The following is a 71,543-nucleotide window of genomic DNA, read 5'->3' on the forward strand; positions in this document are numbered from 1 at the left end:
ACTCTTCTCTGGGTGGCGCCGAGGACAGCGGGGCCAGCCGGGGATGTGCTCACCGGGCTCTCCCTTTGGACCAGCTCCCTGGCCTGGCGAGAAGAGGAAGAGCAGCCACCATGTTCTGGGGCCTGATGAGAGAAGAACTGCCTGGACAGGGCTCTCTCCCCTGGCTCTTCGCAGACACCGTGCGGGGGGCCAGGACTGAGTGTCAGGGAGGGGCTCGCGGGGGGTCCCCAGGCCAGTTTGTAACAGAGCAGAACACATTCCGCTCTGTTGGGATTTACCTGACTGCGTCTATTTTCCTTACAAGAGTATAAGCCCCTGCTTGTGTGTGGTTCCCTTGTTCAAAGAGGGCGGGAGTCACCTTGTCTGCAGAGGGACCAGCTCCCTTCCCGGGGTGGGGTAGGGGTACAGGCCCCTCTGAGCCCTGGGCAGGCGCCCCGGCCAGAAGAGCCAGCTGCGAACCCTGTGTGCTTCCCTGAAACCAGAGGGCACGGCCTCGCACCTCCTGGCACCTGACACTGTGCCCGGCACACAGTAGGCGCGCGGGAGCTGTTGCTGGAATGAGTGGAGCGTGATGGGCCCCTCGAGGGCGTGGCTGGAATGAGTGGAGCGTGATGGGCCCCTCGAGGGCGTGGCTGGAATGAGTGGAGCGTGATGGGCCCCTCGAGGGCGTGGCTGGAATGAGTGGAGCGTGATGGGCCCCTCGAGGGCGTGGCTGGAATGAGTGGAGCGTGATGGGCCCCTCGAGGGCGTGGCTGGAATGAGTGGAGCGTGATGGGCCCCTCGAGGGCGTGGCTGGAATGAGTGGAGCGTGATGGGCCCCTCGAGGGCGTGGCGGAAACAACCAGAAACCTCTGAGCTGCGCTTGGCTTTCTCCCCATCGTGTCCTGAGTGTCTGCTGCTGTCACCGAGCACTGAGCCAACCCGGGAAATAACATGGGGACAACACAGCCACCACTTCCAGCTCAAGGTCAGTCAAAGTAGCCGTGGGCACATGTGCACCAGGGAGAGATTAACATGCCGGTGTGTGTTGAGCTGTCTCTCCGTTTCCCATGGGTGTGTGGGTCTACAGCCTGGAGGGCACTGCAGTCTGGGTCCAGCCCCGACACATCCCCAGGGGCTCGGGGGGTCTGGCCCCCGCAGGACAGCCAGTGGCTGCTTCTCCATCGCAGCACCAAGTACTGTCATTTAATCAATCGCTTCCCTCACTGTGGACACTTGTATTGTTTCCATTTTTACTGCCATGAGGAGCACTGTGATAAATGTCCTGGTTTGTCTACGTTCTCGGTTTAGATTTGTATAACTAGGAAAAGTTGCCAAGAGTGGGCCAAAGGATATGAACGCTGAGTTCCCTGATACCTATTGTTTACCAGAAATACTGTTTTATTTCAAATTTTCACTTCCACTGGGATGTTCGGGAATGTCTTTATTGCTACACTCTCATTAGTAACAACTGGTATTATTACTTCCTTTTAATTTGATTGGTGAAGAAGAAAGTTCCTCTTTTTAAAGCACGCTGCTCTCGTCCCAGAGCGTCCTGAGGTGGTTTTGCAGCTCCACGAGCCTTCCCTTCTTCCCCCTCGGGGTCCTCTGCCCCCCGCAGGCAGGAGGGCATCAGAGACTCAGCCCCACAGCCAGTGGACATGGAACTAACCAGCTGCTCCGGGCCTGACATCCGAGGCGACAAGATCCCAGCTGCACGCGTCTCTGTCCACCCACGTCGAACGTGTCCTTCAGCCCAAGGTCACAGAACTGAATCTTTGCCCCCACTGCTGACACTGTTTGTTTTGCAGTTCCCTGACCCCTCGACTAGCTCTCCCGTGCCCCTCGCCTGAGGACTGGGACCCTCACCAGGGAATCCATCACTGGATGGTTTCCACAGGGATGGCTCCATCGCACCCCTCAGGCCCCACCATGTGCTCTTGGACCCTTTGGACCGGAGATTCCTGGTCACGTTGGTTCTTCCAGCCCGACGCGTGCCCGTGGACTCAGCTGCTGATGTCACATCACGCCTGCAGGCTGAGCCGCTCGGCTTCGGGACAAGAGGCCTTAGCCTTGCCAGCCTCGTCCAGTCCAGTGGTCACAGGTCCGCTCGACACACAGGCCGGGCCGACCCCGCCCCAGCGGCTGACACTGGACTGCATCCAAGTCTAATGTTTCCTCCTGGCTGAGGCAGAGCGATGTTGTGAGAATGAAGCTCTTAAGGGGCGTTTGACCACTCGAGAAAAAAGTGGACATCAAAAAATGCAAAGTTATTTACACAGAGCTTCTCACCTGTGCCGATGGGCTTCTATAACCATAGGAGACTTCGGATCTCAGGAAGAAAAATTCTCCATTAATTCTGAGTTGGAAGCGAAGAGAGAGATTTAGAAATCAGAAATCATGTGGTGAAAACTGTCATCTGCATGTCAGTTTAAGATCTGGTGCTGAAACGGGGCATGGAGCCCAGCCCCGGTGATCGCAGCCATGCTGCCCTGTCTCTCGGACTTACGGGTGACAGAGACAGGCACGGCCACTGCGTGCAGGGCTGGAGGCCCAGGCTGGGGTCAGGGGCTCAGGAGATTGTGGGAGGAGCTCTGGGCAGAGCTGTGCTCTGGGAGTGACAGAGGCAAGTGTGATAGCAGAGAGTTTCAATGGCGCGTCAGAGCCACGAGGCGGCATGCCTGTGTGGTGGACATTCACGGCAGCCATGGCTGGTACCGTGCATCGCTGGGCTGGAAGATTCGCACGTCTCATTCCACGTTCATCCCACGTGAGGGTGGACATTCCAGGCAGAAAACGTGTCTCCACCTACAGTGCAGATGGTTTGGGTGATGGATGGTTCCGAGAACCAATGATTTTGCACAAAGTTTCACAAAAGCTGAAAAATTGGCCGAATCCGTCCGAGAGGACTTTCTGCTGCTGTGGAAACCTCTCTCTTAGCTGGGTCACCTGCTCAGTGGTGAGGAAGGAAACTGGAATACAGAGGGATCCCTAGACCTCCCAAGGTGGATGAGGTCAGATTTGCTTTTCACCAAGGGGAGAGAGTAAAGGACAGAGCCGCTGTGTCTGCTGGGTTCCAACTCTGCTCAGCCAGTTGGGATCAGGCCAGGCATCTGTGTCTACGTAGATGTGTGTGCAGGGTGGGACCTGCCACCATTATGGAAGGCATACGGGGGAGGAGGACAGGTACGTGAGGGGAATCGCACCCTGTGTCTTACTTCTGGCAGCCCACGGCATCCGGCTGCCTGGAAGGTCTGGGTGTTGAGAAGGCATCCGCCCAGGGGAGGAGGAGGGAGGACTCTGGACAGGCCAGGTTGGGCACCTCCCTCCGCGAGGTGTTCCCGTTGCCACGGAGACACCTTCCCTGAGCAGCCCAGACCTCAGTAGGAATTTCCCAGGAGGCCTCGCCTAAGTTTCCGGCTCCTATTGGTCTCTTCTGGGTTCTCCTTTCCTCCCCGTTCCTTCCTTGTTTCTGTTACATAATCTCTCCTTCTGGGACAGACGTGTAGGAGGCAAGTGAAGGATTCCTGCTTTAAACCCGGGGAGGCCGAGCTGAAGGAAGTGTCAGGACAGCTGCCTTGGCAGCAGCGTCTCCTAAGAGCCCGTATCCTGGCAGAACAGCTGCTCGGTGAGTGCGTGTTGAATAGAATCGCAGGACAGTGTGGGCATGAGCGCTCCTTTCCTGTGTGTTCAGCCCACACTGACGGCTTTCTCGGTCTGTTTCCCCAGCAGCGTTCCTGATCCAAGGGATACAGGCAGAGAAACCCAAGCCATCGCTGCGGGCTGTTTCTCCCCATCCCTGCTGTGCCTGGGGTAGAAGGTCGCTGTTTTGGTTAGAAAAGAAAGGCCAGTCTAGCAGATTGACAGAACTCCCCAGCGGACGGGCCTGAGTTTGGGGAGAGAGACTAACCCCGGAGACTTCTCGTCCCCAGAGCCTGAATGATCTACCAGCCAGTCGTCAAGTTCTGATCATGCGTTCAGAGTGGGGCTCCGGGCCAGGAGGATGGGTCACACGTGGGGTCTCTGCAGCTCCTGTTCACCCAGGAAGGGGGCTAAAGTCAGATTCTATCCGGGAGACGTTTGCTCAGACACACAAGGAAAAGGCTTCGGACAGACAGTGCTTCGGGTGGGGCCCTGGCAACTGCTCTCACTTCTCCAGCCCCCTGTCTGAGGTTGAGACTGAAGAGGACTCAAAAATCATTGGGAACCAACCGTGTCCTTGGCTGTTGTCCTGGCAACTCATCCCTCAGACATGTATTGAGCACCAACTCCTTGACGGCTGCTGAAGCCGATGTGCAGAGGGACACGTGAATGACTGGGTGTGATGAGTTGGGGGCCGGGCGGCCCAGAGACCTCAGCGCTGGGGCCCGCCCACCCGTCGGATCGGGGCCCAGGCCTCAGTTCGGCTCCCCAGGCGAGGGCACTGAGGGGCTCCTGGCCCTGCCTGCAGGACATTCCCCTCCCCACCCAGTGCCTGTCCAAGGGGCTGGACCCCAGCAAGGATGCGTCGGCCCGGTCTGCACATGAGCACTGGGGGGGCCTGAAGCAGCCGTGCGGCCCCGTCAGTCATCGGGGACCCTCGGGTCGGGCTGTGCCAGTCTGACTAGGAGACCCCACTGAGGGGAGACCGATGGGGCAGGAAGAAAACCCACTGCACCCTGAGACGTGGGGCCTGAACCCAGAAACAGGAGGCAGGGCCCTGCTCTGAGGCTGCCGCCTGGGGTGGCCAACGTGGGCCCTCCCCTGGGGTCCCCGGCCAGCCCCCTGCCCCAGAGCCACGCCCTGGGTGACGCTGTCTGGGAAATTCAGACAGTGGGAGTTCTGCATCAGGTGGGTTCGGAGGGTAATTCCTTTCTCCAAATACCCACTCCGAGTCGGGTCATGTGGGTCCTGACACGACCCTTGCTCTTTGTAGGTCAGGGGGCTCCGTCCGCGCTGCCACCCATCTCAGGTCCCACGTTGATGTCTGCTTCTGCACAAGGACACATGGGAGGAAACGCCCGTGCTCAGAAGGGACACTTATCAGCGCTGCTGGAGGGTTAGGAGTATCTGCCCACCCAAACACTGACCCACAGGACCCGGCTTTTAGGAGGAGCCATGGGAATAAGTAATAAATATTAACCCCTGATTTGGCTGACAGTGGGACGGGGTCACACACACTAGCAGGACACGGGAGGGGCAGGGCATCACTAGGCCGGAGCCGGGGGCGGCGGGGCACGGCTGGAGTCAAGGGGGGGAGCGGAGGAGGATGGCTGTTAGAATAATCAGCGAGCAGGGCGGGGGCGAGGCCGCCTGGCGCTGAGGCCTCGCTGGGGGGGCGTGCGGCTCCCGAGACAGGGCCCCAGACGAGGCAGAGACACCAGACGAGGCAGAGACACACGTGCTCCAGGGAACACTCGCCCGGCAAAGAGCCACCGATGATCTAATCCTCCGTGCCTGGGGCCCTCCCTCTCTCTCTGTCTCTCTCTCCTTGTTCTGTTGCTCTGGAGAATCCTGGCTCGCTTGCTGTGTAACGAATCACCCCAAGGTTAGTGGCTTCAAACTATACACGTTTATTGTTCAGTGCGCATCGGTCAGGAGTCTGGGCCACAAATCCACCTCTCTTAGCTGGGTCACCTGCTCAGGGTCTCGCAGAGCTGCCACCACGATGTGCGTGGGCTGCATTCCCACCCGACGCCTGACGGTGGAAGAGTCCACTTCCGAGCGCCCTCGGGGAGTCGGCAGAATCCCTTTCCTTGTGGTGGGAGGACCAGTGGCCCGGCCTTGTGTTGGCTGTCAGCTGGAGGCCACCCTCTGCTCCCAGAGGCCATCCACAGCTTCTAGGGGTCACCTGCACCTCCTACAGCGCTCGTCTGCAGCTCCTTGCCGTGTGACCCTTCCCCACGTTCCCTCAAGTCGGCAAGGTCAGCCTCCAGAGGGTCTGCCAGAAAGGAGTCTTACACAGGTGATGTCCCCCCACCTGCAGCATCTTCCGTGGGGTAGAGTGGAGGGTCTCACAGGGCGTGAACCCAGAGGGGCTGGGGCCAAGGGTCCCGCCTTGAGTCTGTCCACCCATCACACAGAATGGCCCAGAAAGTACAACTCCGAGGCTCACCTGGGTCACATCCAAGTCACACGATTATGTTTTGACTTGCAATGCCATATTTCAAAACTTCTGGTTTCTCTTGACTTTTACTCCTAAAAAAAACAGTTTAAACAAGTTTATCCTTGGTCGTTCCGTTGGTTTTATTTACTAACATTTGTCCCAAAGTTCTTTTCCATTCAGCGCGTTAAGAAAGTTTCCCTGAGACCCTCCTGTGGGCTTTGTCCTCCACGCACTCCTGGCTCTCTGTGCAGGGTGGGCTCCACCTGGAAAGCCAGCTTCCGTCTTAGAAGGGGGGGCAGGCGGTCCTCGGGGGGGGTGACCGGTGAGGGCCGGACCCGAGGGCTTAGAAACGGTCAGGGGAGTGTGAGACAGACGCACTTACCTGTGGAATGCAGTTTGGAACCTACACTAACTCCACCGCCAGGAGTGCAGAGGGGGGTGGGTGGGCGAGCAGTTTCCGAGGGCGGCATCCCCTCCGTCCTGGGCCAGGCCGCCTTCCTGAGGCCAGTCTTCACTCTCCCCTGCGCTGCCTGCTCCCAGGTCAGAAGCATCCCTGCAGCTCCCATCGTGTTTCTCACGGGCCCCCAGCACCTTGAACACTGAGGACTTTTCTGGGTCCCCGGACCCCCTCCACCTGCAGCCGTCTCTGGTCTTCACAGCCCTGTTTCCTGCAGGGTCCTTTGCTTGCTTGTCTGCTTCCTCCCATCCAGTCCGGCCACCCGCTTCTTCCTCCTCGCAGCTCCCCCGCTGCGTTTTGCTGAGCCCGCCACGTCCTCGACGACGGTAGAGACGGCAGGTGTGTCCCAGCCTCAGTCCTGCGGATCCTCGCCCCGCGTCTGACAGCTGACCTTGAAACGTCCTCTTCTCGCACTGCCTCTCTCCCACCTCTGGCTGCAGTGGCCTTGTTGTCTTGGTGGGCCCCCACCCCTGGCCGCTGTGCTGGGACAGAACCTCTCTCTATGGATCTGTTGTTCTCTTGCTGTAACTTTCCTCGTCTGGTCAGACGACTGGCTGTTTGCAGTGTTTGCTAATGTGAAGCAGCGCACGTGACCGTGTCTGTGTTTGCACCTCTCATCGTTTCCTCAGGATGAAATGATCCTGAGCCCTCTGCAGGGTCGGAAGTCTCCGTACTTGCCGGTCTCAGTCGTCGTCTCTGTGCTCCCAGGCCCTGTGCCCTGGCAGGTCCCCCTCCGCATTTCCGTGACCCTTTGTCAGACTCCTCAACACCCTGCAGCCTGGTTTCCGACCTCATAAGCTTCCCAGCGACTGTCCCAGGCCCATTCTTCCCTGTGTTTCCACGTGACCCAACAGCGCCCTGGGTGAGCTGCTCTGCAGCCTTGCTACAAGACTGACCCTTGGTTTCCTCGTGTAGAAGACGGGAATGTGACCCCGCTCCCGGGAGCCACGAGCTCAGAGGTCACCTGCATACAATTCCCAGCATGATGTCTGGTTATAAGAATTCAGCAAACATGGCAATGGCCCTGTTATCACCAGCAGTAGGAGGAGTGTTTGATAAATGAATAAATGGAAGGATGGATGCGTGGCTAGATGGACGAACGTGTACGAAGGAATTCCTTAAGATAGGAGAAAAACAAGGTAGAGCGAGCAAACAGACACAGCCTGGAAGGTAGCTGTGGCCACTTCATCAGCCACTCGCTCCCTCTTGCTGTGTGACTTCAGCCACATACTAGCAGCTCTTAAAAACGTCTACGCACTAAAAGGAAAAGTGTCCTATATTAACCCGTTCGGGAGTCTTGCAAAAGGCTTTCTGTAGATTCCCTTCATCTTTTTACTCCCCTAAGGAAGGAGGAGACGTCAAGGCTTTTAGGGGTGATGTTAGAGCTTTCAGAGTGTTTAAAAATGAGAAGGATTAGAAATTACCAACATTTTTAAGTTGAGAATTACGTCTGTCCATTTGGATTGAGATTTGAATCTGGACTTGCAAATTAAAGGCTGTTAGGTGAAAGGATTCACGCTTGGCATTTTTTTTTTAGGACATCCACCTTATGTGCACTCGGTAACACGGTCAATAGAAAAATCTTCACATGCTGGTTGGTGCCTCTCCCCGTGGGAACTGGGCCATGTGTCCCCTGTCACTGTCCTTCCCAGTCCGTGCAGGTCGCAGGCCACCTGCATCCTTTCCGAGTGTTCGCCTGTGAAAGTCCGAACCTGGTTCCATTCCTCATTCCCCTCCCACTCTCATGGCCCGGGTCTGGGAGAGGGAACAGCAAAGGGGAACCTGCTTCCAGGGATTTGCCCTGTTGATTGTAGGTGAGGACAGTCCCCTCTCAGAGTCTTCCAGGTTGCTGAGGAGGCTGTGAGAAGTTCAAAGGCAGGATTTGCATTTTATGTCCCCAAATTTATTACAGAGGTAGCAGCATGCTGACGTGCACGTCTCCTTGTACTCCCCAGAAATGAATTTCCTGACGTTTAGCTCTTAAACAAAATGTATCCGTGTTGCCTGTCAAAAGCAGGGTTATTTACACGTCCTGAGATTCACGGGTTCCAGCAGCTAATCTTCGCGAATATTACTTGACGGGCCATTATAGACAAGATTTATTTGATGTTTGTCCTTTTTCTAAATCAGCACATTTATTTAAAATAGCATCCTGGGCTCTCTGCTGAGGAATGGTCTCTAGACCTAGCCGGTGAGCACCGGGGCTGTCACCAAACATGGATTGTTCAAAAGATGGTCCCGTCCGCAGAAGCCACTTGGGGCGGGGCGGGAAAGAGGAGCTCCTGTGACTTCAAAACGAATAAGAAGGCTGCTGGCTTTCCGCCGAGGAGAATATGGAGTGAACACAGATAAAGCAGATGGAGAACAGAAGACAGTTCAAAAAATCTCTGCATCTCACAATATGCAAGACATTTCCATGCGTTATCTCTGTCCATCCTCTCCCGACGCTGGGGAGTAGCCAGGGAGGGTGTTGCTGTCTAAATGATGAGCAGGGAAGTGGGGGATGGGGGAGCCAATTCCGAAGGCCCCGGAGTCTGGGGCCAAAGGAACGTTGGAGTCCGAAGTGGGGGCCTGCCTCTCGGGGAACCAGCGCGGGGAGGCTTCTTCCCTCCAGCAGCCGGCACACCGGGAGTCGGACTGGAGCGCCAAGGGTCCGCGCGTTTGACTGTCCGGCTGTGACGCTGGGGTCGGAGCTGGGATGTCGTGGTCGGGGCCTGGGTCCGAGCCACGGCTCCTGAGTCGGCTCAGCCCAGCCGCTTCACTCCTTGCCCTTCGTTCTGCTGCTGTAGCAGGTGCAGGGGCTGGGCTGCTTGGTAGCTGAGGTCTCACAAGCTTCCAGGCTGTGAGCTTCACTCTTCCAGCCCGTTTCCAAGCACCCGCTGGGTGCCGACCGGACTCTGGGCTCTAGGAGTAACTCCCCTGGGCGTCTGCTCGCCCGCCCTGCGGTCGTGACCCGAGGCCTCTCCCGCACACGTCCTTCCCCGGCTCCCCGGACTCCAGACCGTCTCGGTCTCCCTCCCCCTGCTTGCTGCCCTTTCTTGGGGTCCTTACTGGTCCCTCCTGACCTTTAGGACCTTCTGACCTGGGGCTCAACCCCTGCCCCTCCTGTTGTCTCCCCTGGTTTGAAAGGACGACTCTGACGAGGATTCGTGAGCCGCTCCCTTGGCTCCCAGGCACCCTCCACTCTGCCAAGCCCAGTATCTCTCAGCATCTCTGCTGGGCTGTCCTGCTCTCTGTGCCCCAGGTGGAGCCCCTGCTCTCCCCCGACCGAGCACTTCCTCCAGTCTCCCCACCTCCGCCGACCTCCCCGAAGCCCAGGCCAAAGCCGGGACGCTGCCTTCTCCCTGGTCTGTGTCTCACACCTGGAACCCGATACGGGAGGGGATCCTGCGGGTCTGTCTTCAGGCTGGAACTGATTCTGATCACTCCCCACCTCCTGCCCCGGCCCTGCCTGGGCCCAGGCTCCAATGTGTCATGCCGCGTCCCGGCAGCAGCCTGCCCACCTCCTGCCCGCTCTGGCGCATCAACAGTTCTGGTCTCAGCATGGCGACCGCTCCTCAAAAGGCCCGTGAGACCATCTCAGTCCTCTGCTCAAAATCCTCATGGCCTTGATTTCTCTGTGAGCAAAAGCCAAAGCCCCGTAGTGGCCTCCCGGCCCCTGGCATTCACCTTCCCACCCTCACCTTCCACGCTCGTCCCTGGCCTCGCTGTGAGGCCACGCGCCCCCCGTGGGGCCGTCCCTGTGGTATCTGTCTGCCTGGCCCCTGTCCTGACATCCCCCAGCTCGCCCCTTGCCCTCCCAGCTTCTGTTCCAGGGTTGCTATCTCACTAGGGAAGCTCTGACCACCCTAGTTAATGGGTCCCGTCACCCCACGTCTGCGTGCCGGTCCTCTCCGGCTCTGTGTCTCCTTTTCCATGGCACAAAGTGCCTTCCAACAAACGCTGTGATGTTCATGTTCATTTGGTTTATGGTTCGTTGTCTGCCACCCCCGGTACGTCACCAACTCCGTGAGGCAGGACCTTTGTGATGTGCACTGATGTGTCCTGAGCAAGACGGTGCACGTGGCTCCAGCGTTGGACAGGGTTAGACCCGGGGTGACGGGAGAGGGAGTGCACACAGGGAAGAGGCAGGACAGGGTTAGACCCGGGGTGACAGGAGAGGGAGTGGACAGCGTGGCTCCAGCGTTGGACAGGGTTAGACCCGGGGTGATGGGAGAGGGAGTGGACAGCGTGGCTCCAGCGTTGGACAGGGTTAGACCCGGGGTGATGGGAGAGGGAGTGCACACAGGGAAGAGGCAGGACAGGGTTAGACCCGGGGTGACGGGAGAGGGAGTGCCCACAGGGAAGAGGCAGACTTACAGCAGCCTTGCAGGGCACAGAGATGACCTTGAGGCCGATTCTGAACACTTGGGAGCCTGTAAAGATGGTGAGAGGGGGCTTTGGGGGGAGGTTGGCTGGCCGCAGTGGTGAAGGGACGGACGCGGGTGGCAGACGGGACCCAGGCAAGGGAGGCGCGGTGGTGGGCAGGTGGATGTGTCTCTTCACGGGGCAAGCTATGGTGGGCCTTGGTCCTAGGGGCGACAGTGAGGCTGTGCCTGCAACGAGGGCTAGGGGGACACTCGGTCAGGGCCAGGATGCCCATTTCCATCCAGAAGCCCCTTCCTGCGGGTCTGTCCAGCGGCCCTGGGCTTGTCCACCGTGTTTGCCTCGCGCAAACTCCCTGTTCTCTGTCTGTCTCAGGTTTGCTTTTGGGGTGAGCTCAGAGCCGCAGCAGGTGTGACTGAAGGGCATGGATGGCGTGTGGAGTCCAAGGTGGGGACAGCGGCCCATGGCCTCGGGGCAGGAACTGGGGATGGAAAGCTGGAGGGCAAGGACCCTGCTTCTGTAAAAGCAAACGCACAGCCCAATGGCAGGTGAGGCGGGGTGCGTGCAGGGGTGTGTGTGCGGGAACACACTGACCAGGCAGGGCAGACCCTGCGGGCTGCGTGGATGTGTGACTTCCGGTCGTGGGCGTGGAGGCCCCTGGAGACTGAGTCATTGACCAGTTTCCTTCCAGCCTCTTTGGGATCATTGGGCATTGTTTTAGGAAAAGTTTTATGCTGTCAGAGGGCCACCCTTTAGAACAAATGGAGATTCCTCTGAGCAAATCCCATGGTGGGCTGTGCACCGTGACGTGAGCTGACGGGTGGCCTTTGTCACTGAAGAACCCTGTTCTTGACAAAACCTTGGTGTGGACAATGGTGCAGGTGGCCCCTTGGTGCTTCTCCAGCCTCTTCACTTGTGTGGCTTCTCTCCAGACAACAAGTTTAATCGGGGACAGGCATCGCCCAGAGGGGGCTCCAGTCATGTTTTGCAGGTGACCTAGAGTTCGGGGCACTTGGCATTGAGAGGGGAATTAATCAGGACGTCAGTTTTCTCTCCTGAGCCGCTGAGCTGCCCTCAGCCTGACCCGTCCTCTCTTCCGGAGGATGACTGGGGGCCTGTACCCAGCACAGCTGCAGGGCCTAATAGGGTGACTCCAGAGTCTCCCAGATCTTGGTCCTTTAAGGGTTTTGTTTTTTAACTTCCTTGAGATTTCTGGCTTCGCCTGTGGTAGGCTGACTTGGGTAGAGCCAAGCACTTAATTCATTGGATGTCTAGATTCTTCTGCACGTGACAATGGGCCACCTGGTACCCGGACCACAGCCATGGCCCAGGGGACAGCTTGGCTAACCAGGCTGGCGGGGCTCAGGGCTACATAATGGACCAGGATGGTGCAAAGGGGCCAAGTCTGAGACAGGGGCTCTACCCAGTGGGATGCCGCCCAGAGTGGCCTGGTGTGCACCTGAGCTCTCTGTAAGGAGAGGATGCTGTTGTTTACGGAACTTCTCTGGTGCAGCAGGCACGCAGCTTCCTCGCAGTTAATCTCAACAAAGACTGAGCGAGGTGCTTACCTTCACGGCTCACAAGACGGCTGAGACCCAGAGGGATGAAGCTCTGGCAGCAAGGAGTTTCCAAATGCAACATCCTTTGACCCCAAAGCTGATGTTTCCCCCTTTCCGGGGTTATCTTCCCAAACATGGGCCACGTAGTTCCATAGCAGGGGCTGACGTTGAGCACCTATGTGGGTCGGGAATTGCACGGCACATCTGCATCCGGGGAGGATGCTGGCCTTACTGGATGTGGCCTCAGACTGCCCGTGGGGCTCAGAGCACGCCCTTGCTGGAGGGTGTGGGGATGCGCAGGTGAAGATGGGTTTCCATGTAGTCTTCACATAAGAAGAAGAAATATCGAACAAGTTCACATTTTTACACTCAGCTTTCCATCAGTTTTCCATCGGCTTCAATGAACAATCCACACTTCACTGAAGTGGGCCAGTCTCAGCTCAGACTCTTTTAATGGTTATTCCAAAGGCCAGCAATGGTAGAAGCAGCTCAAGTTCAGGAGAGCAGCTGTGGTCCTCGAGGTCAGGCACCGGGCCAGACCCTTGGTGGGGGGCCTGCATCCCTCTCCCAGGAGGAGGGATACCTTTGCAGGATCGTGTGTCGTACATTTTCCGTTTGAGATTCAGACCATTCAGGGTGTGCTATAAATACACCCCACATCTGGCTCTGGGGAGAATCTGGAGCTTACATCTTGGAAGATAAGTAATAGAAATCTTCCTATGGCTTAGCTGTGTCTAAAATATGCCATTTGAGGATAAATTAATGGAGAAAAGAAGAAGGAAATAAGTGCAGCAGGTACAATTTAGAGTATGAATAACAGTGGGAGGATGGGCACGTCCCGGTGGCCTGGGGAGAGCCCGTGATGGAGGGAGTTAGACCTTCCCACCTCCTCAACATCCAACTCAGATTTTAGGAGGGGACGGGCTTGGCCTGCAGGGACAGTGCCCAGGTGGAGGTTCTCCGTCCTTGGCTCTGATCCGAGTCACTCTTCCTTGGTTGGCTCACGGAGGGGGCACTTTCTTTTATTTCCATTGAAAGAAAGTGGAGGTGCTGAGTTTCAGGTGGAGCCGTATTCACCCCCTCCCACCCGTGTGGGCGCAGCACTAGGGGGATGGGCACGTGGGAACCCGCAGTCCACGGGGAGAAAGACGCTGGTGGGGCGCTCCTGAACCGGAAGGTGACCCCCCAGCTCTCTGCACGGGCGTCAGGAGAGAAAGTCCTGACTGATGGCGACTGGCCTGAAAATGGCTTCCTCTCCGAGCAGAGACTCCGAGACTCTAGGGGACCCGATCTGTGTCCCACTGAATGCAGCTGTTTGTCCCCTCCCCGCCCCCTGAATGGGATTCCAGAACTTGGGGAGCTGCCTGAAGAGGGAGGGGTTGCCAAGGCTGCAGGAAGCACTGTGTAGGGCCTGGGAGCATCTGGACAGTGTCTGGGAAAGAGCTCCCAGGTGTGGCCTCTGCTGGGATGCGTAGGGCTGCCTAGTGGTTGGGGACAGCAGTAGGGGAACGTGGCCTCTGGAGTTCAAGACCCAGGAGAGGATGGGCGAGGCCTGCTGTGCCTGGGAGATTCCCTGGGGGCCTCCCGCCTCGTGGGCTCAAGCAGTTAAAGCTGAATCACCAGGTGGGAAAGTGGGTCCCTCCTGAGCTGCTTCCACTCCCGTCACACAAAGGGTGGGTCCCTGGCGGGGGCAGCCTCACTAACAGGGCTGCCCCTGCCCTATAAAGGTGTGACCGCTAAAGACTGGAAGGGTGGCTGTGGCCCCGACGGTGAGTTCCCTGGGGACGGTATGGTCAGGAGAGCCGGCTCTTTTGTGGAGGGTGCAGGTGTGAGCTTGGGGGTGGGAGAGGGAGGGAGATAGAAGCTGGACCCAGGTAAATGGGAGCCGTCACCCTCGCCAGGGTACCCAAGTGGACGGTGCGTCTGGAGTGGCCTCTTTGTGCTGAGGGAGTCCAGGGTGGCTGCCGACGGCCCTCCGGGGGGATGGAGGAAGGGTCTCCTCCAGAGGCGGCCAGGGCAGCATTTAGGCCAGGCCTTGCTTTCTGGGCCGTCGTTTTACTCTAAATCCTGGGTCAGGCCTCAGTGAAGGGTCAGCAGACCGTCAGCTGGACCACGAGGAGGCCCTGGCTGTAAGGGCTGTCCGGCAGCTGGAGCACATGAGCCTGAAGCCAGGACAAGACACACGTTCATTCCCTCGCAGTCTGGGAGGCAGCTTCAGTCCCCAGTGCAGGCTCTGTCGGGATGAGCCCGCTCCGGAGGCCCCGTGGGAGAGCCCTTCCTGCGTCCTTCTGCTCCAGGGTCTCCCGGCTCGTGGCCACGTCACCCCAGCTCTGCCTCTGTCTCCCCTCTGTGCATGTTTCCATGTCTCCTCCTCTTGTAAGGACGCACCCCAGGATTTAGGTGCACCCTAAGGCTTATCCTGACTACGTTTGCCAAGACCCCATTTCCAAGCAGGTTCCCATCACAGGGTCCGGGGCCCAGGACCTGGTCATACCCTGGGGACACGATTCAACCATGAGCCCGGCCGAGCTCCTGTTGCTGGGGGTGATTTGGGGCAGGCGCTGGGAGCCTGGGCTGGAAGCGGGGAGGGCGGGCTCACAGCACATAGACGGACAGCAGCATGAAGATGATGGGGCCTTGAGCGCTTGCCGTGAGCCAGGCACCCCGCCCGTGCTGCTGTCTGTCCCTGCTCTGTCGCCTGCCCCAGCCCTTCACATGGCCTGAAAAGCTGGGCTGGAGCAGCGACCCCCAGCCCCGGCCCTGCGCCACCCTGGGAATGACTCCCCAGCCTGTCCTCCGGCTAGGACTATTTTCTGTGTTCTTCTAGTGTTTCTTTGCATCGCCCTGGGCAAGGGGCCCGGGCCCGGGCCGCGCCCCCGCGTGGACCCTACATGCCCCGGAGAGCCTTGTCAGTCACCAGCCCCTCCGCGTGTTCCAGAGCAGACCTTGGCCGTGGGTGCCCCTGGTATGGCTGGTTCTCTGTCCAGTACAAACGCCGGTACATTTCTGACTCAAATGGGCAGATCGGCTGCGTTCTTCCCGTTGTATTTTATAGAACTGGTCTCTGTTAGTCTGACCTATTTTATTATTCACCATCTTTGTATTTTGGGTTCTGCTGGGTTTTTGGGTGCAAGCCGCTTTTCTCTTGGATTGTTAAGCCTTCCTATTTTGAAACGACTCTTTAAACGTAAGCATGTTAATAGATCACGTTGTCAGTCTGAACCCTCGTCATCTCACTCTCCCACAGTGATGTGCAACCCAAAGCCCCCGGACAGTTGCTACTATTCCCCCCTTTGTAGAGCCTGTAATCCCCCCTCCCTTGAGGCCGCAGTCGGCACGTGCAGATGGAGCTACGGTCACCCCGTGAACAGAGGAGGAACCTGCGTCCAGAAGGGATGAGACGGGGTTTCAACCGTTTGGCTCCAGAGCCGTCGGGCCTTCTCCATGCTCAGCTCCACTAACACCAGGAGTAGGTGGGTGTGACGGGTCCGGGCACAGGCGAGACTGCGAAGGGGGCCTGGGGGCACAGGCCGCTGGGCACGGCGGTCACTGCGACGATCGCAGAGACTGCAGACATCAGGGGAGGTTCCTGCTCTGTAAGCTTCTTCCCCTAAGAGAGTGAGAGGAGGGGGCTCAGAAATTGGGGGGTTTCCACCCGGGTCTGAGGCCGGGCTGGGTCCCCAAGTGCTCAGGCCACGTCCCCTGGCCCGGATTAGCCTCACTGGGGGAAGCGCAGCCCCCGCTGAGTCCTGGCAGGGCTGGGTGGGCGTGGGCCGGGGGACGGAGGTGGCAGGGATTCGGAGGACGGATGCCACGCTGGCCGCTTTGCTCTGCGACGCTGGGCAAACATGCCGGTCTCTGAATCTTCCTCTTGGGTGGGTGGCTGTGAGGACTGAAAGCGGCTCCTGGGAAGTGGGAGTGGCTCAGGGGATGCGCTGAGCTGCAGCTGGACTGTGGGGCACGGCAGGCAGCGCCGGGCTATTAGGAGGCGGCGGCGCATGTGTGTGTGTGTGTGTGTGTGTGTGTGTGTGTGGCTCCAGCTCCACGTCCTGAGTTTGAGCTGATCCCGGTGGAGGTGGCCGAGGACACAGAGCTCAGGACCGCGGGGGGTCCAGTCTGCACTCAGAGCCCTGTGCCACCCATGACTTTCCCTGGCATCCCAGGCTGGACGGGCTCCTCCAGGCATTAGTGCAGAAATAAAAGGTTCAAGAGCCAGAGGCGAGTCTGGAAGGCGTCCCACGGGCAGAAGGACAAGGGCGGGGCAGAGGGAAGGAGGGACCGGCTTCCTCTCAGGCACTCTGGCTGCCTCCCTGCAGCTCAGCTCGGCCTGCAGCGGGTCGTGCATGCTTTCAGCACACACACTTCCTTGCAGGCAGCCCCAAGGGCATATTGCATTTCCCCTCCTGCCTTTGCAAGGCCATCGAGTCTTCTTTTCCTTTGCAGTGTCTACAGCCAGTGTTAGGAGTCACCTCCCACCAAGTGCTAAAAGCAGCCGAGGCTGGCGGTCTTCCACGGCCTCTTGCACGGCACTGGGGCCCGCGGGAGGGGGGCGGGCGGCAGGCAGCCCCACCCAGGGAGCTTCTGCAATCGGGGTCCATGGAGACGCAGGGTGAGAGGCGAGCCCTTCTGGAGGCTTCCTCCTGTGCACAAGGCAGGGATACCCCGGCTTCAGATCCATTTTCTCAGGATCTCACGCCGAGCCCCGAGGGGCCACAACTGAAGATTTAAAATGCCAGATTGAACCCTACAGGAAACAAAAGCACAAGGTAAACAACCGTCCGCCTGGCACCTGGACGCTTCTTGATCTGTTCTCGCTCTTAACCCAGCACCACCAGACAGGTCCTGGCCTCCAGCGTCTATCACTTTGCAGCCGCATAGGTGCAGAGTCAGGATCCCTGGGGTAGGTGCCCCCTGCGGAGTCTCTGCACCTGCACTGCTGTTCGTAGATAAATCCAACTGTGCATGTACACAGCTAGTGCGAGCGGACGTGGTCAGACAGCCGAGGTGTTACTGACGTCTGGAGGGTTGGGTGGACAGTCTCTTCACGTGGCTGGGCTGTCACCGCACATTCATATTTCCTTAAAAGCCAGGCTTGTCTCCATCAACATGTTTTTCATAGTTTTATGTTTCTGCAGCCTGTGCCGTGGTGCAGTACAGCCCGCTTTGAGGATGCTCTTGGTGACCCACGAGTGAAAGCTCTTTGGCTGGGGCTGTTCTGAGCTGAGGTCGAGCCACAAGGACCCCCTTCCTGGACCCCGAAGTCGTGCGTGATCCTAGCATCTGGGTCCTCTCACCGCCTGCCGGGTCCTCCCAGGCATCCCGCAAAGGCATGGCCTGTCCCCAGGAGGGACCGCCACCCCTGCCCTGACGGGGCCTCCACAGCTGCCCAGAGGTCTCTGTCTCGTCTGCTCCGCCAGACAGACAGGTGAAGACGCAACCTCTCAAGCTGTCCCCTCACCTCTGGCCTTCCAAGCTGTTCCCTCTGAACCAACTCACACAGCAGTGCACACGTAACAGGTTCCTTAGAGAAGTTTATCACAATTTGTGAAGAAACCTGAGGTCTTTTATGGGCTTACTTTCCCCATTTCCACAGGCAACTTGAAAATTCCATGTGAAATGTGAAACACGTATATTTCAAAAGAGGCGCATCATTGGGAAAGCACACAACCTTGGAAAATACAGGAAGTAGCTTTGAAAGAATCACACGCGGTCTCATCACTCAGAGCTAATGGAGCATTTCAGTGAGTGTGTCTCCTGTTTGTAGAGTTAGTTTCTGTGTGTGTTTTAATGCGATCATCATAAAGTTTTTGCTTCACAATCTCCTTCTATATCTTAAAATGTCCTGGGCTGCTTTCTGTGTCATTATTAAATAGTCTCTATGATACTATTTTTGTGGCTGCCTAGTATTTCTGCTATGGAACAATCTCGTCTCTCTCCACCTCTTTTCCTTTTCACGTTTTTCTTCATGGTGCTATTTTACGGTGTATTTAGCTGTTTCTCATCTGTGCCCTCAGCTGAAAGAGAGACCCCAGCAGTACAGACCACAGCCAGGCTCTCAACTGTGGTGTCCCCAGAACACAGAAATAGAAACTCGGCGGATACTTGTTGGATGAACGCATGGATATAACCAATCTTCCACTGGCACACGTTTTAAGTGCCATGCACCAAGCCACATGTATATACATCTTTGGGTGTATTTTTGGTGTTAACTTAGGGTACATTCTTCAATGCAATGTTTCTAGGCAAAAAAGTATGGGTGTTTACATGGCTTTTGATAATCATTGCCAAATTATTATTCAGAAATTCTATACTAATTTATAGTCTCACCACAAACATCCAAGAGAATTATATTTATTTTTTCATTTCTTCTGAAATACTCATTTGCATTTATTTTGCTCATTTGCATTTATCTCTATCAATTTGATAGGTACAGGGTACAACTTTTATCTTCATTTGATTTATATTTCTAATGAATTTGAATATTTTCACATATTTATCGCCCATTTATATTTTCAATCACCCGTTTATTTTCCTTGTCAGTTATTTGTTCTTATTTGTTTGTCAGATTTCTTTATATTTTAAGGACATTGATCTGTTACATGGAGCAGATATTTTTTCATTTGCCATTTAATTTTGTCACGGTGTTTTTGATGCTCAGCGTTACTGCATCTGTTTACAGTCAGACGAGTCTTCTTCTGTGACGTCTGGCGTTTTATGCGTAGGCACTCTGTTCTGATACCTGATTACAGCCCAGCTACACCAGCGGGATGCTCTCCAATGGAGTTTCTCCCTGAATTCCGAAGCCTGAACATCCTGCTGAGAAGTGGGGAGGGAGCCATACATCTCGGAAGGGATGAAAGTTCAGCCTGTGATGCAGACAGGACGTGGCGCACAGCTGTAAGGGCACATTGGACAGAGGGCTGGGGGATGCACCTTGGGATCCAGCCGGCAGTGACATATTACGGAGGGAACGCGTCTCCGACTCAGAAAAGGCCACTCTGTCCTGCATACCTGTCCTCTGAGAATCGATCTTAATCCCATATCCTGATGTTCTGCCATCTGTCGGTGTGCCTCCCTCCCCGGAAATAAGTCAGGGGCTCGGATTCATCTTTTGCTACATTTGTCTCTTCTCCTCATTTATCCCATATGCTCATTACCTCTGACGTGCAGCCTCTCCGCCTTCAGCACAACTCCCTCATTTTTATCCCTTTACCTCGGTCTACAAAATCTGCTTTATTGTCCTTATTAATCCCTCTATTGATATCACATCAAAGTCTACTATTTTTCAAGAAAATTAGAGCAATTTAAAAAAGCCTCATTATTTCACACACGTGAAATAAAAAGAGCTATCTTCCAATGGGCCCTGTCCTCCCCAAATTTATATCTTCGCCAAGTCTCACTGTGATGAGATTTGGATGTTTCTGAAAATGTGAACTTGTGATTTCACTCAGTAGTAAATGGAGCTGTTGGAGGGACACAGAAAGGCCACAGAGGCAGCGACTCTGGAGTCGGGAACGGGGACACTGGGACTCCAGTCGCTGGGTCTAAACGCACCTGGAAGGAGGTGCACCTGGAAGGAAGTGCACTGGGGTTCACTTCCTTTCACTTTAATAGGAAATTGTTCGGGACGTCAAGGGGGAGACCCTTAGGCGGGACCCCCTTGCCGAAGGGGCAGAAATGCAGATTCCTGCTCTCGTTGGCATTTGCTCTTCAGCTCAGCCCTTTAAGGTTTCCCCGGAAATGCCTCTGTGTCTTCAAGTCTTTCATTTAAACCTAATGGACTGCAGCGGCCATTGGAAGGTGAGGGCAGCGTGAATAAGGCTCCTTGGAGATGCATTTGTACACAGGCTTCTTGGCATCAAGGCTGGGCCGATGGCTCCTCTGTTTCAGGAGGTGTTGACTGGGGTTTTGTGGTTCTGTATCAAAGGGAGGGAAAGTTGCCAGAACACGAGCTAAGGTATAATAATCAGGGAACACACAGCCTGAGTTACTGCCTAAGATTTAAGTTTTGAAGAAGTGTCATTGCGTTCTCTTGCTTCTTTTAGTTCCTTAAACTGCTTTTGGAACCATATCCGCTGGTGAGTCACTGCCGCTAACGACGGTTGGCAGAGCTCCTACTTCACCCATGTCATCGCTGTTGCTGGACGGCAGGGTGTCTGTCTGGACTCTGACACCCGGTGTGGGATCCGGCTGGGGTGACAGTGTTTTGCGGTGGAAGCTCAGGGTCGGATGGTTGAGAGCGGTGCTGAGCTGCAGCCTGGAGGGTGGATCCCTGGTGGCCAAGCGACTTGGGAAAGAGGCTCAGACAGCTTGGCCTCATCCTTCCTCGGTGGTACCTGGAGGCCCAGGTGGAGGACCGCATGTCTGCTGGTCTAAACGGAACTTGCTCCGAGTTGGAGATGCCTCGGAGGCCCCGTCATCCCTGGAGTAACCTGCGTCTGGGGCCAGAATCACGAACACAGACTTGCAGAGCTCCTGCTGTGTGCTGGGGTGGGAGTGAGGTGCAGGTCGTAGGCCTGGAGCATGAGCTCAGGGAGCTCCCGGCCGGGTGTCTCGTGAGCTGCTTGTCCCGGGAGCCCGGACTTGGCTCCCAAGCCTGAGCTGTGGCCCAGGCTTCTAGGTCGAGGGCAGGGAGAAGCCTGCCCCCTGAGCCATCGTGCTGCATTTCCCATTCTGGAAAGGGGTCTCTGTGCCTGAAGTCACTCCTAAGAGTAATAAATACGACCAGCTTATGAGCACAGGCCAGTTCCTACCAGACCCAGAGGAAACACACGCTGCAGGGTCGGGACCCGGGAAAGCGTCCGTGGATCCTGACCGCTCTTCTGAGGGTTTGCCCTGTGCTGACCCAGTGCTCAGCATTGTGTGGTCATGGAGATGAGCTTCTCCTCCCATCCTGTTGGAGGTCAGCGGTGAGGGGGCAGTGAGAGCGTGGCAGTGGGGGCAGAGGGCGACCTGCCATGGGGGACCCATCCCCAAGATGTCCACATCCTTCTGCCTGGAACCAGAGAACACATGGCCTCGTGTGGCAAAGGAGAATTTGAAGTGCGATGAAGTCCAGGATCTTGAGATGAGAGACCAGTTAGGGGCGTCACGGGGTCTGCTTTAGGAAGGCAGGAAGCAGGAGGCCCAGATCAGATGTAAGGACAGAATCAGGACTGAGGGTCAGAGATCTGAAGATGCTGCTGGTTTTAAAGTTGAAGCAAAGGACCATAAGCCAAGGAATGCAGGCGCCCCTAGAAGCTGGAAGGGGCAGGAAACGGATTCTCTCCTGAGCCCCCAGAAGGGAGGCAGGACCTTGATTCATCCCAGGGAGACCCAGTTTGGACTCCTGACTTGCAGAACCTTGAGGTGATAAATGTGTGCTGTTTTAGCCCTCGAGTTTGTGGCAATTTGCTACAGCAGCAGTGGGAGAGCCACACGGGGCTGTCTGGGGTGGGGAGACCTGGGGGCGGGTGGCAAGGCACAGGCAGTGCCAGGTGTGCCTGGGCAGGTGGAGATGGGCTGGAGGAGAAGACAGGGACAGATCAGGGGGTCTCACTGGGCAGCTACAAGGTGGGTCTTTCTCCTGCGTGTAGTGAGGGGAGCAAAGGATGTCAGGAGGGTAGTCTCTTACAGGGGCTGACATGCCGTCCAGGTAGATCAGCTCTGAGACAGGGTTGGGAGGGCAATTAGGGCCCAGGAAGCTAACTGGGGCATCAGAGGTGCACGGAGGTTGGCAGAGGGACGACCGAGGCTTAGACACGCACTGGGCCCTCAGAGGTCAGCCCTTGGGCCTCAGATGCTCACAGCTTCATGTTAGAGTTTTTAAAAACTCAAATGGTAGACCCAACGTTTCTAGAACGACCTGTCAATAAAAAGTAGGTCTCCAGCTCTCCTTTCCCATCAGTGTCCTGTGTGGGCCCTGCCCCATGTGCAGAAAGGTCGTGCCGTCAACAAAGGGGGTCCAGGCATGAACCCAAGAATGTCGCCCAGTCCTTCACTCTGTCAAGGCCTATACTGAGAGCCTGCTGCCCGAGTCTCTGGCTTGAACTAAGGAGCCATGGTTCCAAACGCCATCTCGGATCTCTGTCTCATAGTCCAATGAGCAGGCAGATGGGCAGACGGCACAGGGTGCGAGGAGAAGAGGGTGACAGAGGCGCACTGGGCGTGTGCGGGAAGGACCTCCAGGCCTGTGTGGGACCTCGGGGCACAGTGGGGTAGCCAGGCTCCGGCCCCGACTCCTGTCCTGCCAGGGCTGACAGCCCAACGGCTAGGCTGACAAGCTCCTTTCACACAGGAAATTAATTACAGTTAGAGCAAGGACCCAGATGAAAAGGTAAAGGAAGTTTGATGGAGGAGTTTGAACTGAATTCCAAAGATGAACAATGTTAATTAGAAGGACGGTGGGGAGAACCTCCCAGACAGAGGGCAGTGCGTGTGGGGAGAGAGGCTGTGATGCTCCAGGAAGTCCGGGGCATGGGGAGGTCTAGGAAGCGGAGCTGGGGACGGTGCAGGCTGGACGGGTAGGGGCAACGTCCCACAAGCTCCTAAGACTGGATTCTGTGGGTAACGGCAAGGCTTGTCCCCAGAGAGGTGGCACAGATTTCTGTTAGGAATGTCACTTGGTTGAGCTTGGATGGACACGTGAAGGCCGGGAGGGCCTGGGGGAAGAAGCTGGGGCATCCACAGGGGGGTTAGTCAGTGCAGATGCGTGAAAAAATAGAGGCAGACGTAGGAAGTGAGTAAGAGGAGAAATGAGAGAGATCAGTACCTGGTTGGGTGCAAAGTGAGGACCCAAAAGAAATCTCAGGTACCCTGCACAATCGTCTTTGATATTTGCACAGACAGGGGTCTCTTACTAAAAGAGGGGAGCAGAGAGCTGGGAAGGATTGAGGGAACCTTTGGGGAATCTGATTTTGGGTCCTGATGAGAAATCTGCCTGGTACCATCTAGTCGAGAGCTGCACTTCCCTCTGGACTGGATGGACCGGAGGGGATGGACCGGAGGGGATGGATGGGAGGGTCATGTGGCAGTTACGGTCCTGAACTTGAATGAGATCTTCCTAGAAAATTGTCTGGAATGAGAGTAGAAAGCCCAGGATGGAGCCCTGGGAAGCATCAACACGCATGAGGAAGGATAACGGAGGGGCACCCACAGACGAGATGGAAAAGAAGGGGCCGGAGAGGTAGGAAGTGAATCAGGAAAGAGCGGTTTCCTGGAAACCAAGAGGAGAGAACAGGAAGGAGCAGATGCTGCAGAGGCATCAAAATGGTACGTGGCGTCTGGACAGAGTGGCCCAATTTCAGGGTCACTTTGGGGCCGCATTGCCAACTCCATGAGCTGGAAACAGCACCAGGCGAGGCAGCGGGCATTCCCTGCCTACCACGGTCTTGGAAAGGAGGGGGAGATCGAAGTTTGTAGCAGGAGTGGGGCACGGGCTCGGGAGAAGTTCTGGTGTCTGTGTTTCACTCCTGAGAAAAGTGAGGATTGGTCAGGAGATGTTGAACATTCTCAATTACTAAAAGCGTGAACATAGGGGTTGGTGGTAAGCACAGCTGAGGGAATGTGAGTTAGAGACAAACAGTTAGAGACTGGGTGCAACGTCCACTGGAAGGGGCATGTTTTTCTGAAGTCAGGGTGGGGGTGGGGGGGAAGGAAAATGAGTAGCAACAGCCGGACGCACAGCGGGGCAGAAGTAGAAGTGAATGATGGGAATCTTCGTTGTTTGCTTACGTTTAGTACAACACAGGACAGATACGCTATTCAAGGTTTACGGCGGCTGCTGTATTCTCTGAGAGTCTAAGTAAGCCTTCACTTTGGGGAGGTTTCACTTATTTAATACACTTACTTTTCCACAGTTTCTTCTTGGGTGCCAACTCTGCTTGGAGCTGGTGTGCACTGCTGAGCCGACCCAGGGCTTTTCTTTCTACTAGTAGAGAGGGTCAGAGATTTGGTCTTTCCCCCATATCCTTTTTCTCCCTTCTTCCTTAATTGTAAAACAAATTCTTAGCTGGACACATGGCATCTGAGATAAAGTTCGTATTTCCCTGCCTTCTTGGTGCCAGCAGTGGTCTGTGACTAAACTCTGACAAAGGCACAAGCAGAAGGGTTGTGTTCAGTTCGAGATGGAGCCATTTCAAGCGAGAGGACGTATCTGTTTGAATATCTTCTTCTGTCCTGCTGGAATTGAATGTGGTGGCAGGAGCTCAGGCAGCCTTCTTACAGCGTGAGTTATGAGTCATGTGTCGGGGATGGTAGAGCAACATAATTGAGGGAATCCAGAGTCCCTGACATTTGGGGAGTTATCAGACCAGCCCTAGACTGTGTAGCTCCAAAATAACTTTATTTAGATAAAAATAAACTTCTGTCTTATTTAAGCCCCAGTTATTTTGGGTATTTTGTTACACATCTGAAACTATCCCAAATAATACAGAGAGACAGACAACAATCACGTAAACAAATATGTTGTTACAACTTGCGATAAGTCATCTGTTGGAAATGAACGTCATGCAGTGATACAGACTTAAAGGGGTCCATAGAAAAGACTGTCAGAAAAGGCTTCATAAAAAAACAGGCTTTAAAGGGAAAAAGGAGTGACAGCTACCTGCGTGAACAGTGGTATCAACCTGTGCTCTGGTCCAGCCTCCCACGGGTCCCTCTGGTCACCATACCCACCGCCAAGGGTCCACGCAGGCTGGAGGAGGACCCCAGCCTGGCCTGCCTGACCCTGGCCCTCCTGGAGTCGCGTGGCCCTGCAGAGCTGACTTCGACTCCAGTAAGGTGGTCCAGCATGACTTCCTGGGCATGCTTCGGACCTCCCTGGAATTCCCTGATGCCTGCCTACAGCCAAGAAGAGGCTGGTCTGAGCCCCAGGCCCCCTCCCAGGACAGGAAGGGGCCACACCCACAGCATGGCCAGCCCCAGCATCAGAGAGCCTCAGGAAGAGGCACGCTTGCCTGGCGGACGTTCGGGGCTGGGCCAGAGGCGGCTGAGCTTGCTCTTCTTCCGGAGGCAGAAGCCAGCCCAGTGGGTGGAAGCGGTGGTGCCCCGGCCGAGGGCAGTTTGTACCGGTCGCCACAGGCTCAGCTCCTCCGGGACAGGCATCTCCATCTTGCGCCGGGGAGCTGATCTTGCCTGCTCGGGAGCCACTGAGCATCAACCCCGACCTCCCGCCCGGCAGAGCCCACTCCCACCGGCCAAGGGCGCTGGGCTTTGGGTCTAAGACTAGTGTCCTGTGTCCTGAGCTGCCCTGGGACCACTGGGACACAACCTTCCCTAGACGCACCAGGGTGACCCGTGGGGGAGACCGGCTGGGCTGTACTCGGTCTGTCCCAGGCTGCCGTCCACTGCTGGTGCTGTACCCAGAAGCTCCTGCTCTGCGTGGCGCAGTGGCTGCAGGGGCCGCAGTGCTGGTGGGCCGGGTCCAAGCCGAGAGATGCTGGGCGCCGGTACAGGCCAGACGGCGAGGACGGAGCTGGTGTCGGGCGGCAGGAGGCGTTCACATGGGAGCCCGTTGCTTTCATTTCCTGGTTGTCTAGAAATGTGCGCTAAGTTTTATACGCTTCCTAATACGTTTTACAAATTTGAGCGAAAGAAAAATTATCACAGAAATGTCTTATTCCCTAGGCTCATATAAAAACAATCTGCATGTAAGGGTGTCTTAAGAGGTAATATTCTTCCACCTATTATCACCGGCTGGGCTTAAATTGCATGTAAATTAAATTGCTGAAATGAGGATAAATACAGTATAATCAGCAGTAACACTCGTTCTCCGTAACTGTACAGGAAATATTTTAATTCAGAATTTTCCTCAGTGAAACCTTGCTTTTAAGGCATTACATCAGAAATTAATGCACTGTAGTCTCTCTCTCTCTTTCTCTCTGAAACAGACTTTCTAACACACCAAACTTTTCGGCACATATTTCTAGATTTTTCTAGACAGGTGACCGCTTTCCGGATACTCTTGTTTGATTTTGAGACACATGCCTGTGATTGAACCCTGAGATAATATTGGCTTGCTTTCCAAGGTAAAGCTATTTGATGTTTATTCTGGTTTTATCAGGCCCGTGGAGGTTTGCCACCCTTTGCAATGATTAGAGACAGCATGAAGCCTATGCAGCTAAACCAGGGATGCTGGAAGCGGGAATGATATACACATTCTTGAGAGGACAGACTTGCTGACCTCGGCCGGCCGCTTGCAGCCGGGCCCAGGCTCTCCTAGGGAGCAGACACATAGCACAGAACCATGTGCCACGTCGCACGAGGCCACCGCCTCCCCGAGACATCGTGACTGACTGAAACCGCCCGTGCAGACCACACATGCGACCCACAGCCCTCCCTGCCTCGTAGGGATGACGAGGAAAGCATTATTCCGGCTCCTTCTTCCTGCCCCCGGCTCAGGTTCATCACCAAAACAGGATTCATCACCCCACTTCCTGGCAGCGACCAATCCGGGACAAGCCCCTGATTCCTCCCAAAGCATTCCACCGTGACCCTGGGATGCATGAAGGCACACACCTGCTGTGCATACGATGGAAAGACAGGGCGGCATCCGCTTCCTTCCAAGACTGTGATTGAACTTGCACTTATAGGAAAGAGTCGGAGGCTAAGCGTTAATGACAGAGCGCGAGATTCTCTCTCCACGAGAATCGAGGTCAGGGGAGGACCTTGGTGCCCACTTTGGAGCTGGAGCCGCGGACGCCCCCTCCCCCGGGTGCCTTCCTGTTTCGTTTGCTGTGACGTTTACAGCCCGGGACGGCCTTTCATCCCTGTCCACACGGGGACTTCGAGTTCTCTGTGCTCCAGGAATGTCGGTGACAGGCTCGAGGTCACTGAGCCCAGCATGGGACTAGCAGGGAGGTTCCAGCTTTCCGGGAAGGCATCAAAATCGCACACACCTCTCTCTCAGATTTGGAATTTTCTCTGTCTGCTGTGATGTGTGATCCTGGAAAAAGTCCGGGCTCTGGGACGGGTAGGACGGTCTGGGTTTCTACCGCACCATCCACCCTCGCTGGACGGGAAGGATGAAAGAAACAGCGGATGCAGAGCCCCGGCCGTACCACCTCTTCCTCAGGGACAGTGGAACCCGTGCAGCTCTGCCCCCTCCTCTGGCCTCTCAGCCGGTTCCAGCACAGGGCTGACGTTGGTGAGGAAGTCTCTCCTCGCTGGCATTTCATCTCCACCTGCAGAGATCTGTTTCTCCTGGCCCGGAATAGCTCAAGTAGGCTGTGACCTCGGCAAGCACCCTTGAGAGGCTCTCGAGGCGCCTTGAGAAATTGCACAGAAGGCGTTCTGCATCTGGGCTGGATCTATTATTCATGCATGCATGTCTCCGAGAGCACGGTAATTTAGAGTCTCTTGGAGACCGCTCTCTGCAGCAGTCATAAACCACGTTTCCCGTGCTCCGGGGAAAGATGCTCTTTCCCTTGCCTAAGCGAGGGGCCGTGCGAGGGATTTGCACAGATGGGGCAGAGGGGCCGGGCGGCAGGGGGAGGTGGGCCGGGGCTTCTGCCAAGGGCTGGCAGACCCCACGCTGGGCGAATCCTCTCCCGCCGCTCCTGGATGACCTTTGGAGTGTCGTTCTGCTCAATTATGAAACGAGGCTCCGGCTTGAGCCGTCCTGACCGTCACGGGCTCAGTCTCCCCCACTGCAAACCCTGCTCCCTGCATGACCCACAGCAAGGACCTAATGTCCCCCCAGATCACCCCAACGTGGTGATGGATATCTGGCTTTCCTGCTCCGGAAACCGGAGTCAGTCCAGGCACAGCACCTGGCAGGCTGAGCCGAGAGCATATCCTCTGTGTATATTTATTCCCGTCTTCATAGCTCTCATGTAAAAGAGGCATAGCTTCTATGTCTACAGAGAATATAATAAATACAGGAGCACAGGTTTTCCCAGAAAACACAGCCCTGGGTTGGCAAATTGACAGACACTGACATGGACTACTCTTCGAAGTGGGTGGAGATGAAAATGAAGATCAGGGAAGAGACTAATGTCTACTTTCAGATGCTGGAAAGGAGATTAGGGAAAAGCACAGGGATCTGGGAGGTGAGGCCAGGGCCGGTTTCCCATTTCACGCCTTTGCTGGGATCAGGTGAGAAATCCGGTGCACTTGCTCCCTCCCGCCTCGGGGCCAGACTCTCGTTTCTACTCCCCCAAAGCTCTGCTCCTCTCCAGAAAGTGAGGGGCCTCATTCCCCGCAGAGCAGACGGTGCTGTGCATCAGCCCGGCCGCTGCTCCAGCAGCCCTGGAAGCCAGGGGCCCTCGTGCCCGCCCAGCTCCTGTGGCCTCTCCCGGGCTCTGCAGGGGTTTCCGGTCCACGGGCCCGGCCTGCAGAGCCGTGTCTCCTCGCCACCGGGCCTGCAGGGGCCCTTCCTCGAGTGCTGGCTGATGGTGAACGTGGCCCAGCAGGAGAGGAAGGCTGGACCACGGCCTGAAACGGAGCCCCGTGGGCGGAGAGGCACCTCAGGGGAGCGGGCGATGCCCCTCACAGGCCGCTGAGCGCTCTCTCTTGCTGCACTGCCGCCTGCTGTTGGTGGTGGGAGTGAGGGTCCCGTCTGGTTGCTCAACGTGGTGAAAGGACAGAGTGGTTCCAAAGTGTGCGCCTCAGACGGGTAACTTTATGTTGTATGAATTTCACCTCAATAAAAATAATAGTCCATCAGTAAAGCCACCTTCCAAAACCCTTGGACCTTTAAAGCTCTGCGGGATCTCGCAGGTGACCTTCACCATTCCCTCATTTTGCAGGAGAAACTGTGGCCCCCGAGGTCATACGGAGGGAGGCTCCATTCCCTTGACCCAAATCCAGGCCTTACCGGGGAGCTCACTGAAGTCAGAGATTGGACTCCAGCCCCCATCCCGCATTTCCCCTCCGCTTTGGGGGAGGTTGGAACGTGGGAGGGGCTGAAACCTCTCCCACCACAGTGGGTGCGGGAGAGCGGGGCTCGGGTGACCTGTTTACTGGGCTGGGCCAGGGCAGCAGCGCCAAGGCAACGCCATCCCGTGGTACAGTGCACGGAAGTCCCAGCCCCTGCATGGTTTTCTGATTCTGGGATTCACAGGCCTCAGCCTCAGCGGGTCCCCTCGGCCCTGCAGCTGCTCCTCCGGCGAGCAGTGGGCGTCAGGACCCTGCATCCCCTGGCCAGGTCCCCCAGGCGCAGCCCTGCCCCTCTCCCAGGTGAGCCCCTTCCAGCCTCATTCCCTGGCTGCGCCTGCTAGGGAGGAGAGCGGGGCGGGTGTGTGTGTGGGGGGCGGGTCAGGCTCCCGCAGGGGCAGCGCAACCCCAGCGAGGTGAGCGGGGGAGGGCTCGGTGAGGGCGGACGGGCCCGAGTCCCAGCCGGATGCTTCCAGGGGCCCTGGCGAGACCCAGCCAGCCCGCCCTAAAGGAGCTCTAAGCGAGTCTTCACAAGGGTCGTGGAAGGACTAGCTCCCAAGCAGCCGAACTGGCCGCAGGAAGCTCTGTGCAGCGTCTGCGAACCACGCGTCCGCCGCCAGCCACCTCCTGGGGACGCAGAGCCTGAACGGGGACAGTTGAGGCCGGGCTGGGGTGCTCGCCCACCATTCGTTGAGAAAAGGCCATTTATCAAGTGCACGGGCTCCATCCCGGGTGACAAGCTCTGCGGGGGTGAGTCCAGGGTGGATGGGGCCCACCGTGAGTCCTCTGGGAGGGCTCCGGAGGACCACAGGACGAACAGGCGGTGGAGGAAGGGAGGAACCATCATGGGGGTCTGGAGGGAGAACCAGCACAAGCTCCCGGGCACACAAGCCAGCGATGCCAGGCAAAGGCCTGGACGCCACCAGGAAGGAGGGCGGGGCCCCAGGGGCTCTTCACAGGGAGCCTTGGGGTCCGAGCTGCCCTTGAGAGGCTCCCTCGCCCCAGTGGGGAGCCTGGGTTGGGGGTGATGGACAGGTCAGGAGGCAGGGACGCTGCGGGGCGAGCAGGGGGCTGATGGGGCAGCGGGATCAGCAGGGGTGGATTCAGGAGCTGCTGAAAAGCCTAGCCCACGGCCTCTGATGTCCCACTGAAGGCCGGGAGTGGAGGGGTCGCTGCTGTGAGCTTCTGAGTTCGCCTTTCCCCTGGGAGGGCTGAGCGGGTGCACAGGCCCACGCCAAGGTGTGGTGTGCACACTTGGGATGGACCCCTGTCTCTCTGGACAAGCATCCACGACCAAGGCCAGGATGGTCTCAGAGACCCTCCGGCTCCCCACAGAGCACCCCTGCCGCCTTGGCAAGTTTCCCATTGGCACCGAGATGCAGTTTCTTGTCCATAAACTCAGGACATGCTGTTCCGAGTGGCAAGGCTGATGTGCAGGTGGAGTGATCTGATTATGTCAGGGGGCTCGTAAGGAAGGCTTAGGCGGGAAGCCACTGGGTAAATGCCTGTTTTACTTCCCAGGCTCCACCCCCTAATTTGACATTTTGGATCCGTGATGTTCATTTACATGTTCCATCCACTTTGAGTGATTGTCTGTCTCTGCAAGTAAGTTTCTGTTACGGACACACCCCAGGGCAACCCCAATGAATCCTGCTCTGTGGTCCCCTCCCCTCACAGAGGCAGGTCCTGTGACGCCCTTGAAACCAGCAGGCAGAGCAAAGGCAATGGGATGGAACTGTGGGTTGTGACAAAGGTGAAGGAAAGCCTCAGATGTAATATGACCCCTAAAGGAAATCAAAAAGCAGACACCCCGATGGGCCTGGCCCAATCAGGAGGGCCCTTTCAGAGGGGCTGTGGGCCTTCCCGGGTGCAGAGACCAGAAGCAGCAGGGTCACCTGCTGGCCTCAAGGAGCTGGCTGCCGGCTCGGGAGGGGCCACGTGACAGGGACCTGCAGGCGCCTCTGGGAGCTGAGGGCAACGCCTGGCTGACATGAGCCAGAAAACAGGACATCAGTCCTACAGTCATAAGGAGCTGAATTCTGCCAATCCCACATAGACTCGTAGGAGACCCAGAATCCAGAGAGGAACACGCTGTAGCTGAAACCCTGGCTGCAGCCCGGGGAGCCCTGAGCCGAGGCCCAGCTCAGCCAGCCCAGGCTTCTGACCGCTGGACACCAGGAGATAATAAACGCAGGCTGTCTTAAGATACTAAGTTTGTGGTGATCTGTTTCACAACCAGAGATCCCCAGTACACGTTTTTGTTTTGTTTTGTTTCGTTTTTTTGCGGTATGCAGGCCTCTCACTGTTGTGGCCTCTCCCGTTGCGGAGCACAGGCTCCGGACGCGCAGGCTCAGTGGCCATGGCTCACGGGCCCAGCCGCTCCGCGGCATGTGGGATCTTCCCGGACCGGGGCATGAACCCGTGTCCCCGTCATCGGCAGGCAGACTCTCAACAATTGCGCCACCAGGGAAGCCCCCCCAGTACACTTTTTGAGGCATGTTTCTTCTGATATTCCTTATTCATTGTCCTAACAGCCAGAATCCTAAAACTGTCTCCATCATCTCCTTGAATTTCATGGATACATGTGGTTAGAAAAGAGAGACCAGCGTTTGTTTTTCCTTAGTCTCACCTCTAAAAATAGGTTGAAGACCACAAACCCAGACCAACTCATCTGAGACCCCACCCTCAGATCACGTAATTCTCTTTCCGTCTCGAAGGAGCTGTGAGAGCTCTACTTGGGGGTGGGGCAGAGCTGACTACCTTCCTAAGGTTTTGAATATTCATTTTTATTGTAAAATAAGTGTGACAACAGTTACCAAGTCCTGTTGTTTTTTACATTTTCTTGGGGTAGAAAAGGCTTCTCCGAAAGCACATATTTAGGGCCCTTTGGACAGAAGATAATAAAACATCAACAAACACGACTTAAAAAATGCTGGGATCAGCAGTCACAGAAGAGACAGAGGCGGCATTTAGGATGAGAAGCGGCAGGCACTGACTGCTGATAAGCAGAGAAGCAGGGGAAGATATTGGGGCAGAAGAAACACCGGGAGGAAGAGCGTAGGGGAGAGATGATGCCACAGCCAGGAGGTGAGTTTCAAGCTGAAGGTAGTGGGACTCCCCTGTCGGTCCAGTGGTTAAGACTCCGCGCTTCCACCGCAGGCGGCGCGAGTTCCATCCCTGGTCGGGGAACTAAGATCCCGCATGCCGCGTGGTGCGGCCAAAGTAAATAAATACATTTAAAGTATAAAGCTGAAGGTAGTAACAGAGGAGGCGAGGGACAGGAGAGGCACCTGGGCATTTGGGATAGAGGGCCAGGCCATGGCGGATAACTTTTAAAGTTTTAAAGTTAAAGTTTTCTTCTTCAAGAAGAAAGGGAACGTGATCAAAACTACACTTAGGAAATAAACTGGGCAGCCCTGTGATGGGTAGAAGGAAAAGGAAGTGAAGATGAGGACGAGGTTTTGTGCATCTGGGACTGAATGTGGGGAGCCTTGTGACAAGAGGTGGGTGGTGCCCACCATCCCCCAGTGATCCCTCCGGAACTAAAACCCCGCACCCTGTGGGCAGAAGCCGCAGGGCTGCAGGCGAATCAGACATCACAGCTCATCTCCTCCTTTCACGGAGGAAGATCCCGACAGCCCAGCGGTCCTCCCAAGTCGTGCCGCTAATCAGTGGTCAAGTCATGACTGGGAAGACCGGAAGGTCACAGGAAACCTGCAAGTCACCTTGCCTGAAGCCACCTTCAAAGGCCTTTCTACTCCCTCTTGCTGTCAACAGTACTGGGGACAATTAGGTACATTTCTTTTGTAATTCCAAATTCTTTACCAGATTTCTGTTTGTTTATTTCTCCACTTTTTCTGAGCCTCTCCTTCAGTTTAAGCTTGGCCTCCTTTGAGAATGTCAACAGGGTCTGCTAGCTGTGGTCCAGGTAGATAATAATTTACTCTCATATCTTTGTTCATTGGCTGGGCTACTCAGGATGCTTTATCAAAACCTCACTCAGCCTTAAAAAGAAACGAAATTGAGTTATTTGTAATGAGATGGATAGACCTAGAGTCTGTCATACAGAGTGAAGTAAGTCAGAAAGAAAAAGACAAATACCGTATGCTAACACATATATATGGAATTTAAGAAAAAAAAGGATGTCATGAAGAACCTAGGGGTGGGACGGGAATAGAGATGCAGACCTACTGGAGAATGGACTTGAGGATATGGGGAGGGGGAAGGGTGAGTTTTGACAGGGCGAGAGAGAGTCATGGACATACACACACTAACAAATGTAGTAAGGTAGATAGCTAGGGGGAAGCAGCCGCAAGGCACAGGGATATTAGCTCGGTGCTTTGTGACAGCCTGGAGGGGTGGGATAGGGAGAGTGGGAGGGAGGGAGACGCAAGAGGGAGGACATATGGGAACATATGTATATATATAACTGATTCACTTTGTTATAGAGCAGAAACTAACACACCATTGTAAAGCAATTGTACCCCAATAAAGATGTTAAAAAAAAAAAAAAACCTTGCGAAGTCTTCTTCTGGCTCTTTATCACAGGCTTAGGGAAGGGAGTCTATTTGTATGTTTAGATGAGGGAAAAGAACAACCGTTTTCAAAGATAAGAGTTGGAATTTATAAGCCTTTGCAAACTGTTCTTTCTTTCGCTGAGAGAAAATAAAAATGGGAGATAGTAAGGAGAGGCAATGGTATTGCAGATAACATCATTTAGAGGATTTTGAAACCTGGTATAATTTATCATTATATAAGATGCTTTGGTCGGCAAGATCAGAAGAACTGACGTTATCTATCTACATACAGCCAATTGAATCGCCTCTTCAGAATCCCAGACAAACATTTCATTAGTTACCATTCATCAGTAAATTGGGATGAAACGCCAAAACACTTCTTCTTTAAAAAAGCTGGATTGCATTTCCTACATATGGTGCTTTAAAAAATAATCATTTATATCGCACTTTTCTTTCAAGTGTTCAAGCTATGTTGCTTTCCAAATATTTGCACAGTCTTCATGACCCTCTCTTCAGTCGCGAGGATTATTCTTTTCATTTCTAAGGACTGGGGGGAGAGACACAAACTATTCCAATACAGGAAGGCAGTCTGAATTTAGCCAGGAAAACCAGAATTGCATGGAAAAAGCTATTGAATTGATTCAGGCAACTGCTGTGCCACTTCTTGCCTGAAGTTGGCAGGTGTTTGACCAAAATGACTGACTGACCTCTGTCCCACCTAAAAGTGGGTGAGGCAGATAGGTTGAATTTCAGTTGGAAACCTCCCTAGGAGAAAGGAAAACAAGAGGGATCTGGAGCCTTGCCAAACTGCAAACAAATAGACAAACAAGTAAACAAGCAGCCCTGCATCCTGGTCACGAATGAACTCAGCCCACAACTAGCGTAAGGAGAGCCACCCCTCTTTGTTTGTGGACCCGGGAAAGATGCACCTTCTGAGAACAAAACAAAACAAAGCACCATCATCCAGGGCCTCTATCACTTTTCATATACAGTGTCCAGCATTTCATAAAAGCTCACCAGGTGCAGCCATGAAAAAACTAAGGAAGAAAAAAAGTAGGAAATGAGCCCCAGATAAGCCCATTTATTGGAGCTATAATACCTGGGCTGAAAAATTGCTCTGCTTAATATGTTAAAGCAAAGATGAGGAATTTAAGCAGAAAATCCAAATCCATAAGAAGAGTCAGTTAATAATTTTAGCAGTAAAAATTTCAGTAACTGAAACTAAGATTCAATTAAGTAATAGTTGAGTTTAAAGCACAGAAGAGAGGATTAGATTATAGGACGACAGATTAGTAGAAAATATCCATGCTTGAGCAGAGAGAAGGAAAACACAGAAAATAACCCCGGAGACATGTGGAACATGGGGAAAATTTAACTGCGTAATTGAAGTCTTGGGAGGAGTGGTGAGAGAGAAGGGGGGCAAAAGGAGTAGTTAGAGAGATAAGGCTGAGAATTTTCCCAAACTGATGATCAAACTCAAGTCATAGGTACACAAAGTACTGTGGATCCCATGCAGCACAGACAGGAGGCAAACCCACCTGACACATCATAACAGAACTGCTCAAATCCAAAGACGAAGAGAAAAATCTTAGAAGTGGGTAGAGAAAAAGGAGGAACAAAATTACTAATGGTTGGCATTTCCACAGAAGCAGTAGGAGCTAGAAGACAATGGGATGATGCCTTTAAAGTGCGGAAGAAAATAGCTGAAAACCTGCTATTACTTTCTCTAGCTGCATAATAGAGAAAGTGTCCTTCACGTGCGAAGGCAAAATAAATACATTTCCATCATGAAAAAGCTGAGAGGCTTTGTTGCCTGCAAGTGTACATGAAAAGAAACAGTAAGAATTCTTTAGGAAGAAAGAAAATGATTCCAGAGAGAAACACAGAAATCCAGAAAAAGCAATAAAAGCAAGGGAAAGGGAAAATGGGAAATATATAGATAAATACAAACAAATATTAACTTCACAATAACAATATCTGACGTGGTCTAAGGTATATGGAGAGTAAAAATGTATGAGAATAACAGGCAGAGACAGCTGACTTTCTGTCTTCTCAGAGTAAATCACTGACAAAGAGTGGCAATAGTGTCAAATTACATTAGACTGTTACTAATCAAGAATACACATTACTATCCTGAATTTATAATCCTAATTCTTTAAAGAAGAAGGGGAGTTTATGAAATTAATATGATATAGGTAAAATTAAAAAAATATACCAGTTAACTCAAAAGAAGTAAAGTAGAGAAAAGGAGCATTGCCTTTTGACCTAGTGATTCCTTTCCTAAGTATAAACTCCAAAGAAATGTGCACAGATGTGCGCCAAGAGACACAGACAATAATGTCCTTAGCAGTGTTATTCATAACAGCCGAAATTGAGTAGAATGGATGAAAACGGTAGTATATTTATGTCACAGAATATCCCAGGGCAATGAATAATGGCAAACCATTGTCACCTGAGAGAACGAGTGGATGCTACAAACAAGTCCGTGTGAAGGAGACCAGACACAAAAGCCTACAAAGCTAAGGTGTGGGGTTGATGTCAGAGCAGTTCCTCCAGTGATGGCATGCTGACTTGAAGGGTCACCTGGAGGTTTCTTGGATCCAGCTTGTTTCTGTCTTGAACTGGGTGGTGATTACGTAGGCGCATTCACTTTGTAAAAGCTCATCAGCATGTATATTTATAATTATTGTACCTTTGTCTGTGTTATCCCTCAATAGACAAAAAACAGAAATAAAGGTGGGTCTCTCACTCTCACTGTGCAACTCACGTCCTCAACACCTAACTTAGCTCCCGCGGGCTAGACGCACGTCTGCCCCAGGATCTTTGTAAACCAGATCTTGTGTTTTCATGTGCTCCACACTGCTGTGCTTTTTGTGCTGGACTTCATTTTAAACTTTAAGCCTGGACTGGGTTTTTTTGCTATTTATTTTGCTTCTCAATTCCTAAAACATCTCTGAACACTGACTTTCAGATAAATCTTGATTCCGGGTTCTATAGCCCATGGACAAACCCCAACCCATCCAATTACAGCCCCAACTATGAGAACCCCACCTTAGACATGACTCCCCAAGTCCCCACTTGTGTACGAGGCACGCGGACAGTCTCCCCACGAGACTCCTCTATTCAGTGATGCCGTGACAACAGCCCAGAATCACTATGGAAGGGCACATCCTCCAGTTTTCCTTCTGTTCATCACCGCTATTCAATTCAATAAGAAATTGTTGTTAACTGCTAGCAGAGATAAGTAATTCTCTTCTCCTGTCCCTGAGGATATTATAGTCAATTTCGGACACCGACAGACGAAATACATGATAAGAGTTACAATAAGGAACTATGAGAGGAAAGAGAAGAGGCACCCAGCTGGTGATGACTTCCCCGAGGATGCGACGACTGGGCCGAGTCTTACAGAATGAGGAAATGTTACACAGGGAAAGAGTAGGTGACAGAGCACTCTGGACAGAGAGAAATCCAAGAGCTAAGACAGGGTTGGCATGAAGCAGACTGATGTCTGGGTGGACTTCCTGGGCAAGTGATGGTGGCTTGTGCCACAGCTTTGCTAAAACCAACCACCCAGCAACAAAGCCAGCAAAAACGTGTCTCCCCGGGGCTCCGAGGATGATTTAAAGCATCCCACCAGTTTGCGAAAACTCCCATTGGCCTCAGTTTTCCCATGAGATCAATTATTTTGCATCTGTTTTGACAACCCTGCCAGGACTGGAGGACTGACCCAGGGACAGAGCTCAGGACCCGCTGCTCTACCATGTTTGAGGTACCAGTGGTTACAGTGGTGTGCGGGTGACTGTTTAACAAGAATTAATGTGTGCATACATACACGCAATACTTTGTCAAAATTGTAATGATGTAAAGGGTATGTCACCCAATATTTACAAACAGTAATAAACACATAACACTCATAAATTGTGCATAGAAAAATCGATTCTCAAACAATGTTTTTGTTCATTTTTTTCAAAACTCCAGAACCAGAGCCAAACTATGATTTGCCATTTACAGGTAAGCATAATTACAGCGCATACATTGGTCGATATTTTCGTTTACCTAACACAGACTGAGTGAGGCGGAAGTGAAACAATGTGTCTGTATGTTAGAACTTCCCTCCTTTGTCAATGATGTGTGTGACTTCTTTGCTGAATCAGACGACAGTTTCTAGATACTAAAATAATAACTCCTCAATGATTCGCACTTTTCACAATGCAATGGTCGCAGGTATCATTTCCATTTAAATTTAATCTGTGTTACTAGTATTTATCATCATCTTAGGTCTAGACAATCATCAGAACAATACATCGAGCTGTGATTCAGGGGTGTGCCAGTTTCCATGGTGAAATCAGTCTCACTTGGGTCAATTTCAAGTGCCCAACATGGTGCCACGACATGTGAAGTTGGGAAGAGGTATGCAGTAACATGTCAGGATACATACACTTCCACATACAGACATGGCAGATGTAAATAACCTCAGGGGTAATAGTAAAATATACTAATGTAATTAGGAAGCAATGAGTTTGGAGAAATTATTATTTTTTATTATTTTGTTTTAAATACAATTCATTTGATTGTAAGTCTATAATTTAATTTTTAATAATGGCTGTATTTAACAATGGGCTCAGGAAATTCATGACAAGTTAAAAGTCAGTCTTCCTGCGCTGGTCTAAACCACCTCCAGCACTACAGACACCGCTGTCAGACATCTTGGTCAAGATCTCCTTCCCCACAACCCACTGAGGCGTCTTTTCTTACCCTCACTTTATGGATGAACCAGGGCTCGTAGCCGGAGAGAGATTTCCCAAACATCACACAGCATTTAGTCAGTGGCAGCTTCCTGAAACCTTGTCCACTTCTGCTTTCTTTAACACTATTTTACAGACCTAGGAAAAGATGGGGATTCTAAGTGTTGGCCCACAGATGTTCACAACTCCAGCAATACATGCAAAAACTTTGTGTGAATAGTCATTACTAAAAGAAGGGTATCGTTTATCTGTTTGTTCAGAGGTACGAAGTTATGGCACTTCTGCTCTATGGAACATCATTTCAAACATCTAACTTCAATGTGTTTCAATTCCCGAGTATACTTAGTTACTTCTACCTCAGTGTATAATTGAGGTAACAAAGAAAGCACGCACACACACACACGTGAACAAGAAAAAGGTGCGTGTGTGATGTGTCTGTGTCTGAGTCTGCATGTGTAGCAAGGGAGAGCTCCAACAGCTGCTCTGGGGGATGTCCACTCCACACTGGACACCGTCTGTCCTTCTCACTTACCTTCAGCTTGTCAGCTTCCTCATGAGCACTTGGGAGCCACAGAGCCTTTGGTCCAGTGGGTCAGGACAACTGCCAGAGTCTCCTCCTCGCGGAAGCCAGAGGTCCAGGCAGGAGAAGGGATGCCTACGTCACTGTGACCCAAGTGACCAGCCGTGAAACTCAGCTGCTTAGGGTTTAGTGTCCTTCATTTCCATCAAAAGGGATAACAGACCCCAAACCACAACAAAACAAAATAAGCGAGACGACGTCCTAAGGTCCCAGGCGGTGTTCTACCTTCCGAGCAGCTGAAGGTTACAGGCTTCCCAAGTAGGAGTGCGGGCAGAGGGCTGCCCTGGAAAGAGGACGCGGCTTCAGGGTTCCTCCCCGGACACCGGACACGTCCCGTCACCTCGTTTATGCGGTGAACTCACTTGTTATCCTGCCGGAGCTGTAGACTTTAGTGAAGACAAGGTATTTAGAGAGCCTGGGAAACAGTCGACGTTCAGTAACAAAACTGTGTCGTCAGGGATGAGCTAAGTGGTTATGGATTTACTCACCCGGGCACACACCTCGTCTTCTCGTGTCTGTCCTTCCACCGGAATGAGCTTCTCAAGGACAAATTACTTCCGTATTCATGCGGATTTCTGGCTTCCGGCCTAATGCGCGGCACAGATTACTTCTCCAACAAATCAAATAAGAAACAGATTTTTGAAGAAACATTGTAGCTGCATATTTGATTTTGTGCAGTTGTGCTCATGGTATATTAAGTACAAAATTATAATTATTCAATCAGTTCCCCAGTGTAAAGCATTTAAGAGATCTCTAATTTTTCACGATTGTGAACGTCAATTTTATGGCATTTTTGTACGAGCATACTGAGTCTCTTGTTTGATATTTGTATGTGGGTAAATTTCTAGAGTAGAATCCATGAGCCAAAGCACAAACACATTTTAAGACTTTTGATACCTGTTGCGTGACTGGTCTCTGAAAGTTTTGAGGTGTTTGCTTCTAAATGTGGCCGTTCATTAGCGTAAACATTTTGCCATTTTCCCCTACTTATTTTCGAGGTTAGGGTCACTCTTAAAATGCACAAAACTGTTACATAAACTGGGTGCATTCTTTTACTTTTGATACTTTTCCATCATCTGACTGCTTTTTCTAGCTCTGGTTACACACTTTTGATTACTGTAGCTCCCTGTTGTTCTTAGAACAATTAGAAACAATATTCCCTATTATGTTTTCATTTAAATTATTTTCTAATGAACTTTAGAAATATTTTGAACCAGTTGGAATTTTTTTGGGTCCAGTGGAATTTTTCACTAAAAATATTAAAATTTATAATTAATTTGGAGAGAAATAGCATTTTTACAGTACCTTATATTCCTGTTATAGAGCATCACATATTACTCCAGTTGGTCACGCGTTCTTTTGTCTTCCTCAGTTAAGTTTAGGTGGTTTTCTCCGTGTAGAAACTGCTCTTCTTGGTAATTTCATTCTCGTGTATTTCATATCTGTCACTTCAGTTTTCCATCTAATGTCACTTCTCCACTTGAAACACCTCTTTTATAATGTCTTCTCCTATGGCTTTGCTAGCAATGAGTTCTTTCACCTTTTTTTAATGTGGAAAAGTCTTCTTCTCATGTTCATTTTGAAAAGGATACTTTTACTTGTATCCTTGCCAACTTGTAGGTTGGCAGCTTTCTTGTCCAGTAACTTTAAAGATGCTGTTCTTGACTTTCTTAGAGTCACTCGAAAGGCTCTCGTCTTTTTACGATTGTTCCTCTGTAAGTAACGTGGTTTTGTTTTTCTGTCTGCTTTTAAGATTTTCTGACTATTACTGGTTTTCAGAAATCTGATTGTGATGTTCTTTGCGTGGTTCTTTTGCTGTTTATTCTGCTTGGTGGGTCCCTGAGCTTCTTGCATGTGTGGGTTTATAATTTTCATCAGATTTTCACAATTTCCGGTCATAATCTCTTTAATTTATCTGTCCCTCTTTTTACCCTTCTCCTTTTTTTCCCCAGCTCTTTTCTATGGATTCTGTTCTGATGTCCTAAATTAACTACCCTTTTCTTCTGCAGTTGCCCCCCGGCCCCTGGCACTCAGCATCCTACTTCCTGTCTCCATGAATTTGACTACTCTAGGGACCCCACGTAAGCAGACGCATGCAGCGTCTGTCCACTTTTGTCTGACTTATTCCATTCAGAATCATGTCCATCACTCAGCCATGCTGTAGCCTGTGTCAGATTTTGATTCGCGTCTCTCCAATGATTAGTGATGCTGAGCAACTTTTCATGTGCTTATTGGATATCTGTATATCTTCAGATCCTTTGCCCATTTTTAAAACAAGCTGTTTCTTTTTCGTTATTGTTGAGTTCTAACTTTCTTTATATATTCTCAATATTAATCCCTTATCAGATGTATGATTTGCAAATATTTTCGCCCATCCCATGAGCTGCTTTTTCACTCTGTTGATGGTGTCTTTTGATATACAAATTACATCATTTTAGTGGCTTATATTTCCTACTCATTATGTTCATGATTTCATTTAAATAGTGGAGCCTATTTATAATGTTTATAATAGCTGTTTCAACGTCTGTGTCTGCTAATTTCATCACATCTGTTATTTCTTACTCGGTTTATATTGACTTGCTTTCCTCCTGGATCTGCTTACGGATGTGTAGTGGCTGTACCTGTCTATATCTGATGGTGAGCAGGGCTTTGCCAAGAGTGTGGCTTTGCTTTTCTTCCTTTAAAGAAGCTTGAAGTTTGGCTTAGAAGGCGGTCAGGTTCCCCTTAGATCAGTTCAATCCTCTCACGGGCTTGTTTGTAGCTTTTATAGTGGTGGGCAGAGAAGCCTTTACTCTGGGTCTAATTTCACCAAACTGGAGGAAAGATTTGGCCAGTCCAGTATTTTTACTGATCGCTATGGTCTGAATGTTTGTCTCCCCCCAGATTCATATGTTGAAATCCTAACAAACACCCAAGGCAATGGTATTAGGAGGTGGGGCCCTCTGGGAGATGCTTTGGTCCAGGGTGGAGCGCCCATGAAGGAGGTTTGTGCTCTCGTGGAGGAGACCCCAGGGAGCTCCCTTACCCCTTCTGCCATGTGAGGACTCACCGGGATGTCTGCACTCTGTAGCCCGTGAGAGGGCCCTCATCAGATGCCTCCCCTGCTGGCACCCGTCGCGGGCTTCCAGACCCAGAGCTGTGAGGAGTAAGTTTCTGTTGTTTATAAGTTCGCCTCCTTCCCTGGCCCCGTCTGTGGTACTTGTTACGGTAGCTGCAGCAGACTGACACTGACGGTCCGCACAGTTCCAGGAGGTCTCTGCCCCGGGACCGGACTCCATCCCCGTCTCCTCTCCCAGTGTGAGGTTTGGCACCTGCGCACCCGAGGTCCCTTGGCGCTGTCTCTGCCTTGTCCCGTGGAGCTCTGCCCTAAACTTGTGCAGACATGAGCTGAGCAGAGACTCACAGGGCCCAGGCAGACGTCCGGAGCTCACTCTCCCGCAGTCAGCCTCTCTCTGAGGACTGTGCCCAGCAGTCTCCACATTCCTGACTGTCAGGCTCTGCGTCCTCAGCTCAGCAGGAACACTGCCGTTACTGGGACCACAGTCTAGAACGTGTTGCCAGGCAGAACACCAGGCATGTGTGTGTTTGTGACTCTGCTCTCTGTCTACAGGCTGTCTGAGTGTAGCTGCTTCAAGGTGGATGCAGCTGAGACGTATCAGTACTGACCATATGCATGGAAACACACACAGCCAACCCGTTCTAAGTGCTCACTCTTCGCCAGATGCTATTTTAGTGCTTTCCATTAATTACCTCATTAATAACCACCCTACCACGTTGGCGCTACTGTCATCTCTATTTTACAGATGAGGGAGGCGTGGGGGAGACGAGGGAACCACTCCCCACCATGGATAAATCACCTTCCTTTCGAGCTCCAGGGCAACAAAACAGCTGCTACCCATGATGAGGGTGAGGGTCCCCAGGCCACCCCACCAACCTCCATAGAGCCAGAACACACTCTGCAGAAAGGTCAAGAAAAGTCAAGAAAAGAAACAAAAGAAAAAAGAAAAGATTAGAAAAATCAGCCTCTCACATGGGACACATCAAGTTCTACATAGAATTTCTTTTGACAAAGGGGTTTTGTAGCTAAAATGCCCTTGAAAATGTCTTAGTCCAATCTTCCCATCAGCTATGGACTCAACTGTGCCTCCCCGCGCCCCCCATTCATATACTGAAGCCCCACCCCTCGGTAGGATGGTACTTAGAGGGGAGCCTTGGGGAGACAATCAGGTGTAAACGAGGTCACGAGGGTGGGGGGCCTACAATGGGGTTGATGTCCTTATGTGAAGCAGAAGAGGCCCCAGAGGGCTCCCCCAACTCAATCTCTCTGCCATGTGAGGCCATGGCAAGAAGGCGTCTGTCTGCATGCCAGGAAGAGAGCTCCCCCATGCAGGTGCCTTGATCTTGGACTGCCCAGCCTCCAGAACTGTGAAAAAATAAGTATCTGTTGTTCAAGCCCCTCTGTCCACAGTGTTTTGTTACGACAGCCCAACCAGCTAAGACACCATCTTACAGAGAAGACACTGAGGCCTCCAGGAGGAGTATCTGTCTGTTTTCAGTCTCCTGTCCTTGCACACAAACTAGATCAAGGATAACCCCTAGAGGAAGAGCCCCCGGGAGCCCAGTTTAGCAAGCAGGACAGGCGTCCTACTGGATGCAAGAAAGCAGAGGAAGGACACGCTGACCTTGCCCTGCTGTCAGCACCATGTGAGGTGCGCAGCTCCTTGGGGGAACCCGCAGCCTGTGCAGAGCCCCAGCCCGTCCTGGAGAAGCAGCTGGAGGCTGTCTCTGTTCAGGTTACAGCGGGTCCCTGAAGGCTCATGCCTTCTTGACAAGGACAGGCTCCGTGTGCTGGGGGCCCCCTGGGTCTCCTGCTGGCCTGGGAGGGAGCTGACAGCCACGGGCGGCGCTGAGCCTCAGCCAAGAGAGCTTCTGTCGGTGGGGAGGGAGTCCTTGCCAGCAGACAGGTGCAGGACAGGGCAGCCGGCTCAGGACCCGTCCATCTTGCCAGTCAGGCCTGTGGGAGAGGCAGCCGCAGCCTCTGCAGCCTGCAGCCTGAGAATATTCTCTTGTAAGAAATGTCACCAGCCCGAGGCATTCTCTGCGGGGGGAGGGGCACACAAGCACACACAATCTTGAGCACTCAGGCTCACACACTGCACTTAGATGCACAGAATTACAGGTGCCTGTGCTCAAGTCCCACAGTAACGGTGCCCAGTGTGAAAAGGTACCCAGCTAGCTGTCCTTGATGCAAAATGAACACAATCCATAGCTCCCCCTCAAACAACGCCTGACTGCCATATTATACAGAACTCCCTCTTTCGATAGAGCTGATGGAACCATATTTTAAAATGTGTGCTATGCTCTTTAAAATGGTCCAAGGTCCTTGCGTGGCTACAGGAATTGCATGGCCCGCTCCCTGCTCCAGAGCACGGAAGCCGGTATCGACCGCAGAGAAGCAGGCGGCCTGCCGGTTGCAGCCACGCTACTCTTCCGGTAGCCATCACAGCCTCACTGCATCATCGGGGGGTCCCTGTCCCCGCACAGAACACCACCGGAAAACAGGAATGAGGCGCCGGTGGCTCGCTGCGTGCTGGGAAGTGTAGTTCCTCGCTACTCCGCGGGCGCAGGGCATGCTGGGGATTGTAGTTCCATGCTCCTCTGCGCGGGCGGGCGCGGCCCTAGCGCAGTGCATGCTGGGGACTGTGGTCCGCCGCGGGACGCATGTTCAATGAGCCCCAGGAAAGTGTGGGGCCGGGCAGCTGCTCACCCGTCCCGTAGAGCTGCCAAGGCCACACTTGAGCCCGACGATTTCAATTCACTGCTCTGTAGCTGCAGACCTGGGAGGTGATTGGATGAGCCGTGGGGGTGCAGACACCAGCCCGGGAGGCCGGGTTCTTCAGGGGAAGAATGAACCCAAAACGAGACATGATGAGAGGAGTAAAAGAACCCCACGGGACCTAAGGGGATGCTGCGTGCGGGGAGGAGGTAGGCGCTCCTCAGGCTGGGCACAGGAGGACAGCCAGCCTCTGAAGAGGACTCACTTCTTAACAGAGATAAAGACGTTTAGGAAACTGCAGTGCCATCTGCAAGAAAAATTACCTGAGAGAAGCAGGGCAGAATTCCCTTCTGATTATGTTAGTAATGATGATACCGAGCACATATACCGAGTGTTTACAGCAGGCGTCATCCCAAGTACTACACTTGCATTAACTCACAAAACTCACAGGCCACCTCGCGAGGCAGGTCCTGTTGATTCCCCCGAGGTGTAGGTGACGAAGCCAAAGAACAGAGAGGAGGAGTGTGGCTCCCGAGGCTTCACGGCTAATGGGAAGCACGGATTTGAATCCAGGCCATTTTCTGGATCTGCACACCTGGCACCAGACGAGGTGGGTGAAAACTCAATAAAGCAAATATCAGGTTAGGGCTGGTGAGAGCGGGGAAAGGCTACAAGGAGACACAAATTTAAATAGCCGAATTAAAACCTGCATTGAAGATGGCGGGGAGAAAAATCAGAGAATGTCACCTCCCATATCAGTAAATGAAGGATGTCGCGGCCACCAAGCCCTCAGCCACTGCAGCCACCCCTCCATGGTGCCCCCCGAGGGACTCAGGATGGGAAAGCACAGGACACTGGCCTCAGGTAGCTGAGGTGTGGATCAAAGGAGCGATTTCGATGAGCCTGGACTCTTGCATCTTCTTATGCACAGAAAAGCACTAAATTTATTAACCTGAGACGTCTGGTTTTCTTTAATGAACAGTCATCTCTTGATGTTCCGACTGCCTGGTCTTTGTTGCAAAAACCCCTGTAGATCCTGGCTCCTCCCTGACCTCTTGTGAGCGTTCCCTCAGAGCTCTCTGAGAGGCTGTGTCCTGGGCTTAAGTCCTCAGCAAGTCTGTCCAGTAAAACAGAATTCTCAACTTTTAGGAGGTACGTTTTTTTTCATTTGAGATGATGAATTACATAATTTCATAAGAAATTGAGGACAAATTTCTTTAAGTGGACACGAGAAATCCTTCTGGAAAAACCTTTCCAGAAAATAGAATTTACCATCAGTTTCAGAAGTCCAGGTAAATATCATTGAAAAGTATCTGTCCTTGGAAATTTCCTAGAGGAGAAATATGCCAAAATACTAAATTAATAATCTCTTTGGTATGAGGATGTGAATGACATTTTAATTTTTTTTAAAACATCTCGTGGGGTATGTGTTTATTTTAAAAATAAATGAAAGCCCTCTAAAAGACCACTGGTTTCTGGAAAGCTGAACAGAAGTGCTGGTATCAGCTCCTTGACCTCCCCTCCGCCTTCTCCTGGGCCCTCAGAGGCCCAGGCCTCTGCTCTCGTCCTTGTCAGGGCCCAGTGCGGGTGACGAGTGGCTCTGTTCCCCACTTTGCTTCTCATTTCTCACTCCGTCAGATGCCTTTGCGCCCACAGAAATACCCCGGCTTGTTGGGGTGGGCAAGGCTGTGGAGCTGAGACCCCGGATGGTGGGATGCTGTCCCGAGATGAAGACAGGAGCAGCGGGGCCCGGGCCGGGAGAGTGGGTGCAGGGTGGGCTGGGGAGGTTCCCAGGATGGGCAGTGGGCAGGGTCAGCGCTGTTCACAGAACTGAAGGTACAGCAGGGTCTGGAAAGACGCAGGGGTCTGTCCTAGAGGTGTCTTCAAGAGCAGGCCCACAGGAAGAGGCAGAGCCTGAAGCAGAGGAGGGGTAATGGTTTGCATTTGGCTCTAGCATCTGGGGTTTGCTAGTGACAGGGAGAACTTTGGGCCCTCTCTTGGAACTGGGCTAATGGCTGACACCCAGTCCCTCTTACACAACGGCCTCTACCCTAGCATGATGGGAGCTGTACAAATGTGATGGGCTGTTCCTTGTCTGAGACAGCCTTCCCTGAGGCCCTTCTGGGAGAAATTCCAGCCTGGGGTCCGTACACATAATAGCCTCATCCATGCCCTGCCTGTCATTCTGATTGTTGTTTAAGTTGCCCACCCAGGATTCACTCATTCCTCCAGAGAACCTGGGGACCTGTGTCACATGTCCATTTCAGAGCTGGACCCACTGATTGATTCTTGATGGGACTATGTCCGCTGAGGACATGCGCTGGCTCTGGGGTCACGCAACTCTGTGTTTGGACCCTGGATCCCCACTCGCTATCTGTGAGATCCTAGGGGGGTGCTGGATTTGTCTAAGCCATTGTTCATGCATCAAAGGGAGTAATATCTGTGTCTGCCTAGTGCGGTTACTGTGAGGGTCTACCAGGGCAAGTGAAGCGCCTGGCGGGTGTCTGACACATCACAGGACCTCGACGGAGGCTAGCGGGTGGCGGCCCTGGTGGCAGGGTCCTGAGATGGCCTGCAGGTTCTAACAGAGCAGCACGTTCTCCTCTAGGAAAGGCAAGTGGCTGGGCTGTGCTTCTACGGAAGGAGCTTCTGACCACTTGCCATGGTCGCTGTCCGGCTCTGCCTCACACGCCTGTGTCCTGCGAGGCGGGCCGTGGCTTTCAAAGTGTTCCAAGGAGAGGATTTCGGGTCTCCGGCCCAGAGGCGGCTGCTTGACACGAGCCTCGGACGAACAGTGACGGCAGAGCCTCATCACACACCCTGGACACGTGTAGCGTCTGCGTCATGCTCGTGGGAGGGCAGAGTCAGCCTCTCTTGAGAAGCAGCGGCTGAAGCAGTTCAGGGGGAGGACACAGCAGCCTCCAGCCATAAACAGGACAGCTCCCCGCTTGGCTGGGTCCTGCTCCCGGCGGGGCCTGGGAGTGGCAGAACTTTCTAGGGGTAGCTTTGTGCGTCAGGGCTGTGAGAGGAGCGAGGCTGTGAGGACAGACGGGCAGAGGCAGGAGGACCGGGTTAGGAGGAGGCAGCACCCACCCCGCTGGTGGCACAGAAGGAGCGGGAAAGTCATCAGAGAAGAGAGAGCAGGGCTGGGGTGCGGCTCAGGGTCGAAGGGCTGGGGGCAGGTCGCGGTCCTCCCGCGCCAGCATCAAGGAGAGCAGGCACCGGCAGGGCCCGTCCGTCCTGCAGACCCTCAGCGCCACCCCAGGGGAGCACAGGGGCATCTTCTGTGTGCGGTTTCTATTTCTGGGTGTTTGTCCCTGTGGCTTTTCCTGTGGAGCTCCGTGCATCTCCCAGGAGGTGCGTCTGGACCCCGTCCCCCAGGGAGGCGGCGTGACTCCTGGAAGCACCGTTCGGAGCTAAGCCCCAGACTCAGAGGCGAGCCTCAGGGATGAGCGTGGTCCTTGCGTTTTTAGAACTCAGTTACCTTAAAGATGCCGTGGTCAGAAAGCGGCCATTAAAATGCATGATCAAGAAGCATACAGGAGCAAGTCCAAAAGCAGGCAGTCCCACCTCAACCGAATTCAATTCATGTAGAGGGTGTCTGCTGTCCCGGCGCACCGCACAGCTCACCGGCCACAAGCCCCACTCCAGCCGAATGCCTCTCCTCTTTCCCTTTTTCCTTTTCCACTCTTTGCCTTGTGGTTTCCTCCAGCTGGAGACCTCTGGTTATTACTAACTTTTTTAACCATACATCCTGCCCGTGCTAACTCAGATGCCTCACATCCAGTCTCCACTCTGGTGATATCCCCCTCATCTGAAATAAATGCATAATTGCTCACACCAGACTTTTTGTTCTTAATCCCATACAAGTGTGGGGCAGCCAGAGCTGTGATGGCAGGTATGTTACCTGTCTGAATCCCTCCTCGGTCAGTAGCGCCTCCTGGGCGCCCGTCCTGCAGCCGGCAGCGCAAGCGTTTAGCTTGTGGAGGGCTCAGCAGCGGGGGTCAGGCACCCCGACCACCCACGCTGCTCTAGAACAGTTTATGGGTTATGTAAAGCAGGGATTTTTCTATTAAGTTTTCTATATTATGTTTTGCCACTAAACCAGACCAACAGCCTGGAATAGGTTTGGAATTCTTCAAACTATGTCTGCAGCTGGTGGACCGCTGTGGCCAGAGCCCCGCTGTCAGGGCCTCATTCCTGACTTAGGGGACCCCGTCTCCAGGTCTCCCAGGGGCTGCTGGTCAAAGGCAGGTACCCTTTGGAGGCACAGCCCTTTCCTTCCTGATTAACCTAAGCGGAGGACTAGCTGGCACCATGGAATCAGAGAGTAGGCCCTCCCTCCTGGGACCGCAGGAGGTAGGGGCCCAGGGCGGGAAGGCGAGGTGGATATGAGGAGTAGCGTTTATCATGAATAAGTGATGCTGCTTTAGGTGGATGGCCCCTTGCTGTACGTAATTCTCACTATGAGAGGTTTCCTCACCTCCATTTGGAGGTGAGGAAACAAAGACCCAGAGGGGTAAATAAATTGGCTGGTTGCCCACAAGGTGATGGCAGAGGTAATGTCCTGCATGGCTGAGGGTGGTGACGGTGCTGGGAAGGGCCTCTGACAGGGCCCCAGGCTCCCCTTCTCCATGCTGCCCCCCCAGCTGTGTGTGCCCTCTCCTCTGTAAGCCACAGCAGTGCTTCTGAAGCTGCCCTCCGTGGGCTCCAGCGGTTAGGGACCTCCCTGAGAGCTGCCCGGCGGTAGAGAGGGGCAGCATCCACCCGAAGGAGCCTCTCAAAATTGAAGACAAAATTGAAGGCAGAGTGTTGGCAAATAAAGAAGTGGCGAGAAGCATGCCCAGGTAAGTGAGCAGCGATCACTGAGCGCCTCCCTCGCTCCCCCACCCCAGCCCTCCCCACCTTCATCTATCCGTACATGGAATTCATATTCGTGGTGCCAAAACGATGCTCCTGGTTTGCTGCCCTCGAGCAGGATTACAGAATGAATAAAATACCACAATAGAAGCATAATGTACACTTAATCCACTTCTAAAATTGGGATAGCTTTGATGTAAACAGGAAGTGAATGCTGTCTGAACCACTCTGTAAAGCGAACCTTGCCTGAGTAGCCAGGAGTAGCCAGTCGGCCGCTGTGGCGTTTGATTTGACCTTCAGTTCCGTGGCTTGTGTGCCCTCGAAGGCAGGACGCCGCTCACGGTCTTTGTAAATGTAGCCGTATTACTGAGTGTGAAGGCCTGTGCTGGGGCTGGGGTTTAGAAATCGTCTAGGGCTCTGAATTCTTTATGATATTCAGGTGTCCTTGTATAAGGGCACTTAACCCCGTGTCCAGATACACAGATCCCGAATGGAAATCCTCTTATGGAGAAAACTCAGGAAACGTGATAAATACAAATGTAAATGCGATGTCAAGCAGACATTAAAATGGATTTTTAAGAAGAATTTATCTACTTTAGAAGAGAGTAAAGATGATCCTTCTGCTAAATGATTTGAGAGTGTAATTGGCTGATGAGGGTGTAGAAAAACAGTAATAAAAGGAAGTACATTTAATTTGAGCTTGTCACTTCCAGCTTTATAAATTGGTTTATTCCAAATGAATACTCACAGTGTTCAAAATTAAATTATCTTGCTTTTTCATTTATTTAATTTTTTCTTCTCCGACCTTCTTACATGACCCTTAAGCATATCAGCCAGTGGGCGAAAGCAGAACATTTGAGTCCCCTGAATGTGTGTACGTTTTAAGGTCTGTTAAGGTCGAGAGTTACATCGAATGAAATGGCATTACATTGTCACCAACAAACCCAGTGAAATGTTTGGCTCCGGGTGTGTCCTCCTCAGATAAACACTTGTCCACACGGGCTGGGAATCCTGTTTCCACCAGCACCTGTTAAACCACAAGTCTAAGCTTCCCTTCTCCCTTAAGAAAACCTTAGCGAGTTTCTCATGATCACAGGGACCAATTAGGTGTCCTCAGGCAGCTGTGGCACCAAATGTACCTGGGACCCCAGCGATGTTGGTGGTGGAGATCTGCCCAGCCCGGCCTCTGGGAGAGGCACACCCAGGCTGGCACTGACAGGTGAAGATGTCCCTGGAAGGGGAAGAGAGAGAGGAAATCATTCAACCGGGGAAGTCAGGCTGGTGTAACACGGTGCTTCCCAAAGTGAGGTCCTCTGACCAAGGGGCAGCAGGATCACCTGGAAACGTGTTAGAAAGGCAAATCCTCCACCCCGCCTCCGAGAGCTGCTGATTGGAAGCTCTAGGAGTGTGGAGTGGGCAGTGATGCACATCTCACCCAGTCTTTCCACTGATTGTTATATGCTCCCTCAAACTTGAGGGTCATGGGTCTCGAGCACCAGGGAGCTTCTGGAGTAAGCGGTCCTGGGATTGAATCTCAGCTCTGCCACCTTTTACCTGTGTGACCAGGAGCAAGTTACCTAACTTCTCCAGTCTGAGGTCCTTTACATGTAAATGAGGATAATTAAACTGCCTTGGCAGGTTGCTATTAAATACGTTGTATATTATGTTAGATACGTTTCCTGGGAGATGGTGCCTCGTGTACGAATAAGGGGTTAAGACGGAAATCTTCCCGCCTGTGCATCAACAGAAGCATCCATGTGATTGCTTATCCGACACCAGGGTGAGGGTACCACACGCCACACAAGTAGACATGATAAAGGAAATCATTCCAAACCACTCCCCCATTCTTGAACTTCCTCCTTAACTGAACACAGAATTGCCAGGCTGGGGGAGAGGAACAGGTGTGGGGAAATGTTGCTAGGCTGTGCATTTCCTATCCTAGTGAGAGGGGACTTCCCAGGCAGCTTGTCCCCTGCAGTTGAGAAGAGGCTCTGTTGGTGCCTGTCTCAGGCCCAAGGAGCCCAGCAGCCTTCTGCAGCTGTGCTGAGTTGGGCTTACATGCCCGGAGTTCATCCCGGTAAGAACTGGGCTTAGTACGCAGCATGGCGTGGGGAGGAGGCTGAGATGGGGTGGTGTGTGGAGGGCGGCAGAAGGTCTGCGAAGAGGATGGAGGTACTCCAGCTTCCTAGGACAATGGGGGAGCCAGAGGCAGCCTTCCAGAATAGAGATTCATCTACGAAGTGGAAGGAACAGCAGGAGAGAATCCCAGCAAGACGAAATTCCAAAAATATGCTCAAAAATGTCCACGGGAGAAAGAATCAGTTTCAAACATCTGTCAGATAGAGGGTGGGAAGCCAGTGTATGACAGTACAAGCTCAATAAAAAGGGTTTCTGTTCGTAACACCCTTGCTTCTCCCTGATGCAGCGGGGAGGGGTGGGGAGATGCCCAGACAGAGAATCAGAGAAGCCAGTACAGTCCCATCCCCCTGCAGCCCAGGCTGCGGGAGAGAGAGGGTGATGTTACACCAAATTTGCAGTCGATTAGTATCTGGTCTCGACATTCTACCCTCTGAATTGAGATGCTTTGTGACTTAAGTGACCCTCACAATGACACTTCAAAGTAAGCAAAATAGCCACAGATTTCTAGAGGCTTCCTCTAGGAGAAATGAAGGCTATTCTCCTTGAAAAGCCCTCCAAGGGGCAAAGATAGAGCTCGGAAGTAAATCTGAGTTACGCTTGTTCAAGACACACAAACTCACATACACACGCGTGCCACATGACAGGGTCTCGGTAAGTGGAAGCTGTTTGCTTTTATTAGAAAAACTAACGTTTTGACTCCTTTTAGAATCAGTAAGATTTTATTAAGTCAGATTTTATAGGTCGAAGTATAAAGACACACCCATCCACAAGCACTCCTTTACTGAACACTAACGGGAACCGGCAGAATTTTCCGGCCTCAATAGCCTTTTCACGGATTCATGGAATTAGAGACTGTAGAGCAGCTTAGAGATCTTCGATGATACAGTAATGAAATTAGAGCATCTCAAGGCTGGGAGAGGGCTAACTGGTCCAGGCAGCCACGCAGCGCAACTTCAGGAGGCGCTGTCGCATGGCAAACCCGCGAGGAGCACCCCTGCTCCTGTGCTCCGACTGCGCGGCCTGTGTGACCACCGCTGCCCCCCGGCAAAGGGTCCTGGAGGCCCAGCCCCTGTTGAAAGTTCAAATCCCCTCCGAATACTCACGCTGTGTGTGCAAAGGCTCCCTGGAACAGGTGACTCTGCTCCCTTCAGAGACCATTTTGCTTTCCAAAAACTGGGATCGCTAAGGCATTTTCACTTTCATATTATTCACTTATATGTCTTTTCACATATATTATTTCAGAGTTGTAGCATCTTGCCACATAGCTTAGATCCTTAGGTCCTTAGCCTCTGAGCATGCACAGGGCACGTCTGGCTTCTACTCCGCAGGGCAGCCCTTCAGAAATTCAGGGAAAGGTGATGCGTCCCTGCTGAGTCTAGCTCCTTCAACACTTTCTCATCTGAACGATTGTTTTGTCCCCGCATCCTGCCTGCTCTGATCTAAACATCTTCCGGTTTGTATGTGATCTTCTTAAAGCGAAGGCAGCTCCCTGAGCAAGCAGATCAGATCACTTCCTTCTCCTTTTTCAGGTGAGAAAGGGAAGGTCCAGTGAGGATGCTGCATGTCTGAAACCACATACTTTGCTGTTTGGAAGATCAACTGCGACCTTCCGAATGGTCGGCTCTGGGCTTTTCCCACTGTGCCGTCTGTCCTCCCTCCAAAGCACAGAGCATGGGTTTGAGCATCTCTCTGCTGTTTTTGTTGTGGGGCAATGCTTTTTCCCAGCTTACACCTTTCTGCTTGCTGTGTTTGGTGTATGGAGCTGTAGGGACTCTGCAGGCCCACAGCATGAAGAAAGCGCCCAGGAGACCAGTTAGCGCTGACTGTCGGGGCAGCTGCTGTGGCCAGGAGGGTCAGGTGCACTCTGGCCACATTCATCAAGGGAAACGGACCCCATGAAGCCGGTAACTCAGGAAAGCCAGTGACCGTCACTCAAAACTGTAGGCTGTCAAGTCAAGGAGTTTTGAGATGCATGATTCCATGTTAATATCTTAATTATAGCATAAGGATATGTGGACGAGAGGAGAACTATCTCCTGTCGATCTGCTGAGTGTTTACCGATCGCCTACGACACGCCAGGTGCTCTGCAGGCGCCGTAGTGCACACACACGTGGGATCCTAATGGCCACTCTCAGAGGCCGGTGGTATTGTCTCCATTTACAAATGCTGTGACTCAGTCTCGCAGACATGAGTAAATACTCAGAGTCCAGGGCTGACCACTGATGGTGGCTTCAGGCCGGATGCTGCATCTTTGCAAAGAACGGCAAAATCTCGGTCATTTACAGCAGAGCACTGTGTGTCCAGCCCGCTCCAGTCACTGTGGCTTTGCAGGGGACCACCACGATCACAGCGTCTAGGAACCTGCGGGAATGTGTGTTCCTGAGCCCAGGGCAGGGGCAGGGCGGGAACATCCACCAGGACAGGGAGGGTGGGAGTCAGCACCGGCCGGCAGGGCCCAGCCTCGGTCTGAAGCGCACACGGAAACCATCGCGGGCGGGGCGGGGCCGGGCGCACAGCTTGTGGCCCGTCCAGAGGCAACCGTTTGTGACTCAAAGATGAGGAAGGATGTTTGCAGGGTTGATTTACCTTTTTCCTCTTAGATTCTGGCCTCCTGAAGTGGAGGCGGGGGCAGATAAGCCAGCCACCTTAAAGGTGTAGGATTGAGTTAAAAGTCCACGATTTTCGTCCTTGCTGCTGCTATTTCTTCGGTTTGGCCTTCCAAACTTCAGCCCACTGGGTATATGAGAACGTAGACCATGGCCGAGCCACGTTGCCGCGCCCCTGAGCAAAGCACGTGGCCTGACTCCACCGAGAACCCCAAATACTCAGTGGCCTCCTTGCTCTGCCTGGAAGGAAGGCCCTGGGAAAGGGACACAGATTTCAAACAGAACCCTGTGTGTCCTATGGACTGCTGAGTACTGGACTGAAACGCCCTAATGTTTTCCCAGAAAGTCTCAGATAAGCCCGATGGAGGCGAGCTATGCGAGGACAGCACAGTGGGCGTCCTGGCTCCGTGCGGGTGACAGGTCAGGCCGGGCTTCACGGCCCCTGCCTCTGGCCCCTGGGGCTGCTGTCCTCGCTCTTCTCAGTGCAGGGTCCTGGACTGTCCCCGAGCTCCTCCAGTTGAGCCCGGGCCCAGGTTTACTTTTCATTCCTCTTGGATAACTTGCATCATTTTGGAGCAGGTGCTCTGGTTTCAGACAAAGTCCTACGGTGATGCCCCACGGGAAGAACTAGACGTCGAGAAGGAGACCCATCTTGGGGACCTGTCAGGCTCTGACTCTCTCAAAACCCCCAGACTCTCCTCCCAAAGCACTGGCCCAGCGCCCCACGCCACCCGGCCTCCATGCCCCCGACCTATGCGGCCCACGGCTCCGCGTTCCCGGCTGCTTCTCCTGCATCCAAACAACACAGAAAGACCCCAGAGCCCCAGGGAGAGCAGAGGAGGCTGCGCAGACCCAGGTTTCTGTTTCCTTTTCACCACAGCTGCTTTCCACAGATATTTCACAGGTACCTGCAACTGTTCAGAGGTCGTGCTAGTCATTCAAATATTTACCTCTAATCCTGTGATCGTTCTGCCTTATTCCCAGTAATCAGATGGTGAAACTGAGGACGAACCACGGGCTCAGGGCTGTGGCACTGGGGACATGGTGGAGCCTGGACTTAAACAACCTTTGCTGCATCAGAGGCTGTGACCAGACCATGGCGCCCAGGGCAGGACATCGGATCGTGTTCATGTCTGCAAAGCAGGCGTGAGGCGCTGCGGGGGGTGAGGGCACAGGCCACCCAGGAGCCCAGAGGGAGGCGGGAATTCTGCTGGGTGGGCGATCCAGACGACTCTCTGAAGAGAGTGGTCTGACCGCTACTCTGAAGGAGGAACTGGGGACCGAAAGGTCCTGGGCAGCAGCGGGCTGAGAAGAGGCAACGCCCCACCATCTCACCCAGCCCGCAGGTCTGCCGATTGTGGGAAACCCCATCCGCGTGCAGAGCGCCACCTGTGATGTGCGTATGACTCTTCACTTTCTCCTGGGTTTTCCCAGCAGTTGGGGTGCGGGGGGTGGAATTGGGAAAGGCTCTGTCAAGGGTTGCCGGCCAGACACATGTTCTAAACGAAAACTTGACATTCTGTGCATTTGATGAAATCAAAGGGACTTGGGGAAATGGTCAGGTTCATCCTTGCTATTTGGAACACGGCTTCTGTTTTACGAGTATGCGGGACCGAACACAAGTGATAAATGGAAATGTGGTAACGGTTCCTTCTCTGCTGATCCATATCCAAATAGGCTATAAAAATGGTAATGTACGTATTCATAATTAACATGCTAACCGTAAATCATCTCAGGGCTAAATTATCAAAGCAATGAAATGCACACATCTCCATTAGGGGTGGAAATTTGTGTGTGGAAAGTCGGGAAGTCAAACCAAGCCCTCCGAGGTGAGCCCCCTTGTCCACACTGGGGAGGGAGCAGGGAGGCCTGGGTGGGAGTGAGTTACCCTACAGGCGAACCTCAGGGCAGTGTCTCCCCTCCAGGCAGATGTGCGGAACCAGGTGAGCTGAGCTGTGAGCACCGGACAGGATGGAACAGGACGATGGCATCCTCGTTTTGTGACCATTTGGGCAAAGCCCACAGGCCTACGTTTTACCCACAAAATGACAACCCACACTCTGGTTTCCTTGGGGGAGCCCCTCACCTCTCGGGAAGCTCCTCGTTAAAGTCCTTGCTGGTGTGCAAGGACCTTAGTGCCCCTCTTTGGGAGGCGTGAGGTCACACAGCTGCTAAGAGCCTGGTCCTATCATTGTCAAGGATGATAATTCCTCGCAGGAACTTTCACTGGTGGGTGGGAGGGCAGGTCTCTTCTGGGGGAGCTGGGGTCCAGCAGTCTCCAAGGGTGGAGGGTCCCTTAGTCTTCCAGGGAGGGCGGCGGTGACCTGGAGGCCTCCAGTAATGAAAGACTCCACAGGGTGGGTCCTGAGACCCATGAGCCTCTTTCTGACCTGGACCCGGTTAGGTGGGGACCACAACCTACCTGGAGCTGCAGCCCAGAGAGAGACTTGGCCCACTGGGGTGATGGCTGACTCCACAGCAATGTCCCTGGGGGCCTTAGAAAAGTGAAATCTGTGGGTCAAAGGTGGTGTGCAACGAAGACATCTCCCATGGCCTCACCTATTTTCTTAAATGAAGGAAGATCGAGGAAAATGAGCGTGTATTGAGTGGACGCTGGCTTTGTCTGTGATCGGTGTTCCCTGTCTGTTAACCTGGGTCACCTCAAAAGCTGGAGCCCAGGAGCTGCCCGTTTGCTCCGTGTCACACAGCTGGCGAGTAGTGGGGTCAGGGTTTGAATTCAAGTTTTAGGAAACTGAAGGAATGCCTTCTTGTGCAAACACACACACACACACACACACACGACAACAGAAGACTGTGCATCTTTCCTCTTTTTTGAGCCGGTCACCCTGCTGCTCTTTCTCAGCTGTGGCCTCTCCTCCTGGCTTTCCGGTCACTGGATTATCCTCACCGCCCTCTAAGCCTCTGTCACGTACAATCCAAAGATGAAGCAGGGACTTCTTGAGCGGCTTTGAGCCAAGAGAGAAAGCGTAACACTGACAGCCTATTTTCTCAGTCTCTCTTCTCACCCTCTGAAAATACACCAAATAAATTAATGTTATTAGGATGTAAGCAGACAGCTCTCAGCGATGAGGAGAGAGTCAGGACCAGGAAAATAATCATCACTGCGACACCGAGTGTTCCGTGTGCACCAGCCACGTTTCTTACTGGATCCCAGCCTTCACAAAGCGCCCTGTTTTCCAGCCGAAGAAATTGAGAATCAGAGCAATTTTGAGACTTGGACCAGATGCCACGGGCAGGACACATCTTCTGGGTACGGTCTGCCCCCCTGCTCTGCCTTGGTCCTCTCTTGTCAGGAAACAACCTCTGGCAGGACGTGGATGGAGCGCGAAGCTGCAAGAGGCCAGCCTCACACTCCCTGCGTCCTCAGTGGCTACACTGCAATCCGGCCACGGGGTTCCCTTCTCAGAAAGAGGAGGAGAGGCATGTAAGTCCTTCAGAGCTGCCCTCAAAGCCTGTGTCTGAATGGAAATCAGAATGACAAGGCCACGTGTGTGAAAGGACCACGGCAATGCAGGCTGTGTTTTGTCAGGGGTCTCAAGTGTCTGATGGATTTAGCTATGCAGGCCAACAATGGTTTAGATGGGGACTCCTCAAAGCTCAGCATCGGGGGCCAATACCACCAGATACTAGGAGTTATAAAGAGAAAATGGTACAGCATGAAATGGAGTGCTTCAGCCCAACTTCTCTGGGTCTAATCTGGGTCTTCCCCACAGAAGAATCACATAGGAGGTGAGGACACGAAGATGCAAAGAAATCGAATGGGTTTGCCACGTGGGTGGCTCTGGGTGCAAGTCTGTACTGTCAGGTCACTGGGTGAGGGTCCGGGGAGGGAAGGGAGCTGAAGGGAGGAGGCAGGTAACACTGTCCTATCACAGCCCCCTCATGGAAAAGGCTGGTCTGGGAGTCTTAGGACAGTTCCGCCCCTCAACCCGAGTCCACTTCTTCTTCCAGCAGAAAACCCCCCTCTCCTGAGGTTCTGTCATCTCCTAGAAACTAGGGCTTCATATGTGAGAATTCAATTCCAGACCCTGAGGCTGGAGAGTCGAAGCTTGCTCGCAAGTAAAGGTGCAAATGGTTGTAGCAAGATTAATGTTGGTTGTGGTTATTAATGATATGGTTATTAATAAACTGCTACTTTAAAAAAGGAAAACCAGACCACACTCCTTATTGTTTACTCTTCATGATCCTGGGCATATACAACTGCCCAGACCCCAAAATTTATGACAACTACCAGTGCGTTGCCAGATGCCCTGTAGAGAGAAGGTCATCGGTTCGTGTAGATGCAGGTAGAGCCTCGTGTGTGAGTACAGGGGTGCGTGTATGTATAGGCAGCCGTGTATATACGTAACAATACCATCAGACGTTCAAGTGCAATGTGCCTGGTTTTACTCCGGTGAAATGAGAGCGTGAAGAATAAAGATGCCAAGTAATTCAACAGAGTCGTCTGCAGATGGCTGGTGGAACAGCTCAGTTAAGCCGTCAGGCAGTGAGGTTGCATACGCTGACTGCACGTGCAGACCCAGATCGGCACGCTTGCCCTTCCTTGTGATGACTGCACACGTCTCCTCCGGTAGACGGCGGCTCGCAGAGCGTTCGAATGATATCGCGTTCAGCCCGCCCCCCGTGGTCAGCTGAGTCCCGCAGAGAAGACGGTGGGTGCGTTTGCTTCGAGCCCCCCAGGTCTAAGCAGCCCGCTCATCACAGGTGTGGTTTTCACGCTATTTGTTTCCAAGTTCATCTTGAGCACCTCTAACTGTGCTTCTTCTCCCCCCCTCCTTCCTGGGAAGTTCATCTTCTTTGAAGTCACCCTCCTCTTTCAGGGGTGGAGGACAAGGTCAGCCCCGTGTGAGAGCTGGAGGGAGGGTCAGGGCCTCTCAGTGTGTGTGATGAGGTGACCCCAGACCAGGATGTCCGGAAGACCCGGGAAGCCGCAGTCCTGCCCCTTCACCCCATCTCCACAGTCACCTTTCTGCAGATTCGACAGCCCTGTGTGCAGACACCAAACGATGGCCGCTTCCTCCCTCCCTGCTCCCTGCAGAGCTCCTGTCCATCACTTTTGCGAGATATCCCAGCGGTGGGTGGTGGTACGAGCTCTCACTGGATCTGACCTCCCGGCTGCCCGTGTGCTTCTCAACCTGACGTTTCTTGCTAACCCTGGCAACCTCTTCCTCTTTCTTCCTGTCCTCTTTCTAGCAAAATGATTTTAGGTGTAAAGGATTCCAAAACACACCAGGAAATTATAAATGAAGGCAAAATGCTCGTAGTTTGATCAAACCGAATAGTCAAGGCTTAACGGCAAAGGGCCAGTTCATGCAGCAGGAACCTAATCTGGTTTGGTGAACGCAGCCAGAGCTGAGGCGGTGAGACACCAGCGTTTGCTCTCAGTTTACCGATGCTAGGACGTGGCTCTGAAGCCCTTTCTCCCTCCGTCCCGCTCTCACCCGACAGGAAAGTCTGGTGTCTCAGCCTTGGAGAAGTCGCAGAGCAGCACGGCTAAGGGCTTGTGCTTGGAATCAGAAATCCTGCTCTGACCCTCGTGTCCGTGACTTTCTGACTTTCAGGGCTGGGGACTTCCCCATGGCTAGTGAAATTCAGCTTCCTCACGTGTGATGTGGGTGCAGTGAGACCCGTGCCCCCTGAGTCAGCGATGCCCGGTTGTCCTGCCCCAAGTCCAGGCCCCACCCCGCGCCAGTCCCAGGCAGATGCGTCCCCTCGGCAGCACCAGATGTAGGTCCCAGGAGGCCCAGGGGAAGCCGAGTTTGGGAGCACAGGGCTGCTGGGAGGATTCGGGGCACGCGGTGGGCCAGGGCCCGGAGCCGGGTACTTCTTGCCATGGCTGCCCGCACCTCACCCCACCCTGGCGGGAAGTGTTCCTGTGGGTGGTTGTTTCCTTTTCACTTTGAAATTCCTAGTTATTTAAGTTGGTGTGAACTTTGAAAGGCAAGCTTTCCCAAAGATCTTGTTATCATTTAGTAGTATGTATATTGAATATATATTAAATATATACTAAATGTATATATTAACTATGTTACATATGTTATATTATTTAATATTATATACGTCTACTATATATTAAATATAATAATACTATAACTACATTAGTTTTTCATAAATAATTTTATAGTGAGATGTAGCTTTAATCAAATGTGCTAGGTATTTATGTTTTTCGTGATTGTCAAAAAAATAGTTGAGGATATTTTAAAAACTTGATAAAATAAGAGGGATGCGGGACTCGGTCAGTCAGATGTTAAGAGCTGCGACACAGCCAGTGAGATGCCCATGTGCAGCCTCCGGGCAGCCCTGCTGAGCCTCCCGGGAGGAGGTGTGGGGGAGGTGAGGGGGGGAGAGGGGGTGGGGAGGGGGGTGGGGGCAGTGGGGTGGGGGAGGGGTGTGGGGGCGGGCGGGCGTCCCGCCTCCCCCCTCCACCTGGAGCAGAGTTGGGCTCACTTATGTCCTCTCGTATCATTGCCTGGGGTGTGTGACTCTTCCACATGGTCCGGGTCCAATCCCTGTGTGTCTCAGTGCTAGGGGCGGGGCTTGGCAAATAATTTTAAATTATTTGGCAGGGAGCAGACACGAAAGCATATTTCTTGGAAGGACTAAAGGACAGAAGAGAGAAGGAGGGCGGAGGCGGGCTCTTCTGAGGGTCCTTGTCCGGACCTGCCCGCCCACACTTGTGCCGTCCTGGCCTCGACTCCCCTCCCCCAGGAACGGGGCCTCCGTCGGCCTCCCGCGTGTGTGTCTTCAGTATGGCGATGTTCTCGCTGCCGAGTTGTTCATTCGACACGTACTCACCGTGCGCATTCTGCACACATTCATGGCACATGGTTGAGAGTCCACTTGGTGCCAGGCAGCTGCAGGCATAAAGTCTCTGCACCTGCACGGATAGACCAAGAGCGGGGCGGGCTTGCTGGCCCTTGCCACACACGTGGGCCCCCGACGTGGGCCGGGGCTTGTGAAGGTGCAGAGAGAGGGCCCCTGACTCAGCCTGAGTGGGGCGGCCGCCAAAGGCCTCAGAGGAGAGTCAGCAAAGGTCTGTAGGAGTTGGCCAGGCAGGCGGCAACCTGGACGATGCTGCAGAGCCGCTGACGGATCCCGCTGGACCTCCGGGGACAGGCGAGGGACCTTGGTCTTTAGACAGAGGACATGTGATGCTCTTAGAGCATTTTATTTTATTTTTAAATTTTTTATTGAGGTATAGTTGATTTCCTGTGTGGTATTAGCTTCAGGTGTACAGCACAGTGATTCAGTCACAGGTGTGTAGGTATCTTTTTTTTTCAGATTCTTTTCCCTTATATAGGTTATTACAGAATATCGAGTAGAGTTCCCTGTGCTATACAGTACATCCTTGTTGGTTTTCTATTTTATGTATAGTAGTGTGTATATGTTAATCCCAAACTCCTAATTTATCCCCCCTCCCCTTAAAGCATTTTAATCAGTGTGCTGATCCAACAAGATTTTTAGAAGTGTTTTATTTCAAATAATTTTAGGGTCACATAAGAGCTGCTGAGAAGCACAGACCCACCACGTGCTCCTTGCCCCACTCCTGCCATGAGAACATCTCATGCACCCTGAGGACAGTGGTGAAACCAGGGAGCTGACGCAGGTGCAATGCCCTTCCTACTGCAGACCTGCTCAGATCCCACCAGCTCCCATCTGTGCTCTTTTTATTTCTTTTTTCTGGGGCTGGGGAGTGTGAACTTCTGTGACATGGTATCACATGTGTGCATTTGTGCACAGCCATACAGATGCTCTTCTGCACTCGCAGCCTCACCACATTGCGCCCCCGAGGACCACAGACCCCTCTCCATCAGGGAGATTTTGTCACTTGAGAACATCCTAGGGTGATGTCATACAGCACGTGGCCCTAGGAGATTGGCATTTTCACCAGCAAAATAACCTCGAAACCCACCTGGGAGGTCCTGGCATCCACAGCTTCCCCCTCATTGAGGGGTGACATCCCGCTGCAGGGGTGCACCTGGTTGAGCGCTCATCCATCTGTTGAAGGACAGTTTTCTTTCCCAGGTGTTGATGGTTATGACCACCACTGCTATGAACCTTCGTTTATGGATTTTTGTGTTGACGCGAGGGCTGATTTCCCTCACGGCCTCAGGAGCAGGGCTGGGGCCGCAGGGCGAGTGAAGGCTGAGCATTTTAAGGAGCTGCCCCCGTTCCCGCTGGGAGCACTTGGCGTCCCCACCAGCGACATGGGAGCACGTGCTGTGATTGGCATTTCCTGTTTTCATCTTTCTGATAAGTGTGTGGTGGGGCCTCTGGTGGCTTTACTTTGCATTTCCCTGCCAGCTAAGGGTGCTGACAGTGTCTGTCCTCGTGTCTGTCTGCGGTCTGTACGTCCTTTGGGAAGATGTCTGTCCGGGTCTTTTGCTCATTTTCTAAGTGGATGGTTTGTTCCCTTCTGCTTGGTTCTGAGGTCCTTCGACTGCTCTGGATACAGTCCTTCATTGGGCCGGTGACCTGCACACACTTTCTTCAAGTCTTTCCATCTGCTGAGCAGGGGCTTTCTCACAGAAAAATACTTCTATGTAGGTTTTATGAGGTTCAAATGCTGCAGTTTTTCTCTTCTGACTTGTGCTTTGGACGCCAGGTAAGGAACTACTCCTAGGTTTTCTTCTAAGAGTTGTATGGTTTTACATTTGAATCTATGATATGTTTTCAGGTATTTTTTGTGTAAGGAAGGGTGTGCTGATTTTCATTTCAGAAGGACTCCTCTGGTGCACCAGAGGAACCGGTAATGCAGGGACAGAGCTGAGGGCCGGAGCGGGCAAGGTGAGGGACGTGGAACTGCAGGAGGCACGGCAGATTTTGACCCTTATCAAAATCACATGTATGTGTGCATGCATATGCATGTGTATATGTACACATGCATTTGTGTATTCATTCATACACACATGCATGAGCTTTTGTGCATATACATGTACGTGTGTGTGTTTGGTTTACGTCTTTATAATCATGTAGAGAAACCCCCTTCAACCCCAACTCCTGAGATTTTCTTAAACCTTTACAGAGAAATATTTTAGAGTTTGGAAAATTAATTTGAAAACCAAACCTGTTTTAAAAGACGAATTATTCATTAGTATGCATGCATGTATGTACCACAATCTAGGGACTAGTGGTTTAGAATATGGTTATTTCCTAATTCTTGTTAAACCAGATTACCTATCAGCACATTCTGTAAGAGGAAACGTTGTATAAGCCGGGTGTAGACTGGCTCACGCTGCTGCCTTGGGCATTAAAAAAATAGTGCCTTCGGAGGTGAGAAATTAGACTTTGAATCTGGTGCTAGAAAAGGACATGAAGAAGCTTTCAAATGATCTCAGTGAAACACCCCAGAACGCATGACACATTGGCAAGTTCCAGGGAAGAGGAAATGGATATAAATGCAAAAGCAGAGATTCAGCCCTGACTTGAAAGGGCACGTTTTGGACACTGAATTGCTGGCTGCATAAGTCCTCTCTGGAGGGTCGCGAGGCTGTTTGCCGACATTGATTTGAAAGCCTCCCAGCGTGGCTGTGCGCTGCCTCCTGCAAACAATGGTGATATTTCAGCGCCCTGCAGTGCGTGATGTAGTGCCGGAGGCGCGCTGTTTACCACGCCACGAGGATGGTGACTTTTGTTAAAACAGTGCAGTACTTTCTGCAACGCACATGTTTAAAAATCTCCATTTTTTCCCATTTTTCTGAACTTCCGATTAGAGTTAATAGTATTCGTGATTCTAGGCTAGGGATGCTTCAAGCACTTTTTCTGATTATGTTCTGCCCATGTGTGCGTCCTTTCCCATATTCTTGTTCTGTCTTTTCCAGTTTATGGGAAAAGCAAAATGGGCTGTGATGCAGGCGTCCACTGCCCCTCACACCTCCAAGCATCCTTCCTTCCAGTGCACCCTAAAGTAGAAAAGAAAGCCAAGTTCTAATTCCCCTCACTTTTGCCTTCTTGTTGGTGGTGAGTGGTCACCATTTCTGGTGTCTTGGAGATCAATTTGGGGAATTTTGCACTAATTTATAACTGTTTTATTTCACTATGGTTGGGAGCTGATCCGAATGCTTTTGTTAGATATAAGTATTTGCATTAACCGTGGGATTAATGAATAGGGGGAGAAGTCAGGCACGTGTGTGTGTGTGTGTGTGTCAATTTCTTTTTCCTGTACAGAGCTCAATATTTCACTCTCTTTGGCCTTAGAGGGAAAAACAATCAATTTTTCAGAAAAAAATTCTCAAATATAGTTGTGACTTCTTTTTGTTTAAGAATTTATTTTTAATTATTTTCTTAAAAAAACCTTTAGAGTAAGGAAGTTCTTCCTACTCAATCCTAAATCTTTCTTGTTGCAGCAACACACAATTTCTTTGTTTTCCCTTCTCCCCCCACCCCTCCCCTCTCGCCTCCTTTGTTCCTTCTTCCATCCTTGGTATATCTGATGTGTATTTTCTACAGGGGAGCTTACTGGGGTATAAACAAAGCTATCGATTATCTCTTTCATCTCTGGATCTTTATTTTATTCATTCATTTATTCAACAAGAAATTATGGAGTCCTATGTTGTTCACAGCTCTTTGCTGGGTACCAGGGAGACAAAGGAGAAAGCCACACTGTGAACCCTTATGAGTCTATGGACCTGCTGGGGAATCAGGTAGGTGAACATACCACCAACCCATGGAGGCAGGTGCTCTGAGCACACTTGTATATTATGCACTTGCCTAGGGGCTCCTCCAGACCAGGGACCGTGGGTTTGGAAGAGGCAGAAACACACTGTCCCTGAGCGGGGGCGGTGCTCACGTCCTGTCATGAGAGCTACTACCAGCCACTCCCACGCCACATCTGCCTGTTCTTCACTAAGGACTGAACAGGCAATTGAGATCCAGCATAACCCTCTGACTAAGCCACTCTCGCGGTGCCAGGGGAGGAGAGGCTTCCAGGATGGTAGGTAAGGATGTGGTTGTGGGGGTAGAGAAGGCTTCCCCAGGGAGAGGATGACAGTCACCCAGGTGTAGAGAACTTCCACACGCCCAGGGCTGTGTCTGAACGTCTGTGTCCCCAAAATCCGTATGTTAAAAACCCAACCCCAGTGCCATGGCATTAGGAGGTGGGGTCTCAGGGCAGTGATGAGGTCATGAGGGTGGAGCCTTATAATGGGATGAGCACCCCTATGAAAGACCCCAGAGGTGCCAGGGTGGCAGAGTAGGAAGGCCCTGAGCTCACTGCCTCCTGTGGACACACCAAAATTGCAGCTACCTACAGACCAACTATTGCTGGGAAAGACTGATAAATACACAGAAAAGATCTCCTACGACTAAAGACATAAAGAAAGAACTGTGAGATGGGTAGGAGGGGTGGAGACACAGTACAGTCAAGACCAAGTCCCTCAGGGTGAGCAACCCATAAATGGGAGGATAATTACAATGCCAGAGGTTCTCCCCAAGGAGTGAAGGGTCTGAGTCTCATACTGGGCTCTGCAGCCTGTGGGTCTTTTACTGGGAAGATGAGCCCCCAGAACGTTTGTCTTTGAAGGCCAGCAGGGCTTACTTTCAGGAGTCCCAGCAGGCTGGGGCAAATAAAGACTCCACTCTTAAAGGGAGAACATAAAATCTCACAACCTCCAGGACCCAGGCAGAAACAGGAATTTGAAAGGAGGCTGGGCCAGACCCATCTTCTGATCTTGGTGAGTCTCCAGGGAGGGTGGAGGCAGCTGGAGCTCACCTGGGGATGGAGATGGTGGCCACAACCTTTTTCGGAGCTTGTTCTACTGCATGGATACTGGCACTGGGAAGCACCACTTTGGGGTCCTCTCTCTATCCTATTAGCCCCAGGCCCCAGCCCCGCCCCTGCCCAACAACCTGTAGGCACCACTCCTGGCATGCCCCAGGACAAGCAAATAGCCTGGAGGAGACACAGCCCTACCCACCAGCAGGCCTGCTTCTTCAAGACATCCCTGAGCCCACAGTCACCTCGGAACCCTGCCCTGTCCACCACAGGGTCCAGCAACCAGTCCCACACACCTCTGTGCTGGCACTGGCACCAGATCTCACAGGGCCCTGCAGCCAGAGACCCTGGGACTTAGCTTTGCCCACCAGTGGACCAGAACTAACCCAGGGAACAGCCTCACCCACCAGTGAGCAGGGACAAGCCTCAGGGCTCCCTGGGCCCAAGCCCAGGCTGCCAGTGGGCTGACACACCAAATCTGGGACCCCCAAGGCCAAGCAGCCAGAGACCCCTAAAGATGCAGAAGAAGCTGTTCACAAAATTCTACATCCACTTATGATAAAACTTTCAACAAAGTGGGTATAGACGGAACAGAACCTCAACTTAATAAAGGCCATATACGATAAGCCCACAGCTAATATCATACTCATGGTGAAAAGCTGAAAGCATTTCCTCTAGGGTCAGGAACAGGACAAGGGTGCCCACTCTCACCGCTTTTATTCAACATAGTGTTGGAAGTCCTAGCCACAGCAATCAGATAAGAAAAAGAAATAAAAGGAATCCAAATTGAAAGAAGGAAGTAAAACTGTCACTGTTTGTAGATGACATGATACTATACATAGAAAATTCTAAAGGGCCCACCAAAAAAACTACAAGAACTCATCAATGAATTTGACAAAATTGCAAAATACAAAACTAATATATACAAATCTATTGCATTTCTATGTGCTAACAATGAACTATCAAAAAGAGAAATTAAGGAAAAATTCCCATTTACCATCACATCAAAAAGAATAAAATATTTAGGAATAAACCTACCTAAGGAGTCTAAAGACCTGTACTCCAAAAACTATAAGACACTGATGAAAGAAATCGAAGATGACACAAACATATGGAAAGATATACCATGTTCATGGATTGGAAGAATTAATATGTTAAAATGATGATACTACCCAAGGCAATCTACAGATTCAATGCAGTTCCCTATCAAAATACCAATGGCATTTTTCACAGAACTAGAAGAAATAATTCTAAAATTTGTATGGAAACACAAAAGAGCTTGAAAACAATCTTGAGAAAGAGGAAAAAAGCTGGGAGATATTGCATTCCCTGATTTCAAACCATATTACAAAGATACAGTAATCAAAATAGTATGGTACTGGCACAAAAACAGACACATCTATTAATGGAACAGAACAGAGACCCCAGAAATAAACACTTATATTGGCAATTAATCGACAAAAAAGGAGGCAAGAATATATAATGGGGAAAAGACAGTCTCTTCAATAAATGATGTTGGGAAAACCGGAGAGCTCCATGCAAAAGAATTAAACTGGACTACTCTCCCACATCATACACAAAAATAAATTCAAAATGAGGCCTGAAACTATAAAACCTCTAGAAGAAAACATAGGCAGTACACTCTTTGACATTGGTCTTAGTAATATATTTTGGGCTATGTCTCCTCAGGCAAGGAAAACAAAGGCAAAAATAAACAAGTGGAGCTACATCAAATTAAAAAGCTTTTTCACAGAGAAGGAAACTGTCAAAAAAATGAAAAGGCTGCCTACTGAATGAGAGAAGATATTTGCAAATGACATATTTGATAAGGTGCTAAAATCCAAAGTATACAAAGAACTCAAACAACTCAACATCAACAACAACAAAAATCAACCTGATTAAAAATGGGCGGAAGATTGGAACAGACATTTTTCCAAGGAAGACGTGTAGATAGCCAAGAGGCACATAAAAAGATGCTCAGCATCACTAAGCAGCAGGGAAACGCAAATCAAAACCACACCTCACAGCTGTCAGAATGACTATTATCCAAAGACAACAAAAAACAAGTGTTGGTGAGGATGTGGAGAAAAGGGAACCTCCTACACTGTTGGTGTGGATGTAATTTGGTGCAGCCACTGTGGAAAACAATATAGAGGTTCCTCAAAAAATTAAAAATAGAACTACCATAGATCCAGCAATTCCACTCCTGGGTATCTGTCCAAAGAAAACAAAAACACTAATTCAAAAAGATATGTGCACCCCTATGTTTATTGCAGCATTATTTACAATAGCCGAGATACGGAAGCAGCCCGTGTCCAACAGCTGATGATTGGATAACAAAGATGTGGTACATATATATACAATGGACTATTACTCGGCCAAATAAAAGAATAAAACCTTGTCTTTTGTGATAACATGGATGGCCGAGAGGGTATCACGCTAAGTGAAATAAATCAGACAAATATCATGCAGTTTCAGTTATATGTGGAATCTAAAAACAGCAAACAAATGAACAAACATAAGAAAACAGAAACAGTCACAGATAGAGACAACAAACAGGGGTTTGCCAGAAGGGAAAGGAGTAGGGAGAGGAGAGAAACAGGTGAGGGAGATTAAGAGGGACAAACTTCCAGTTGCAAAATAAATGAGTCACGGGGATGAAATGCACAGTGTGGGGAATACAGTCAATAGCTAGCAATGTCTTTGTATGGGGACGTATGGTAGGTAGACTTACGGTGATTATTTTGTAATGTATAGAAGTATTGAATCACTATGTTGTGTACCAGGAACTCACGTAGTGTTGTAAGTCAGTCATACTTCAAAAACAAACAATCAAACAGACTCATAGAGGAAGAGATCAAATTTGTGTTACCAGAGCTGGGGGATGAGGGGAGGGGGAATAGGATGAAGGTGGTCCAAAGGTACAAACTTCCAGTTATGAGATAAATAAATACTAGGGATATAACATACAACACGAGAAATATAATGAACACGGCTGTGTGTTATATTTGAAAGTTAAGAGAGTAAACCCTAGAGTTCTCATCAGAAGAAACAATTTTTGCCTTTTAATTATTTTTCTCTTTCTTTATATGTAACTATATGAGATGATGGATGTTCACTAAACTTACTGTGATAATCACTTCCTGATGCATGTAAGTCAATCCTTATGCTGTACACCTTAAACTTAAACAGTGCTGTGTGTCGATTATATCTCAATGAAACTGGAAGAAGAAAAGGAAAATAAGGAGGCCGAAGAGATCCCCCCACCCCCTCTTCCTTGTGAGAGCAGTGAGAAGTCTGCAACCCGGAAGGGCCCGCACCCGGCTGTGCGGGCACCGGATCTCGGACTTCCGGTCTCTGGCGCTGTGAACAACCAGCGTCCGTGGTTCTCAGCCGCCACCACCATCCCCGACCCCAGCCCCCCGGTCTGCATGGTCCTGTTAGAGCCGCCCTGGTGGACACAGACACCAGGGCTCAGCGCATTTCAGGGCAGGTTATGTCCTGAAGCTAAACAGGAACTACTTACGAAACAGGAGTCAGTCTTATTTATCTTAGGTGTGTTCTCAGTGTCTGGTCACTGCCTGGCCCGTAACTCTTACTCAGTAAACAATCACTGTTAAATAATCCAACTAATAGATGCGCTTAATCAGTGCTGTACTGGCATAGGCTACAGAACTATCCAAAAATGAAAAATAAAAAGCCCAGATTGTAGTACTTGCCAATTTCAGCAGTGTAAATACTCCCATCATGTTTGATTTCAAGCTACAACGTGATGTCAACCGGCTTACAAAATTCCTGAAAAAAAAAAAAAGTTGCTCCCACAAACAAGCAACTCCAGGAAACCACTGCCATTCGTCCTTCACCTGGTGTGCCAAGATGGGAAACCATAAATGCAAGGGATGCAGCGTCATATCCAGGAAGGCTTAGCTGGCTGCATGTTAAGAGTAGTTGCGCTGGTTACTCTGCGTGACTGAGAGCCCCTCTGAGTCCCTACAGTGCCCGTTCTCTGAGCTACGGCACAGATGCTGTGATTGCATGGAGGTTTGAATCCATATCACTGGCTCTATAAGAGTTTTTCCATGTTGAGAGTTTCCTTTTTCAAAACGACATGTGTCCTGGGGGCAAAATCCATGCGGGCTGGTCCGGCTTCGGGGCTGTGGGCCCGGGTGAATGAACACTCCTGCACCCCTCCAGGGACGGCCGACAGCAGGGCCCAGGGAGGACGGCTGGTGGAGCCTGAGCTGGGCCTCGCAGGCAGGTGCGGCACGCTGTGAGGCAGGGGGAGGAGCTAGGAGCAGCCCAGGCACGAGGGGCGTGCGTCCAGAGCCAGCGCGGGGCCAGTAGCTGCCGCGCTGCCCTCTAGCCGGGAGTCGTGGCCTGAGGACCTGGTGGTCGGGAAGCCGGAGGATGCTGGGCGAGGGGTCAGCAGAGCTCTGTAGGCAGCAGGGCCTCTGAGAGGTGGGGAGCACAGAGGGGCTCACCAGGGAAGCCCTTCATTGTCTCCAAACCCCCGGATGGATTAGGTGACAGCAGCTTCGGTTGAGCCGGAAGGCGGCTCCCCAAGCCAGGAGGCCTGCGGCCCAGCTCCACCCCGGCTGCTCACCTGTGGACGTCCTGTCCTGTTCTCTGTTGTGGTGACCAATGTGCTCTGTGTCCCCAAGTCCCTTTACAAGCCGTACAGAGTCTCCTGGCAGGGGTGTCGGGTTTTCCTGGGCCTCATTCAGAGGGTGGTGCCTGCTGACTCATCTCCTAGCGGGGGGCTCTGAGTCCCGACCTGGGCTTGATGAGGTTCTGGGTGGCTCACCTGCTCTCCGCACAGCCTCCCAGCTCAAGTCAGGATCACACACCTTCGTCTGTGCCTGGACTGTCCAGCACCTGCTGCCCTCGTGACCAGGAGGGACCCCCCAGCATCTCAGGCCATGAGGGTGACGGGGCCACATCTCAAATCCCCTTCAGATCAGGCTTCTGCCTTGACTCAGAGCTGTCCTCACCCTCCAGCTTAACCTACTCTCCACGGAATCGCCAAGCTCACCAGACATGGGACCGAGAAAAGGTGGGTCTGAAAAAATCACCTGTATAGTTATTCTAAATTATCCATCTGTGGGACACATGGAGGAGTGGTTTTCCTGGTGTGGAAGAGCATGTTTCAGTGTCTAGGATTTGTTAGGAATGTTCAATATTAGAAATGTTGGAAACATTTTCAACGTATATATTTTTAGAGGAGCTTTATACAGAGGTTTGTGGGTATGTGTATCTGTGTGTTTGGTGTGTGTCTTTGGGGAGTGTG

This window comes from Phocoena phocoena, chromosome 14 (assembly GCF_963924675.1).
Source record: "Phocoena phocoena chromosome 14, mPhoPho1.1, whole genome shotgun sequence".
Lineage (NCBI taxonomy): Eukaryota > Metazoa > Chordata > Mammalia > Artiodactyla > Phocoenidae > Phocoena > Phocoena phocoena.